Raw genomic sequence first — 63,255 nt, forward strand, 5'->3', positions numbered from 1 at the left:
CAAGGAGTTTGGAACCTCAGTTTCCTCATCTGTAAAAGATAAGGGTTTAGACTGGATGGCCTGTAAGAAATCTTTGACCAGAAGAAACGTTATAAATCTGTTTCCTTATCTGTAAAATAGGGGAAGGTTCTTTAACATAAAAGAAGAAAATGGAAAATGAGGGTGATACCATTAATATGTTCTCATTTCTTAAAGTAGAAAGTGACATAAACTAATTGGGGTGAGAGAGAGAGAGAGAGAGAGAGAGAGAGAGAGAGAGAGAGAGAGAGAGAGAGAGAGAAAGGGGAGGGAGAAAAGAAAGGAGGGAGGGAGGGAGAGAAAGAGTGAGAGAGAGGAGAGAGGAAAGAAGGGAGAGAGAGAGAGGGAGTTGAATTCTGAGGAAGCCTCGCTCAGCTGCTCCTGAACTGCTCCAGAGCGTGGAAGAGAAGGGGCCAAAGAATATATCCCTAATATCAACAATGACCATCCATCCCTCCTCTGGCCTTTGATGATGGGTTAGAGATTTCTCCAATCTTGACCAATATGGAGAAATGGCAGCTACTTTACATGAAAGGCTGTTGGGAAGAAATTTCAAAGTTTCTTTGAAGAAATAAAAAGTTAAAGTAGAAATTCTCTTTGAACTCTGTGGGGGGAGAGAGCCTACCAAAAATGAATAACATAGCAAATCACTTAAGAGCATTTCATAAAATCTTTTTCGTTAGCTTAGCCTTTCAGGCCCTCCCACCACCTAGCTCTAGTCTGATTTCCCCTCACTCCCTTCCATTGACAGAACCCCAGCCAAACTCGACTTCTAACTGTTCTCGATCTCATCTAGCTCATCTCCTACCTCCTTTCATTGCAACAGGCTGTTCCCTAGGCCTGGGACACCAGCACTCCTCTGCCAGTTTAATCTCTCTCATGGGCAAGGCTCTTTCCCTTTCTAGGTTTCAGTTTTTTCCTCTGTGAAACTTGGGGTTTGGTCCAGATGGTCTCAGTCTTCTCCTCCCGCACTAACATGGTCTTCCTGCCAGGTCAGTTCACTGCACCTCCTTCAGGAAGCCTTCCCTGATTTTCCCTCCATACTCCCTGCCCCCTCAGATGTTCACTCTGCCTCCCTCACACCTTCCTGGGAATCACACGTATCTGCTTACATACTATATCCCCTTCCCCCAGGGAAAGGATATGTTCCATGAAGGAAGGGACCATTGGTTTCCATCTGGTATTCCTAACACCTAACGGTGTCTCATTCAGAGTGGGCACTTAATATTTGCTCAACAGAATTGAGTTAAATTGAATTCTAAGAACACAATTTTAATGGTTTTCGAGTTTTCATTAAAATTCCATGCATCCAACCGCTCTGTCTTAATTTCCGCAAAGCTGTTCTCAATCTTCCCATTATCATTCAAGGAAGTCTCTTTAGATCCTGCTTTGGGATTCATTCCTCACCTCCTTCCTCCTGGCTCTGCCCACTCAGATCCATTGGCTTTCCATTAATAGGGGGCAGAAGAATGGCCCGGAATCGATTCTGCCATTGAACAGCAGCGATCTGGGCAAGTCACTTTCCCAAAGCGGAGCCTTGGTTTCCTTATCCATCAAACGATGGTGACCTCTAAGGCCCTTTTGACCTCTGTCGATCTATGAATTCTAAAAACAAAGTGCACCTAAAGAGCCTCCTAAAAATTCTTTCCAAGGTTTCAAGGGGAAACAAGGATGACATTGGGCAGTCAGGCCCTTAAAAATATACAAAGATGGAGGATTCATCACCCCCACTTTCTCCAAAATGAGCAAAAACTAAGGTTCTAGTCCTCTAAGGATACGTGTTCTACTTGGTCAAGAAGACAAATGTGATGCTGGCTGGGACGCCCCCCATCCCCACATTCTCCCCTGGAGCATGGGGTGCCCCCAAGGGAAGAGATAAATGTCTGTCCCCGATATCCATCCTCTAGGAGCTGGTCAGCACCTCGCCCAATGGCCAGTCATGGCTGGTCTATGCTGTGGCAGTTATGGGACTTGGCCCTCGACGCCATTTTGTTGACGCTTTCAAAACCGATCTATTCTTGGGGGGAGGGGGATGACCAGAACAAAACAGATCGACTAGAATGGAACTGGCTTGGGGAAGGGCAGGGCAGGGGATGGATGTTGAGTGGGATCACACCGTGGATAAGGAGCAAGCTGAGGACGGAAGGCAGAGGCCGCAAAGGATGCACAATGTCCCCTTCGCCCTCAGTCCTGATCAAAGTCTTCACGATGCTTTGCGATCATGACTAAGTAGAGAGGGCCACAAAGCGGGGCACCCAAGGAACCTATAAAATGGGAAAACAAGAATGGGATTAGAAGCTTCAGGGGAGCGTTCTGTGGGACAGAGAAGCACACCGGAGGAGCCCGCCGAGGGGCTCCCAGTTCTCAGCCGTTACTGGGACACAGTAGGGAACTTCCGCTGGGGTGAAGGGGGAAACACATCCGAAATCGGGAGCCACGCTTCTCCGCCAGCAATCCCTGGGCCACGGGCCCCTCCGGGGTCTCACACAGTGGTTTCGATCGTTTCGATGACTTCCAGGTCGGACTGAGATGGGGACAGGAGGGTGCATTCGTCCGGCTCCCAGCTGCTCTCGGGGCTGTAATCTTCCTCGGAACTCAGCTCCGCTCCTTCCTCCGTGTCCTCGTCACAGGACTCCATGTAGTGAGCCCCGATGGCGTTGATCCCCGAGTCCTCGGAGCTCGAAGGAGAAGAGCAGTGGTTAATTTTTGGTGTATTGCTCTCTTTTGAAATTAAGGCATCGTGTGCAGAGACCTCCTCGGGGCTGGCGGGGTGGGGGTGGGCCGGGGGCTGCTTCTGCACGTAGCACATCTTCCCGTTGATGCATTTGACCTGATAGCTGTCGATGAAGAGGTCGGAAATCGTGCAGAACCTCGGCGAGTCCCGGGGCAGGGGAGGCCGGAAGACGGATGCGAATTTCAAGAAGTGTTCCATGAGGGAGACTGAGATCTGGATGGTGTTGGTGGGCTCTCGGGGTTTGGCGGGAATCTCCGTGCTCGGAAGCTGCTCTACGGGGGTCATGGGCTGGTAGACGTATTTACCTGTGGGAAACACACACAGACACACACACACACACACACAAAACACAAAAAAAACAGGTGAGAAGACAAGAAAAACCAAACTTGCTCTGACAGCTGTTTCAGGAAAAGCATCGCCAGTCAAATATTGTCATGTGAAATGACTACAACTTTGTTTAAAAAAAATATACTAGGCAAAAATGTTTTAATATAATAACAGTAGGCAGCAATTTTCATTTAAGAAATCCAACACTTAACAGAGCTTAGCTCAGTCTCTTTTTTAAGCCGTACTATCAAATCAGAAGTTGTGTGGCGCGGTGGGAAGCACATTGATTTTGGAGACAAAGAACTTGCATTCAAAACCTGTCTCTGATGCTTCACTTGTCTGTGTGACCTTGGACCAGCCACTTTTGTTTTTTTTCAGCCTCAGTTTCCTAATCTGTAAAATGTGAGCATTGATGACTTCCAAGGTCATCGAAGAGCTCCACAGCTATGACCCAGTAGTCCCACGCCTCTGCTTTGGAAAGAGCCAACTCGCCTTAGGGAGCATCAGTGACATTGATGCATCCAATGTAATCAATTTGAATGCAGTTCAATCTATTCATGTGCTAAGGATGTTACTTTCTTCTCTTCTGTCCTATAGTCTTTAGAGGCTATTTACTAAGCACCTACTATGTGCCATATCCCGTGTTAGACACCCATGATGCAAAGTCAGAAATGAAACAGGCTCAGCTCACAGGAGTTTGCATTCTCTCACAGAGAAACAGGTATGAATGTGGGTATTTGCAAGATAAATGCAAAGCCATTTGGTGGAGGGGAGGTAGAGCATTCATGGAAGGACAGAGCTCGGGAAAGTTTCAGGTACAAGGTGGTCCAATAACTAAGCTTTGAAGGGAAGCCCCGAATCACAATTGCACATCGATCTTTATTTTTTTTAATTTTCCCCATCCCAAATTAGAGTAGAACTAGTCACAACTCAACTGCTTTATCATAACCTTTTCAGTTTTAGTCCAATAAAAACCACTTTGGTCATTTTTTCATAACTTAAAAAATGAACAGGAAAGTTTACTATATTATATCTTTTTTTTTAATCCCAGGTTCATAATATGTCAGAGCTATACACTAAATAAATAAAGAGGTAAATAAATAAATAGTTAGATAAATGAATGAATGAATGGATGGATGGATGAATGGATGTTTTTTAAGACCTTAGCGTCTCATCTAGTCAAATAAATTGATCAAACTGAGGCCTAGAGAGATGCTATAGCTTGGCCTGGGTGATCCTGCTCAATAAGTGCTAAAGCTGAGATTTGAATGCAGACCCTGTCTTTCCAAATATGGAATTATTTTGTCACTTATTTTTATCACTCCCACACAGATTCCTCCAAAGCTCAGCTCAAGGGCTGCCTCGTACAAGAAAAGGGGCTTTCCAGATCTCCTCCTCCACCACCACCCCCAGCTGCTACTGCTCTTTATCCCCAGACAATTGTTTTCTATTTGCTATACATAGCTTTTATAAATAGTTATCGGTGTACTTTTCATTTCCCCCAATAGAAGGTAAACTTGAGTCAATGGACAACACTTATGTTATCGCTATCTTTCCATCACCTTGGACAGCGCCCAGAACACAGCAGATATTCATGCGTGGTCCATCCCCAAATTATAGAGGAGAATCAGGAAAAAAAATCCCATGAATATTGCAAGTGAAGCAGGATTCCCCCACCCTTCTCCCCCACTTTCCAGCCAAAAGGAAGAAATTCCTGGTGAGCTCTAGAATGATAGAACTGGAAAGAAGCTGAGAGGTCATGTGGTCCAACCTCTCCCTTGACGCACAATCCCCCTACAACATCCCCGGTAGCAAGTCATGTACTTGCTACCAAATCACTCCCTCACTCCACAAGGCTCCTTGTTGCAAGCATTCCCAGCTAGAAAGTACTTACTAAAATGAAGCCGAGACCTGCCTCCCTTTATCCCACTTGAATTTCAGCTTCCTAGATCCAATCCATGATTCCCCATTTTCTGAAACTCTACACCAAAAGTTTTGCTAACTTTTACTGGGAAAAAATGGTTCATCTTCCACCCAAGCTGACCTCCGCTCTGTTGCCCAGAGTTCCATGGATTAAGTCTGACTCTCCTTCCACATAACATCACTTCAAATATTTAGCCAAAGCCATCACGACCCCGGTGATCTTTCTCTTCTCCAAACTAAACACCCCCAAATTCCTTTAACTGTTCCTAATATAGAATATGGGTTCCCAAACCTTAATCATCCTAATTGACCAGTTCATGAATGCATTTCAATACATACATATCCTTCTTCCGGTATGGCACCCCCAAACAGAACTCACACATATGCTAGTGGGAGCTTAACCACATCAATCCCACAAGAGGGCTGTCTCTTTTAGTCTGGAAATGATTCCTCCGTTAATACAACCTAACCTGGAAACTGAGGGCCGATGCCCATCAATTAGGGAATAGATGAATGAGTTATGGTAAATTATGGTAATGGAATACTATTGTGTTGTAAGAACGATGAGAGAACCACTTTCAATAACAGTAATAGCATAAAGATAATCAACTTTGAAGATGGTAACTCTAATGAACACAAGGACATTGTGTGACACAATAATTCTAGAGAAAATATGCTGTCCACCTCCAGATAAAGAGCTCATAGATTCAAAGGACCATATTAAAACTCTTCTTCTTCTTCTTCTTCTTCTTCTTCTTCTTCTTCTTCTTCTTCTTCTTCTTCTTCTTCTTCTTCTTCTTCTTCCGCCTCCTCTTCCTCCTTCTTCCTCCTCCTTCTTCTTTCTTTTTCTCCTTTTTTCCTTTTTTTTTTTGGAGGGAAGGCAGAATATGACTAATGAGGAAAATTGTTTTGCTTAAACGAGACATATTTGTAATGGGATTTGTTTTTCTTGCCTTCTCATTGACTATGGGAGGGGGAGAATTCTGAAATTAAAATAAAATAAAATGGAAAAATACTATTTAATATAACATCAGAAACCATATCCAACTTTTATTCTGAGTTCACATTCTGAGAAAATCTCTAAATCTTTGTCATGTGAATAACATCTATTAATCCCTTCCCATCACTTTTGAAATTGACTTTTTTTTTTAAACCTAAGTGCAGAACTTTATTTAACTTTAGCCCTCTTAAATTTCATCTTGTTTGATCTGGTCCATCTTTGCTTACCGAACCTTTTTGTCTCCTGATTTTGTCCTTCAGAAAATTAGCTTTGCTTCTCACCTCAGCAATACCTCAAATTTTGATAAGCTGTGAATCTATTTCAAGAATTGCTATTCTAATCATAGAATCACAGAATCATCAGGGCTGGAAGAGACCTCAGATACCCTCTAGTTTGGGGATTCTTCACCTGGGGTCTGTGCTTTACTTAATTTCAGTGCCTTTGTTCTAAGACTGCCCTTGATTTATTCTGTATTTAGCTTGTTTGTACCTGGTTATTAGCATGTGATTTTCCCCATTACTGGATTATGAGATCCCTGAGAGGATGGACTGCGTCTTTACCTTTTGTTTGTACCCTCAGTGCGTAGCATAGTTTTGTCACATATAGTAGATGCTGAATTTATTCTAGTTGGCAGATTGACCGACTGATTTTCATATTTTACTCACTGTTTTCAATATCATTGGTTTTCTCTGTAGTCCCCTATATTTTATACATTTAAAACCCTAATTCTCTGAAGGGCTTCATCAGAATGATGTCCAAGGGATCCAGGACTCAAACAGGTTAAGAATCCCACGCTCACAAAAATATTCTGACCCAACCTTTATATGGACAAAAATCCCTTCTAATTTCAAACCTGTCAATACTCATTCAGTCTTTGCTTGAAGCCCTCAACAATCAGAGAACACAGAACCTCCTCCCCCGCCACACACATACAAAGCTGCCTATCCTCACTTTGGGATAGCTTTATTCCATGGAGTAGATTTTCCCAACTAAATGTCTTTTTTCTCCAAATTTCAGGCTTTAGCCTGATATCAAAGTATCTTGCCAATTTTTACTTTGTAATTTTTAAAAAGGTATATTTTTATTTTTTGTTTATTTTTTATTTTATTATTATTTTATTTAAAGTTCATGGGGCCAGCTTATATTTTAAAAGTTCATTGATATTTTTGGCATTTGGAGCTGGATAAGATCTCAGAGACCACCAAAGTCAGTTCCCTCATTTTCTAAAGGAGGAAGCAGAGGTTCAGCCATGTAGTGATTTGCCTAGAGACACTGGGGGAAGAACAGAGCTGGGATCAGACCCAAGATCTCTGGTTCTAATGGGCTGCATTACCCAAAGTCCTATGATTATCCTCAACAAAGAGATTACTTTTCCTTGACATTCTAAGAATTTTCCTATGGGCACTTGTGTTCCAAGTAACCTCATTTCCTAAATCAGGATGAATTTAAGGACGGGTGAAGCAATGAAATCCTAATATAATAAAATTTGTGGCCAGGTAAAGAAAACAGCATTTATTAAGCACTTTTTATCTACCAGGTAGGGGCAGTTAGGTGGTACATAGTGCATAGAGAACTGAATTTGGAGGCAAGAAGACTCATGTTCCTAAGTTCAAATATGGCCTCAGACATTTACTGGCTCTGTGACATTGGGCAAGTCACTTAACTCTTTTTACCTCTGTTTCTTCACCTGTAAAGTGATATGGAGCAAGAAATAGCAATACTCAGGTATCTTTGCCAAGGAAACCCCAAATGGCATCATGAAGAATTGGACATGACTGAAAATGACAACACCAAAAACCATCACCCACCAGGCATTGTGCTAAGGGCTGGTGACACAAAATAGAGCCAAAAGCAAAATCTTCTCAAAGTATCTTCTATTTGAACAGGGGTAGGGAGGAGTTCCACCTGAATGGTCCTGAGCTCCTCATCACTACAGAGGGGACTTCAGAGACCTCGAGTCCAACTTCAATCTGAATCTTTAATAGCTTCTACAAACATCTTCAATGAGGACAGACAACTCCAGGAACAAGAAACCAGTCTCTGGCTCCAATAGCGAGACATTTTTCCTTAAGGTGAGTCGAAATTTACTTCTATCCATTCATCCTAAATTTTGCCCTCTGGCAGAACAAATATAATCCTTCTTTCCTATGACAACCCTTCAGGTATTTTAAGACAGTAATTATACCTCCCTCTCCAAGTCTTCTCTATTTCAAGGAATAAATCAGTTTAACTTTTTTCTTTATCCTATGTCAATTTAATGAAATATTACCTGTTGAGAACAATGGAGCAAAGATATCGCAAAGGCTGGAAGGACGTTTGGTCCAAGCCCCCCCATTTTACATATAAGGAAATAGAAACACAGAGTCAGGAAGTGATTTTTTTTTAAAGTGACAGAAATATAGAGCTCAAGAGACCTCAGAAGTCATGTAATTCTATTCCTCATTTTACAGCTGAGGAAACTGAGGTGCACAGTGACTTGTCCAGGGTCATGCGGGAAGTACAGGGCAGGCATTCAAACCTGGCTCATAGAGTCCTAGCTTTGGAGCTGAAAGGGATCTCAGGGACCAACTAGTCCAACTCATTGACTTTCCCACAAAAGGGCAGGCCCACAATCACAATGGGAATAAAATATTAGAGTCAAGGTTTTAACTCAGAGCCAGTGCTCTTTCCACTATACCACACTGCTTGTCAATATGGGATGGGGTAAACAGAGCTGAGAGACTGAAAATGGCTTGAGTCCCATCTCTACCTAACTAATCAAAAGTCCGTGGGACAGACAAGTTCCAACCTCTCAGAGCTCCAGTTTTTTTATTTGTAACTGGGGCCCATCCCACCTCTCTGCCAGGATTTTTGTGTGTTAGAGATGATCTTGTAAACTGGGAGCTATTATTACATACTCTAAAAATTCCTCCCTTTCCTACCACTCAAATGACAAAAAGGGGGACTGAGAGGTCCTGGTTTCTGTTCTGAACTTGGTTTTACTTGTTGGCGAGGTCAGTGGGTGATGGGGCTCTTACTGGTTACTCTCACCAGCAGGCAGAGTTTCCGTTGGGCAGATTTTCACCAGAACCCTGATTTAGCACATTTCTGACTCAGAACACCAAGCACATGGTCTGGTCTTTCAGTATGTCCAGGTGTCCTCCTGGCTGTCCTGCCTTCACATGACGGGTTTACGGGGTTTATGGAGAACCTGCTCCTAGAGCCTGAGAGAACCCGAAGTTGACCTGGGGGCAGCAAGCACGGGCTTTCTCCGTTATTCCCGGTACTCCAATGGACGGGTTCCGAACTCTAAGCTGAACCTTCCTCTTAAATAATCAGTCCATTGGCGAGCATTTACTGTGCATCAGGTGTTGTGATAGGTCCTGGGGGCGCAGAGACAAAAATGAAGCGGTGTCTGCCCTCAGGGAGTTTACATTCAACTTGTACACTTATTATACACTAAATTATACAAAATAAATTGGTAATGAGTATTTATTAAGTGCTTACCATGTGCCAGGCATTGTGCTAAGTACTGGGAATACTAATAAAAGAAAAAGAAAGACAGTCTCTTGCCCTTGCACAAAAGAAAGCTGCTTTTAAAAGGGGGAAGGGGATAGGAGGGTACAGAGTGAGGTACTCAGGAGAGTTGGGAGGATTCACCAATGGGGTGAGGGTGATGAACTAACAGCTTGAATATCGGGCATTATATATGAATTGACAATGAGGCTGAACTTTGTCAAAACCAGGAACTCTATCAAGAAGAAATGAGGAGAACAAGTAGCGTTTCAGTCCTGGGAACAAACTAGGCAAAAGAATGGAGGAAAGCAACTAGGGAAGAGGAACAAATATTCAGACTTTCTAAGGCACCAGGCCATCGCAGAAAACACCTTTGCTTTGAGCTGATTGTTTCAATTGGCTAACTATTCAAGCAGAAGTTCCTAATCTTCTTAGTAGTCTGGGGTATTCAATGTACTCTTCTCAGAATTATGTTTTCAAATGAGCCCAATAAAGTTTGTTGTTCAGTCCTGTCTGATTCTTTGTGACCCCATTTGGGTCTAGCAGAGAGATTGGAGAGGTTTGTCATTTCTTTTTCCAGTTCATTTGACAGATGAAGAAACTGAGGCAAAAGGGGTTAAGTGACTTGGCCAGGTCTAGTAAGTGGCTGAGACCAGATCTGGATTCGGGTCTTTCTGAGAAGAATCAGACATGACTGAAACAAATGAACAGCAGCTAAGCCAGAGATCAGTGGAATTCCTAAACTATCTTCCCAACTTGATCTTCCATCAAACCACTAAATCGACAGCTGTCCAGTGAGGTTGAAAAGACCAAAATCGGCACTTCTTATGTCTTTCCAAAAGATGCTGCACTTCTTTCTTGAAGTATGGGACTCAGAGAGAAAAATGAAAAATCCTGTTTGGGAGGAACCTCTGCCTGGCCCCCATCACCCAGGATTTAAATGGAATTCATGGATGTCTGATGAGGATCTTGCGGGAGATCCGAAAGAAATTTCATATGTGGGTCTCCCTGCTCCCTGCTGGATTCAGGGAATAGTCTTCCTATTTGCCGAGGGCCAGAAAAGACAGCAGACTCATTGTCAGAGCGGTGGGAACAATGAAAAAATTAAGGACCAAGCAGAGCTTTCATGGGCTTAATGATTTTTGAAAATTATTTGCAACATTACTGTGAAATCTCTCTGGGCTCTACCTGGGTAATGCTCTTATACTATCAGTTACAGAGGAATCGCTGATGTGCCTCCACGAAATGTGCTCGCACACCAGGGATCTCCTCGTACTCACGAAATCAGACTTCCACACGAAAATAATTTTGTTTGCAAGATTTTAGGCAAACCATTCATCCAAAACTGATGACAGAATCACACTTGGGGACTTATGAAAAAAAAAAAAGCAATGGAAAATAAGAAACTTGTAGAGTGATTCCAGCTGAGAACTATGGGTAAAAGCATTCAAGGTAGCTTGGCCAGGAGCAGCCCAGTGGTGGAGCTCCCCCCAGAGAAGGAAGGGATGTGTTCAGACTGCTGTCATTTTGGATAACCCTTGCTGGGACTCTTTGGTTATACTGAAAACAGGGCTTCCCAGAACACAGGGCAAGAAGATTTGGGGAAGATTTGGGTTTTTTTTTTTAATGGCATTAATCAGGGACCAAATAGGATTTCTATAAATTGCTCCTTGTACAAAGCTTGGGATTGAGATGTACCAGGTGATATATACATACATACATACATACATACATACAGTGGATAAAAAAGTTGGATCTAGACTCAGAAGACCAGAGTTCAAATCTAGCCTAAAACACTAGCTGTATGACCCTGAGCAAATCACATAACCTCTCTATGCCTCAGTTTCCTAATCTGTAAAATGGGGATATATAAGTACCTACTTCACAGGGGTGCTGTAAAGACAAAAGTAATATTTATGAAGCACTTTGCGAACTTCAACATGCTATATAAATGCTAGCAGTGGTGATGGTGGTGCTAGTATCAGAACAAACAAAAGGCTACAAACTTTCTTTGGTAAAATCCAGTCATCCTTTTTAAAGCTTCATCTAATCATCTACGGCAGAAAAACAAATTGGATGAAAATTTATATTGCTCCCATTATGATATGTAGCAGGAAGGTCTAGTTCATATCTCTATCTATAATACAAAGTATTGCAAAAGCTCGAAATTGCACTGATTTTTGTGACACTCTGAATATGTTTATATATAATCTATATTATTTGTTTGTGAAAATGTATGTGTATATATGTACATATATGTACATAATACATATAACACGTGAACAGAAAACTGTGTGTGCATATATATGCATATGTATGTGTTCTTATATATATATATATATACACATATAAGAAATGTACATGAGAGACATGTATTCATATAATAGAGAGATCCAATTAAGAAAATCAGAATTAAGAAAGGAATACTCCCTTATGGATGCTGAGATCTAGTTCTTCATATGCTCCCATTTGTGGATAATATCATGCTGACTGCAGCGTGGAAGAGCTTCATGAAAGAGATCTCTAATCACTCTAAGGATCACCCTGTCCATTCAAACAGGAAAGACCAAGTGGATGAAGAATATCTATTGGCCAGATTTCAATATACATTTGGAAGGTCGTCCTATAGAGTTTGCCCAATGGTGTATCTGAGACAAACAGCAGACATGGAAATGAGTTGGATCCAGAATGACAATGGAGGAGAACTGTGGCCTAAAGTCCTTTCAAGAAACTGAAAAGCTCTTTTACTCACCTCAAGCTTTCCGTGAAAGCAAAGGCCCAGCTCTCCAATAAAACCATTTTATCGGTCTTACTCTCTGGCCGTGAGACATGAACACCAGTGCCTCCAAATAACTAAGGTGAGAGTTACATGTATGCATGGATTGTGTTCCTTCCAGCATTGGAGGGATCACCTGAATCAATGAGATTGCAAGTCCATCGGGGTTTCTGAGTGTATAAACATATGTGTATATCGTTATTTATACATGTGTGTGTATATGTGTGTGTGCATACATATATGTCCTTGTGTGTTGTCAGAAAACAGATGAGCTGATCCCAGAATTGAGCAGAACAAGATCATCACTGACTGCGTGTGGGAAACTATGTCTTGCCTTCAAGGATCCCAAACTACTCATTGACACAAAAACAAATAGCATCCTGGTAAGTAATTTATACGGCTATTTTAATAATTTATGTGGCTGGTAATTTCTATGGCTATAAATCATGGAACACCATCATCTGAGGAAAATTAAAATAACAGGGACCTCCAAAGGACAGTGGAAAGAGATACAGTAGGTATGCCTATCAAGATAAGAGCATATTATTGACTAAGACTGAATGTAAAAATATCAAATATTCCTCTTGAAATAGTAGAAGACTCCAAGGGAGGTGTATCTAGCATGCTGGATAGATCCTCCTTGAAGGTACAGGAAGACAGGGAGAATTTCCAGGACAAAAAAGAATCCACGGAGGGTGATGTAATCTATGTCCATGGAGGGAAATGACATCACAGGTCAAAGTTTCTTCTTTCTTTTTGTCTGGAACTGTGGTGTTATGGATCAAAGTAATATAAAATTCTGGGAGAAGTGAGGAGGAACTTTGATGTGCAAATTGACCAAGTTGCTAAAAAAACTTAACTCAGAAATCTAAAAAAAAATTAAAAATTAAAGTAAGAGGTAAAGGATTACTGTAAAGAGCTGGTGAGTCCTCCATAGATTTCAAATCACACGGGGAAAACAAAAGACTAGCAATTTGAGGGAAGAATCCTTAAAAAAATAAATAAATAAACAGATATTAATATATGCTACCGTGTAATATACAGTTATAACCTCCCATGTATAATATGATATATGAAATGATGAAGTATGATTCATATATTTTACTTATTCAAAGAGTAATTGTTGGATAAATTAACGAATGGATCAATGGAAATTGTTCGAAGGAAATAGCCAAAAGATAATAAGTTTAAAGTTAACAGTAAATCAGGTTTACAAAGAAATTGCAAGGATCACAACAATATTGAAGGGTGGGCAGGTAGAGACAGAAGAGTAATCTGAGCTCAAAATTGCCTAGTTTCTGGGCAGGGATTAACAGGGGAATGGAAGTAGGAAATGGTCGTCATGACAGGAAACAGCCATTATGGCAGTTTGGCTGGAACAGAGTATGTGAAAGAAAGTAAGATGAAATAAAGCTGGAGAAGCAGCGTGGGGACCCGTTGGGAATGGCCATAGTGCCAGTCTGCAGTTTGCGCACCATTCTAGAAAAATGGAGAGCCCCCCAAGCGTTTAGAGCCAGGGAGTGTCCTGACCATCCCCCTGGATGAATCGGAGAGAGGAGCCCCTGGTAACAGGGGCGCCAAATAGGAGCTATTGCAATCGCCCGGATAAGATGTGATGAGGGCCAGAACAGCATGTTTTGGATGGGAGGAACGGGGATGGGGTGATGTCAAGAGAGAGAGGGGACGGTATTGAGAGATGTCGTGGAGATAGATGAAACAAAACTTGGAAACTCATTGGATATGGAGGTGAGGGTTAAATTGGGGAGTGTCGAGACGGATCGTAAACCTAACAGGAAGGAGGATGGTTCCCTTGACAGAAATAAGACAGTTAAGAAGTACGGAGAATTTTAGGGGAATGATAATGAGTTCTGCTTTAGCCAAGTTGAGTTTAAGATGCCTAAGGGAGATCCAGCGGGAAAGGTCTAATAAGCAGAGGATGGCAATAATCCTAGTCAATATTTACATAGAGCTTTAAGGTTTGCAACGTACTTTACAGATATCTCATTTTATTCTCACAACAACCATAGGAGGCAGATGTTGTTACTATCCCTTTTTACAGATGAGAAAACTGAGGCTGAGGGAAAAAAGGGACTTGCCCAATGTTATCTCAGTTTATCATCACAACGACCCTGAATTTATCCTGATTATCAACCTTATTGTTCCCATTTTACAAATGAGAAAACTTGAGAGTTAAGGCAACTTGACCAAGATCACGAGTAATAAGTGACAGAGGCAGGAGCGGAACTCCTCTAACTTCAAACGCCGAGAGTTAAGACACAAAGGCCATCGGAAACAACCTGAGCCCAGAGTACAGGAAATGGGGTCTCTCCAGAGCCGAAACTAGGGACACATAAGCCCAGCCTGGGCCAAGTGGGGAAACTGCTGCCCACCTGGGAAATCTCCCCTCTTTAAAGAGTCATGGGTTTTTCATCACACTCAGCAGGGTTGTGATAGCGATGCTAGAAAACCGTATTATCTCCAAGAGAAGATTTCATGGCCGTTGAGTTTCTCTTGCTTTAGGGTCTGTCAAGTCATCGCTTCCAACGTCAAAATCAATGCACTTGGCAGTTCTGGATGCAGCAGAAAGAATATTTAAGTGTGAGGGCTGATCCGGTGCCAGACAGCCTTAAACCCTCGGCTGTTTTCTGAGACTCTTTTCTCAGAATGCTCCAGTGAGAGGCAAGGTCAAAAATGGACAAGGGTTTTCCAATGTTTGGTACCAGCCCCAGAGGCCGGTTCCCAGTCATGAGCAAAATCAAGGACGGGCAATGATTCCCAAGGACACAGCGTATTTTGTGTCTCACGCTGTTTGTTAGCTCCTTTCCTCTCAAAACAATCCCATGTTCTGTCTTCTGTTCCCCGATCAACCAGATGAGGTTATGAGGGATGAGCCTTGGAGAGCTCTCGAGGGCACCTGCCCAAGGAAGTGACCGTGCCCATTGGCACCTTGATGAGAGGATGCAGAGAGTTCAAGATGCTCGATGCTGGAACTCAAAGCATGGAAAGAACCACATCTCAGTGATCTAGAAAAACAAGTTTATGAAGCAGAATAGACTTTTCTCTTTTGAGACTTTTTTTTAAATACCGTCTTGGTTCAGAAGATAGATTTGATTAACACTGTTGTTCAATCACTTTCAGCCATGTCCATCCCTTCAAGACCCCATTTGGGGTTTTCCTGGCAAAAATAACAGAGTGGTTTGCCATTTCCTTCTCCAGCTCATTTTACAGATGAGAAAACTGAGCAAACATGATTATGTGACTTGTCCAAGGTCACATAGCTAGTAAGCATCTGAAACTGGATTTGAACTCGGAAAGATGAATCTTCCTGATCCCAAGCCCACTGTATCACCCAGCTATCCTCATTTATAAATCTAACCCTAACTCTAAATTTCCTTCCTTTCTACCTCTTTTTTATTTCCTCCCTTCTTCTCCCTTCCTTCCTTCCTTTCTTCTTTTCTTTCTTCCAATGGCAATTTATGAAGCATTTATGATGGCAAACTCAACCAGTCATGAAGGAAGTATAAAAATAGCTTTCCCCCCCTAGAAATCCTTCTACTGAGGCAATAATAATATGTATTTTGTGTTTACTATATAGCAGGCACAATTATTATCTCATTTGATCCCCACAATGACCCTCAAAGGTAAGTACTACCATTATCCCCAGTTTTCAGAAAAGGCAAATAGAAATGAAATAATTTGTCCAGGGTCACGCCACCTCAAGTCTATCTGATTCCAAGCCCGGCTCTCCATGACATATGAAATAATTTGAGTCATCTGTTGCCAGTGGATGACAATTTTGCAGTGAAATAACAATGACAATTATTTTGTTTTCTTAATTTTAGGAACGAGTCATTTCAACATTGCTGCTCAGCAATTAGTTGAAGTCATTTTGGATTTTTTTTTAAATCCAAGTAGCTTACAGCACTATTGAGTGAGCGATTATGGGTCTCATTTAGGAGGCTCTGCAATGTTCGGCAATAGATGCGATCGGCACAATGTCATCTGCAAGGTCTTCATCATCTATTTTGAATCCTTATTCCATTTGGCCTCTGGCTGGACACTGTCCACATCTGTGGTCAGTCCCTCAAGCGAGCACATGTCTCCCTGTTTTACCACTCACTGAACATTTATCTCTTAAAGAACAGTGCATATGGATAATGGATATCATAATCCTGGCCTTCTCAACTGCTGGGAGGAAACAGACTTTGAAACTCCAAATTTTAAAAAATCACTGTTAAAATTTTTAACACAATTGGAAAATATTTAACAAAGTAAAGAACATATATATTTTTAAAGTACTGAGTTCTCATTACTAATTATTTCCATACTATCAAGAAATCCTCTGGATTTTCTAGTTCCAGTTTTCACATAGGTTTATTGTTGTTTGCATAAATAGAGTAAGCTGTAAACTTCCCAGAACTTTGTTTTCTTCTGATTTCATAGGCATTTAAATCACTTCATCAATATTTTATTCTCTTTTTCCATTAAATCCCATTTCGAAAATGACTGTGGACAGCAGAGGCAATAGACCACAAGGTCAGATGGATCTGATCCCTATTGGATATCTTTGCTTAATTGTTCTTCCTCATAAAGGAGGATTCAGTCCATAGAGAATAGAAATGACTGTGTCTAAAAAAATAAAAAGCATCAATAAAAGTATTTTTTTAATTATGATAGAAATTGAGTGAATTCTCCCGATCTTCTATTCATGGATATAAATGCTTTTCCTGTTAAAATATCCCTTTTTTTGAGAATTGACAGCTTGGTTTGCTGAGAATGCAAGAGAAGCAAACTAAAATCTGATTTGACATCATTGTATCAAAGTTTAATAAGTTTCCATTGACGAGTCAGTCTGAAGACCAATAACCCACAAATCAACAGTCATCCTCCTGAAAGAACGTCAACAAACAGTGGTGAAATCATAGAATCTTGGCGTTAGGGCTGGAAGAGACCATCAGTTCCAAGCTCATTTTACAAAGAAGGAAACTGAGGCCGGGAGAAGTGAGCTGACTTGCCTAAATTGTGCATATCAAAGACACAATTTAAATCTAGGTCATTGATTCCAAATGTAATGTTCTTTCCCACTGCAACACGAGTGACAAAAGCATGATATGGAGAGACCAACCTTTTGCTGGACTTAGGAAGAAAGAGCAGGAAAAATAAAGGATTAACTCAGTAATAACATTGAATGTCCTTCCTTAAATATTAATAGAATTATCCAATGTTGGGGTTAGGGATTTTGATGGATTGTTGGTATTAAATAACAGGTTAGTTTGAGCTTTAATGCTTTCTTAATTGGTGGCTGCTTTTAGGCCTACAATGTTTTATATATAAATCATTAGCCTCTAAGAACAGGGACCTATCCTCAAGAATGATAGGGGAGTGGGGGATCCCTGAAAGAAAGAGCTCCTTGACTCTCTAGCAAACCCAAGTTCTGTATTCACTCGGGAGGCAAGGAGGAAAAACACCTCAAGATAAGTCTGGAAAATTATGCAGGTCCTTGGGGAAGGCTCTACTCGCCAGAGAGAATACCTTGACTCCTTCGTGATTCTGTCAGTTAAATAATAACTGTGCTATATTCAATGTTATATTTACCCGAGTGCGACAAAGGAATACTAGATATGAGCCAAATCCTAATGTTCTTGGTGGAAACATAGTGGGAGCATGAGCCAAAAGCAGGAGGGCTATTGAGAAAGTCCCTGAACCCAAGCATTCTGTTGCCTGGATTCAGTTCAGAGCTGCTTTGAATGCTGGAGATGAGAGAAGCAAGAGCTGGCGGTTTGTCAACCATAAGGTAAGGGGAAGAACAAGTTGATTGGGGCTGGGGGAAGGGACCCCTTGGGGTCCTTTGATCACTGAGCTCGGTTATATAGGGCCGCATATAAATTTAAGAAAGTGGGAACTAAAAGAAACAAAGGAACGGGGAAAATGGAATTTCTTGAATCTAGAGCAAAAATTAATTAAATGGAAAACAAAAGAATAAGTGAATCGATAAAAAGAGCTGGTTTTGAAAAGACCGATATCACTGAAAAGCTAATAAGTTTAATCGAAAAAAGAGCAAAAACTCAAGTGATCAAAATGAGAAAAAGATCCTAACAAATGCAAATGAAATTAAGGAAATTATCAAAGACTACTACGCATAGTTCTATGCTGAGAAATTGGAGAACTTAAAAGGAATAGATGCATATCTACAGAAATATAAAATACTCAAACTGACAAAATGGGAAACGGATAACCTAAATAGACAGTATCAGAAGGAGAAATCTGGCAGGCTAATAATGAGCTGCCACATTCAAGGGATGGCTGAGGGGGAGACAGCAGAAAAGAAAGATTCACAAGCAAACTCCTTCCAACTTTCCAAAAGACAAAGAATTCCATATTATCCACGTTCTCTAGACACACAGAAAGATGGCATCCTACACAATTCTTTCTATGAGGTCAAATAGTCAACGCTGAATTCTAAATGGATATTAGTGGAATTTTTTTATGGCAAGCAATCTGGATGTATTAAAGGACTAAATATAAGAAAATAGGAGAAAATATCTCTTCATCCAAAAATATTCATGGGCTATTTTATTTGTAGTAACAAAAAAAAATTAAATGGCCATATGTATAACCATTGGGAAATGGCAGAATAAATTGTACTATATTATTCTAATAGAACATTATTGTGCCATAAAATTACAAATACAGAAATACAAAAACTCATGGAGGGTGTTTATATGAAGCAATGCAGAGCAAAAGCAGCAGAATTAGAAGAGAAATATTCACATTGGCTACAACTACATCTTTAAACCAGAACAGCAACAAAACTATAAATATGCAGATGGAGAAGAGATCGGAACCAGCAGGAAAGTCATCATGAATGTTGTTTTGTTAACTTTTTTATGTAAATGGTTTAGAATTTGAAGTTTTATTTCGTCTGCCTCTTAGGGAGTTTTCTTCCTCCCTTTGCTTGTTTCCTTCACAACAATCCTTCCCCGATGCTTCAGTTGTGGACAGAGATAATTTGGGGATCCCGGACTTCCTGTGGCCTCAAACAAAGCTTGACACATAAGAAGCATTTAAGAAAGAGTCGCCGGTTGACTGATTGATTGATGAATGTGCATGTAGACCCTTCTCAGAAAGATGCTGAAATAATTATAATGGTCATGAGGACAAAAGGACTTGATGTATAATTTCACTGGCAATGGGAACTATCAGATGAAGCTTCTTCCCCTACAAACAAGAATTAGATAAGGTAAATGGGAGATGATCCTAACTTTGCAGGGCAAATGGGGAAAAACTTCTTATTAGCTGAGAGGGCCTTCCCAACATGGGGACCGCAGGTGAAAATGCTCAGAGGAGTCAGACAAGACAAGCGTCTTGTTAAGGAAAATCTAATAATGGGCATTTTATATATGCTGGTTAGTTGACTGGTTTTAAGGTTGGCTCTCTAACCACTAAGCTATGTTGCCGCACTGTGATAATGATAACCTAACAAAGGGAATTTACATGGCACTTGGAAGATGGAAAAGTAGACTCAGCAGTCAGTCGTTATCCAAACAGAAGGCCTCTCCAGGGCCTTCTCCCCTCCCACCCCCATCAGGCGTTCCCAGCTTTACATGGGGGGGGTCCCTCAATTGGGACACCTTGAGGTTCTAATGGGATATTTCCTCATCTGACTTTTTGTAATCATTTACATTCCAGGGCACATTTTTCAGGCTGGTTACTATGAAAACATAAAGGAAAACACACAACTGGATGACCTTGCGTGGAGCTGTAGTCATAGAAACAGAAACATCTGGACAAAACTGAAGAATTCATTTGGGCTCTATTCGGCATATTGAGACACTTGGAAATAAGAAAGGGAATTTTTTTCAGCCTTCATTTTGATGACAGATGTCATCTGGACCCACTCTGAGGGGACAGCACTTGAGGGAAACAAATAGATATAATGCATCCCTTTATCTGTTCAAGACATCTTCACTCCGACTTGCATTGACTATAAAATAGAACCTCCAACCTTCCCCAAGATGCTGCAATTAATAGGACTTGAAGAACACAGGCTGCTTTGCAGGGGGAATCTAGTAAAATTCCAACTCCCGGCAAGCAGGAATTGTCTTATTTTTGTGCCTGAGGGGAGCCGGGCATTGGACAGAGGACGGAACATGAAGTCAGGAAGACTTTGAATCTAGCCCTAGACACTCACTAGCTGTGTGATATTGAACAAATCACTTAAGCTCTGTCTGCCTCAGGTTCCTCGGCTATAAAATGGGGAAAATAATGGCACTGAGTGTCAGGGTTATTGTGAGATCTTTGCAAACTTTCAAGCACTGGCTGTTATCATTGCCTTTGTATCATGAGTGCCTGACATCTTTTAGTAATTAATAAACAGTTGATGAATGAACCAATAGAATGTAAGTTTTTTGAGGGCAGGAAGTGGGTTTGGTTTGGTTTGGTTTGGTCTTTGTACCTCCAACACTTAGCATAGTGTCTGGTATACAGTAGGCAATTAATAAGTGCATGTTAAATTGAACAAAGCTGGATTGAAGAGAAGTGAGTGGCTGGTGTTGGTGGAGCAGTTATACCCCTTTTAGAATCCTTTTAAAATGAGCAATGCATAAAAATACAGGGTGTCAGAAAAATCAGATCTTGGCTCCATCAGTAACTCCACAAGTATGAGCTAAGGTAAGAGGTGACTGGTTGCCCAGTAGTGAGAGCCCTGGGTTCGGAGTCAGAAGGATCCAAATTCAAATCTGGTGTCAGACACTTCCTGGGTGTGTGACTCTGCACAAGTCACTTCACTTGACTGCCTCAGTTGACTGTAAAGCAGGGATAATAACAGCCTCTCCTTCCCAGAGTCACAGTCAGAATCAAATAAGATTTATAAGCGCTTGCTACAGTGTCTGGCTCATAGTAGGTCTACATAAACAGATAATTGTTCTCTAAGCCTATTAAATAAGAGGAGAGCGTTCGAGCACAGGACTACCCAGGTCTCAGTTTCCCCCCGTACTCTAAAATTGCTCAAGTCTTTGACTCTCCCTGGTTGCTGTGACTTCTTGGATTTTCATTTACAGAAGGAAAAGAAGAGAACTGGAGGTTTTGTGCCATAGAAAAAATCAAACCATCTCAAAACAAAGGATTTCCCACACAATCTGTTTATCACGTTGATCCTCTAGCCAAAGGACACCTGAGCCCCCCAGGTCTCCCTGTCTCATGGAGATGGCTCCATTTTTTTATCCCATGCAAGAATGGCTCTCTCCAGTCATTATATATTCTGCAAGAAGAGGAGTTTCTTGGTGAAACAGTTGATTTTTTTTTTCTGAGAGCCCGAATGTTTTGCAGGGGTTTGGGGAAGCATTAAGTGTTTTCCCCATGTCTCCTTAATGGACATAATTAAAACAGTAGAAGGCTATAAACTTGGGTTCTCTGTCCAGTTCCAAAATAGTCTCTCTAAAATTGCTCATCTGTTTTTGGCATTATTATTTCATGTTAATCTCGTGAGTCAAGAATGCCTCCAAACATTTCCCAGCAAAACACCTTAGACAGCAACCAAGTGACTAATCAAGTTTGTAGCTTATAACTTTATTTGAAATGCTATAAAAAGCGGGTTGGATTGTCTGCTCGAGCTGCCCATCTGTGCCATCGGTGGGGGGTGAGAGGAGGGGAGCGGGAAGAAAAGAGTCACCAAATAACGGGCTCGGGATAGACCTGGGAGGACATTGGCCCCAACTCCAGCTCAGTGAGAATTCCCTTGATAAGATGCCCAATGAGAAAACTTCTGCCAAAAAAGCAGAAAGGGAGCCACTTCCTCTCAGGGCGGCTCCTTCTATTTTGGGATGGCTCTAATTGTCAGGAAGATTTTCCTGGCTTCGGGCCTAAATCTGCTTCTTAGCAACCTCCCCCCAGTCCTTCTGGTTCTGCCCTCTAGGAGCATCCAGAACAAAGTTAATCCTCCTTTCATGAGACAGCCCTTCTGCCTCCTGTTCTCTCCCCACCCCCCTACCTCCTCCCTCCATCCCATCCTCCTCCCCAGGGTGATCTTGCAATACTGGGACCCACCGGGGGGCTTTACAAAAGAAGAGCCAATCGGTTTTCCCCTTGCTGTGAGCAGAGCTGCTTAGCTGACATTTATTTTTTTTTCTTTACCAAGGAATATTTCCTCCTTAGAGCAGAGTATATTTAATGGCTTTGAGTCAACCTTTCTTTGGATCACCAGTGTTAAGCAGTGTGCGGTACATGGTTATTGACTACCTGACCCAAAAAGCTGCCTCAGGAGCAGGGAGGGTACGTGATTGGCCCAGAATCACCCAGCCACATCAGAGGATAGATCTGGCTCTAAAGCCCTGTCTGTATCCACTCGGTCACACTGCCCTTCCCAAGAAATATCCTAAACCATCTGAAGACAAAAGACAATAGATTTCACAACTGTGGCTCTCATTTAAAAAGTAGTAAGAAAATTAGATGAAATAGACAGTTTTGATCAGATAAAAATTTAAAGTTTCTACATAAGAAAAATAAATGCAGCTCAAATCAGATGAGAAACAATTAGGGAAAATCGTAAAGTTCAGAAATGCAAAATAATTAAAAAGTGGTATAAATATATAAAAATGAGAATATATAAAATGATCATAAATGATCAAAGGAAATGAACAGGCAGTTCTCAAATGAAGGAAAACAAGCTACCAACAACCACACAGAAATGATCCAATTGACTAAGAAAATCAGAAATGCCCATAAAAGCAAACTAGGTACCCACCTTACATCCATCAGATTGAGAGAAATGATGAGAGAAAAAGAGCAATTGTTCTAGGCATAATTTTAGTTGAGCTTTGAATTGACTCAACCATTCTGGAATTTAAGATTGTTATTATTCATATAAATTAATAAGCCCTCCTGTTTCTCACCTCCCCCTAACCCCATTAAACATTTAAAAGGAATGAAAGAAAACCTTCAAAACAAATATACATAATTAATCAAAATAAATTTCCTCATTGGTCATGTCCAAAAATATATCTCATTCAGCATGTTACGTCCATCCCTTCTCTGGTAGAGGTGCGTAATGTCCCTGGTCTGCTGGAATCATGCTTTGTTGTTTCATTGAGCAGAGTTCTAGACTCTTTTCAAGTTGTTTTCCTATATAATATCATCTCAATGTATAAATTGTTCTCTAGTTCTTTTCTCTGGTCTTCCCATTTCTTCTGAAACTGTTCATTTTGCTGTTTTGTATGGCATGATAATATCCCATTTAGGAATGGAATTTAGGGTCACATACTATAACTTATTTAGTTAGTCTCCAATAGGGAGGAACCTCCTTAATTTTCTTCTTTTGTTGTTAATGCTACCAGAAGAGCTGCTAGAAATACTTCTGTATGTGTGAGTCCTTTTCTTCTTTCTTTCTTTCTTTTCTTTGGGGGTATAAAACTAGTTGTATCACTGGGTAAAGGGGAAGGTAAGATTTAGTAATTTGGGGGATCATAGTTCCAAATTGCTTGTGGGAAACAACTAGGGACATCCCCAAAGTCATTCTATTTTATATACTCTGACCCGATGATGCTGCTGTTTGACATGGGCCCCAAGAAAGTCAAGGACTGAGGAAAAGGATACATATGTACCAGAATATTTATAGAAGCACCTTGTGTTGTCTCAGAGAACTAGAAACAAAATAGGAACTCATCGATCGGGAAATGGCTGAACAAATTGTGCTATTGGAATTACTGGAGTTTTAGGTGAGAAGAAATGACAAATGTAATAGATTCAGAAAATAAATGGAAAGATTTATATGAGTGGCTGCAAAATAAAAGGAGTAGGCCCAGGAGAAAATGCACTTAATGACTACAAGTATAATATGAAGAGAAACACCTCTTTGAGAGACCTCAGAATTCTGACCAAAACAGAGACCAATCATGACTTTCCAAAAATGAAACATCTCCCACCTTTTAACAGAGAAGGGTAGACACAGGATGTGATCATTTGTCTTACTCAACTATATATTTTATTTATTTCAAGGGAGGGGAGTTGGTGGGTAATAATAGACATGGAGCAAGTAATATCAGTAAAAAAACCAGATTTTTTATTTTAATTTTATTTTAACTGCAGAGAAAAACAACATGCACAGAAGGATGCAAACAGGAAAATGTTGTTACCACCATTCAATCATCGACACACACACACACACACAATCTCAAAGATTTTAGTGCAAATTTAAGCTCTAATGTGACTTCAGAAATATAAATACCATAAATTTATGAAAAACAAAATCTGAAAGTTTTATCTATTTTATATTGATGTTCCCTATTAAAATACAACATCACTACTGTTTTATGCTATGCATTGCTCTAATTGATTTCCAATCCTTATAAAGACTTTCATCAACTGCTACTCAATGACTGAAAGGACTGATTTTGTAATCCCAGGCTTAAGAACATCCCAAGATTAAGGGTTTGAGATATACATGACAGTTTTGACATAGCCCATAAGAAAACATCTAAAAGAAATGGATCGTGTGTCCAAGATGGCTAAACAAGCAGACGGGTCTGAGAAAGTATTCTCTATTAACAAGTGCATAACACATAGTGACAAGATGCCCTCTCTTGTTAAAATTAAATTTATTATTATTATTATTCACAAAATTATTATTAAAATTCACAACACTGGATAAGTGTAAAAGAAATATAAATAATCAAAGTTCTCAAAGATTTTTTTTCTATATCTGCAGCCTTTATATTCCTGAAATTATTCAAGTATAAAACTGCACCAAGCTTTTCAGGACACCCTACAAATTAATTTCATTTTTTTATTCACGCTTTTTATTTTTCAAAACATATGCGTGGACAATTCTTCAACATTAGCCCTTGCAAAACCTTGTGTTCCTATATTTTCCTCTTTCCCCCACACTTTCCCCTAGATGGCAAGTAGTCCAATATAGGTTAAACATGATAGAAATATACTACAAATTAATTTCAAAAAGAAAACCATGTATAAAGTTCATAGTTTCTCATAGAATTCTCTTCCCTGTGTTTATTTATATCTGGAAATGTTTATTTACTTATTTTTGCTAAGTTCGTAATTTTAAACCCACATACACAAGGAAATAAAAATTAAACAAAACAAAGAATCTGCCATGAACAGTGCCAAAGCAATTTTTCAAATACTATAGAGCAACTAAAACATCCAAATAACAGATGTAAATGGAAAAGGAAACTGCAGAAGATATTTTGAGAGGTCTTTAAGTGAATAAAAACATGTTTAGAGAAATTAAGCAAGAATAAACACTGGTTTTAAAAAATAACCAGAAAAAAAATCACAAGAATGAACAAAATCAGTGTTTCTAGAAAATGGGGGGAGGGGATCACAGGAGGAAGTGAAACCAGAAATAAAAGATGCTTTTAAAAAGGAGTGAGAGAAAATAATTTTAACGACTAATTTGAAAAGTATAATAGAAAAGGCCAAAAAATCAAAAACAGAAGCCAAAAGTGCAATTACGAGAGTTGAAAATAGAATCGCAGATAACTGAGCAATGGGAAAAACAAACTCAGAGAGTGCTTGAATTGTTGAAAGTTTTATCCCAGAAAAATGCATTTTTAAGAGATACAGACTTTGACATTAAAATGCAGTTAACAGAGGAGCAAGTACTGACATATTAGAAATTTGGAAAAATCAAAGAGTCTCTATGATGTGTCACAAAATTGTTCAAGAAAAGGGTCTGGAATCATAAAAACAAGCTAAATTATACCATAGTCAATGGTCTCCTACAAAGGTAGAACCCAATGTTCAATATGCCTAGATAAATCATAGTTAAACTTCAAAACTATAATAAACACAAGGGAAATTCTGTGAGCCATGAGAAGAAAGAAATAATATACCAAAAAAAAAACATCAATTAAGACTATAGTGGACTTCTCAAGGAAGATAAGAAACAATCAGAGAAATATCACCATAACTGATATAAAATTGGGAAGCAAGTCTCATAAATGAAAAAGGAATAAACAATGAAAAAGCACCTACTATGTGGGAGGTACTAAGTGCTAAGTAGTTTTTATTCATTTGAACCTCACAACAACCCTGAGACAATAGATCATATTTTTCTCCTCATTCCATAGTTGAGAATAGTTGAGAAAACTGAAGCAAATAAAAGTTAAATGACTTGCTCAGGGACATAGACCTAGTAAGTGTGTGAGGTCAGATTTGAACTTAACCCTTCTTGATTCCAGAACCGTTATTCCATCCATTGCATCACTATCTGTCTCTAAATGAAGCCAAAACTATCTCCACAGCAAAATCTAAAAGCTATTTGGAAACAAGAGATGCACACTAAAAAAGCATTTGCACTTTTGAACAAAAATATCTGTACTTCATAGAAGTCTGAACAACAGAGCCATCGAGCCAAAAAGATAAGTGTGTAAAACAATTTATATTTTTCAAACCAAGATAAATCATTTGCTCATAAAATGTAAGATTCCTCAATGGATCCTATGGACAAAAAATAATTAAATGTTTCAGAAGAGAAAAATAAAAGAGGAAAGGGAAAAATAAGAGAGGGAAAAGCAATGAAGGTATTATCTTTGATGAAGGAAATGCTTAAGTTAAAAGAAAAAATTTATATGTACATGAGAATAAAAGAGAGGAATTTTATATAATAGTTTTGCTAAGTTTAAGTGAGAAAAAATAACATTTTCTGTCTTTTCTGATAACTTTTTTTTAAAAAAAGAATGACACGAGAAAAGAAAAGTTTAATCAATATTAAGCTAAATGTAAATAGACTAAACTCTCTCATAAAGTAAAAAACTTACCTAATGGATTAAAACCCAGAATCTAGTAATATGTTACTTAAAGGCAATGCATAATCTAGGAGGACCTCAAGAATTTTAAACTGAAGCATTTAAACTAGAGCAATGTTTTGATTCTACCAAGCTAGTCCTAAATCATGAAAAACAAAAACGAAAAAAGCTTAGAGTCAGAAAAGTACCTCAAAGAAAATTGAATTCAAACCAGAAGGTTTTAAGAGATACAAATAAGGATGGTTTATTATACTCAAAGGTTTTATCTAAAACGAGAATGTTTCCATTTAAAATATATGTGTGTGTGTGTGCCTGGAAATTCTGTAGTAAAATTCATAAAAAGAAAACCTTGTAGTTTCACAAAATGAAATAGCTAAGAAGTCATTAAGCCAGATATTTCAATATTCTACTGTTAGAATATGATATGTTCAACTAAAATAGGGAGAACATCACAGAGTTGAATAGGGGCATTAAGAAAATTGTATCTAACAGGTATAATAAAGATGATTCAGCCAAATTTTTAAAATACATTTTTAAACCCACATAGAACATACAGAAAAATTGATGAAGTGCTCATGACAAAAAAAAATAAAGGAAAATTGTGAACTATTGAGATTTTATATATGCTATTCCCATTCCCTATATGAAATGAAGTTAACAGTAAATAACGGTGCAATATACAAATGCATATATGGTCCGTGTTAAAACTAAAAATGAGATTTATTAAACATTAGTTGAGCACTGAAGGAACCGATTTTACAGAATTACAAGGATTTTAGCCTTGGGTCCCCAGTTAAGGGTATAGAGAAAAGGCCATTTATTAACCTCTCCCTTTTCTTCTTGGACGTCCTTGGAACAGGATTTGACAGAATAATAATCTATGCACCTAGAGCCAGGAATAAGTTATTTATCTTTTTTCTGGGAGTTGGAAAGAATTCTTAAACAACAGAGATATCTATAGAGCGGTGGATAGAGTGGCGGGCTTGGAGTCAACAGAATTATATTCATATCTGGCCTCAGACTTATACTAGCTGTATGACTATATGTCTGCCTTAGTTTCCTCAACTGTAAAAGGGATATGATAATAATAGAACCCACCTTGAAAGTTTGTTGTGAGGACCAAATGAAATAATAATTGTAAAGTACTTAGCACACTACCTGGCACATAAATAGATACGACATAAATGTTAATTATTATCACTATAATTTTCCCTATGGCAGCTAGGTAATACCATAATGCACAAGAGCCCTGGGCTTGGAATCAGGAAGACTCATCTGCTTCACTCTTACCAGCTATGATTCTGGACAAGTCTTTGACATGGGAGACACTGGTAAAGGATTGCCCAGCATGGCGTGCCCACATCAAAGGGGGCACTGTGTTCTATGAGAAAAGCAGAATTGCAGTAGCTCAAAGAAAGGTGAGTGCTCCTATTTAGAGACATTTCCATTCTAAATGTACCATTCCCCAAAACCAACCTGGGCAAGTAATTGACTCCAATGAACACAGATTCCAGAAATCTCTTTGAATTATATGATTAGCTTGGTAATAGAAATTTCTCTGGTGGTTGGAGAGGTAGGGTTTGAGTGGATACTAGCTCAATGTGAGGTAGCCTTGGATAAAGTTCACTTCACCTGCCTAGACTTCAGTCTATCATCTATAAAATGGACATCTCATATAGATGGCATATTGATGGTCTCTGAAGACCCTCACAAATCTAGAGCAATGATCCCATGCATAAATAAAACAGAAGTTATTGAGGATTTTTGACCCCCATCACCACTGACCATCTAAATTAACATGAATAACAGAAAACTGACTCAACAATTTAGTGCCCCTAGTAAGCCAATGTCTTTTATTTTATGCATCTGAAAACATTACTCTGGGAAGAGGTTGATCAAAAGGAAAACAAACAAACAAACAAACAACCTCCTCAAAAAAAGAGTTAAAAACCCCTGAATCAGAACCCTGCTGATTTTAGAAATCATCCTTGGAGACCACCTCGTCCAACCCCCTTCCCTGTATAGATGACCAGGAAGGCAGGTGACTTGTCCAAGATGACACAATTTACTAGCAGAGCTGCCACCTAAGAACCAAGAGCCTCAGAATCTTTCCACAGAAAAGAAAGTACCAAGTGAATGGAGTGAGAAGTGAATCTCTCTGACAAAAGCTCTGAAAAGATCTAGGGCAAGTTATTCAAAGTAAAAACAATTGGATTAAAGCACCATGTTCTTTAGGTTTGCTGGATTCACCCGAGGCATGTAGGTAAAATAATTGATATGCAGACTGAAAGTCCACAATAAATTCAATAAAAATTGGCAAACTCTCACTAGGCATCAGGCTTGGGGCTGGAGGTTACAGAGACAGAAGTTAAATACCCTATGGGAGCTTTTGTTGTAGTTCAGTCCTTGTTTCTATCCAGTCTGGGATGGTAAGCCATGTCCTTCTACAAATGAGGAAACTGAGGCACAGGATTAAATTGCTTGCCCGGAATCACATAATCAGTAAGTGTCTAACATCAGATTTGAACTCATGAGGGAAAGGGACTCATACGTGCAAGAATGTTTGTGGCAGCCTTTTTGTGGCCAGAAACTGGAAACTGAGTGGATACCCATCAATGGGAGAATGGCTGAATAAATTGTGGTATATGAATATTATAGAATATTATTGTTCAGTAAGAAACGACCAGCAGGATGATCTCAGAGTGGCCTGGAGAGACTGACAGGAACTGATGCTGAGTGAAATGAGCAGAACCAGGAGATCATTGTATATTTCTTTTTTTTTTTAATAAGATTTTTTAAAATAACTTTTTATTGATAGAACTCATGCCAGGGTAATTTTTTACAACATTATCCCTTGCATTCACTTCTGTTCCGATTTTTCCCCTCCCTCCCTCCACCCCCTCCCCCAGATGCCAAGCAATCCTTTACATGTTGAATAGGTTACAGTATATCCTGGATACAATATACGTGTGCAGAACCGAACAGTTTTCTTGTTGCACAGGGAGAATTGAATTCAGAAGGTATAAATAATCCGGGAAGAAAAACAAAAATGCAAGCAGTTTATATTCATCTTCCAGTGTTCTTTCTTTGGGTGTAGCTGCTTCTGCCCTCTGAATTAGCTCTCTTTATTGAAGAGATCCATTTCCGATCATTATATATTTCAACAACAATACTATATGATGATCAACTCTGATGGACGTGGCGGTCTTCAGCAATGAGATGAACCAAATCAGTTTCATTTGTTCAATAATGAATAGAACCAGCTACACCCAGCAAAAGAGCTCTGGGAAATGAGTGTGAACCACTACATAGCATTTCCAATCCCTCTATTTCTGTCCACCTCCATTTTTGATTTCCTTCACGGGCTAATTGTACACTATTTCAAAGTCCAACTCTTTTTGTACAGCAAAATAACTGTATGGACACATATACATATATTGTATTTAACATATACTTTAACATATTTAACATGTATTGGACTACCTGCCATCTCAGGGAGGGGGTGGGTAAAGAAGGGGAAAAGTTGGACAGAAGGTTTTGCAAAGGTCAACACTGAAAAATTACCCATGCATATGTTTTGTAAATAAAAAGCTAAAATAATAATTTTTAAAAGATTTGAACTCATGAAGATGAGTCTTTCTAACCGCATTGCACCACCTCACTGCCCTTACATTCCATTAAAGTACAACGATCTGTATTCTTGTAAGTAAACACAACGGCCAATCAGAAATCATGAAAATCTGAGTTCAAATCCAACCTCAAACACTTGCAAACTGTGTGATCCTGGGCAAGTCCCTTAACTGCTACCTGCCTCAGTTTCTTCCTCTGTAAAATGGGGATAATAATAGCACCTGTCTCCCAGCACTGTGGGAATATTATTTATTTTAATAACTTTAAAATGCTTTAGAAACATTATTGCTGTTGTTATACACTAAGCGTTTTCTCATTTTAAGAAGATCACTCACTCTTAAATCCTTTCCAATCTGGCATCCAGCCTCATCATTCAATCTACACCTCCTACTGCACTTTGGTCTCTGTATTCCCAGCATTTAGCACACTGCCTGCTTCTGTAGCAGATGTTTAATAGATGGTTGGTTGGTTGACTGGCCTTTTTCAAATGCGTGTTAAAGTTCCAGTTGTTTTCCTTCATTCTTGAAAAGGACCAAAATGACATCACTATGTCGGGGTCAAGGGCCAGAGTGTCCAACTGTGGCTGATCAAACCAACGTGTGCCCGGAAGGCTCTACCACAGGTTGGGCACAAACAGTCCATACGAACACACATTAAAGTTCCACATAATAGAGAATATTTCAGAGAGAAGCCTCTTTTTCTGTTCTTTGTAGAAGGAAAAATTCAGCATTGAAGTCTATCAAGTTGATAGCAGTTTAAAAAAAAATAGATTTTTAAAAAAAATTTTCCCCTAAAGAGAAAGACAAAGATAAAGAGACAGAAGGACAGAGAGACATAAAGAGACAGATATAAAGCCTCATTGGTGGAATATTGGGTCATCAGCTATCATTAATAAGAATTTTATATGCCAAGTGCTAGGAACAAAGAGGAAGTTGGTGGCTGTCCTTAAGGAGTTCTCAGTCATAATGAGTCAACTTGCAAACAATAAAGAACAAAGAGAATACACACAGGATAAATTGGGAAGGTGCTAAGATTAAGGGGCTGGAGGAGGTTTCTTGCAGAAGGTGGGTTCTTGGCTGAGAATTGCAGAAAATCAGAAGGTGGGAAGGAAGGCGAGAGAACGCTCTAAACCTGATGGATAGCCTAGGAAAGAGGCAGCGTCATTGGACCATAGAGTATGTGGAAACGAGTAAGCTCTAAGAAAACCCAAAAGGAGGGAAGGTCTAGGTTAAAAAACCAATCAGATTTTATCTTTGCCCCCAGAGTTGATGAGGAGCCACTGGAGTGCCCCTGGGACCATAGAGTAGTATGTGGAAAGGAGTAAGATCTAAGAAGACCCAAAAGGAGGGAAGGACTAGGCTAAAAAGCCAATCAGATTTTATCTTTCCCCTGGAAGTGATAAGGAGCCACTGGAGTTCCTTAAGCGCAATGGTGCAATCCTTAGGAACATTGGGCAATGTCAAAACTGACCAAGAACCAGGTGAAAGCATCAGAGCCAGGAGGTTTTCCTTCTACACAAATTGGCCATCTCATAGCACTGAATTCTCCCATTCTTGGGCGTCAATTCAGAAGGAGGAACTGTGTTCTATTCCTAGATTTCCATCCCCACGAAACCCTGACCTTCTGCAACAGGACCTGCGTCTTTGATCGGAGAGCAGGCTGTCTAGTGGGAATGGATGCCATAAGGTATGAGCTAAGTCCACCCCAGATGAGCAGATTAGCGAGTAAGTGGGCTCCACATTAGGACTGAGCACAAGAGAGGAACACCCACATATATTTTGGCTTTGGGATGAGCTCAAAGTGAGCAGCTAAAATAGCTGCCTCCTCCGGTGTGCCTGGAGGAATGAAATCGAATCCCTCAATTAAGGCTCTGTGACACAACCACAAAGTACACACCCTGCTTTTTCCTGCCCTGAAAGGAGATGCTCGGGCAGCCAGATTCGTGAATTGTAACTTCTTGGAGAGCCAAGACCAGGGAGAAGCAGGTGGAAGAACTGACTTCTACCGCAAAAGGAAAACAGAGAAGGTTTCTTAATGGTTGAACACTCCAACGATGGCGGATCGTTTTAGGTGCCTCTGCTATCAACCAGACTAAATTAATTTCTAATATCACATCAAAGAAGTTATAAATTACAATTCTATGATCTTCATGGGAGAGCGAAAGAATTCTAGAGTTAGAAGGAGGTTCAGATTCTACCTCCGACACTATTAGGCAAGTCACCCTCTTGGGGACTCAGTTTCCTTGTATGTAAAACAAGAGGGTCAGATTAGATGGACTCCGAAGTTCTGTCCAGTTTTATAATCCTATGATCTCCTTCAAATTTGGTTACAAATGTGTTCTTGTCCAAGACTACCTAGTCTTTTGGGGAACAATTTTAATCAAATAAAATGAAGCTCTGGAGAGATTCGTGATTTCAATGGGGTTGAGACAACTGGGGTTAAATGACTTAGGATCACACAGCTCGTTAGTGTCTGAGCTCATATTTGAACTCAAGACCTCCTGATTCCAGGGCCAATGCTCTATCCAGTGTGTCACCTAGCTTCCTCAAGGACACCATTTTTGAGTGAGCTGTTTCATCTAAGAATCTTTTAATCCAACAAGCATTGATTAGGTTCTTACTGTATACAAGGTACTGTGTTTGGATGTTCAAGTTCTGAGGTAGCTAGAAGGCAAACCTAGAAGGAAAGTTATAACAGAATCTCACTGTACTTTCTAAATGCTCTTACAAATGATATTTTGTGTCCACAGTCCCTGTGGGTCTTCCTTTGGATAGAAGAGATTGATAAATAAACTTTCCTCTCCCTTGACACAACTAAGTTGTAACTTTCTAACCACTGCAGCAAAAATGAAATACAGTAAAAACTGTAACAGTAAATTACATGGAATTCTTAGGAGGGAAAGTCTCTCCACTGATGAAGATCGCAAATTACCTGTAATTTATAGTCTTGGAATAATCAGTAGAACTTTGAGGTTAAATGAGTCGGCCACGGTTGGTCAGTTAATAATATGTGTAAGATTTTGGAAATCCTAAATCTTCTTGGAGATAAAAAGGCATTGGGGATACAAAACAAAATAAAGATCCCTGCCCTCAAAGAGCTTATGTTCTGCTGGGGGTGGAGAGATTCAGCATCTAATCAGACTCCTATATACACATTTGAGAAATGAGTCTTAGGCAAATCTCTCTCAGAATCTAAAATGAGGGAATTGAATTCTGAAATCCCTTCTGGCTTAATCCAGAGGGATCAAGAAGAGGCTTTCCCTTAGGAGACAGCCCCCGAGCCGAGGCTTAAAGAAGTCCAGTGGCCAGAGATCCAGAGGGGAGCCGCTGTGGAGGGGTCAGTTTACGCGTACAAGAGGGAACTGCAAGTCCTTAGTAGTAAGTACGCCAGTTTGGCTGGAGCACAGAGTGTGTGAAGGAGAGTAACAAGAAAAATCCCTAGAAAGGTAGGCTGGAGCCAATCTAAATGCCAAGCACAAGAGATAATTTAAGCGGTGCCCTTTAAAACAACGGAACTTTTTTGATTAACCAGTTTTTATGGGGATGCTTGCTAAAATGTGTTGTCTAATTACCTGTATTAAATAAAGTTTACAGCATCTCATCTGAGTTCTCCTTAGCAACTCAGAGGCATCCTTCTGAACAGCCACTCAATTACAAAGCCATCGAGCACAGCGCTGCTCTCAGGGACTTTGGAACTACCCTGGGCCTGCTCGCTCATCTCCTAAATGGCCCCAGAATGCTGTGCTTCTCCTTGCTCCGTATCTGCTTTCACTTTTTTCCCCCCTTCTGTCTCCTCCTTTGCTGTCAAGCTGTCACTTCTCCAGCTCTAAGCTCCTCAGCTATTTCGGTGCCTGAATCTCCATCCTTGATTCCAACCTGCTCTTTCATTTTCTGCTTCTAATTTGCTACAGAGTGGGAAACCTCATTACCAAATTTGTTAAAACCATGTGTAAAATCAGAATTAATAATGAGTGAGGGTCTGGGAAGAAGGAGGGGGGATCTTTCCTGTGGCATAAAAAATATGGGTTTTAATGCATGGGCTGCCTTGCAATTATTTGCAAGTATTTGGGGGCTTTTTAAAGGATATTTTCACATGTTTAGTCTCATTCCAGATGGCAGAGGTTACCATCCATCAATCCAGCAATCCAAAAATATTTGGTAAGCAGCTTTTATGTAGCAGACACTGTGCTAAGCAATGGGGATAGACAGAAATGAACTTTAGATATTATTGTAGTTACTTTATCACATTAAAGAGAATGTAATATATTGAAATTTAATTATACATGGAGCAGCCCTCTTTGTAGTGACAAGAAACTGCAAACTGAGTGGCTGCCCATCCATTGGAGAATGGCTGAATAAATTGTGGTATATAAATATTATGGAATATTATTGTTTGGTAAGAAACGACCAGCAGGAAGATTTCCGAGAGGCCTGGAGAGACTTACACTAACTGATGCTGAGTGAAATGAGCAGGACCAGGAAAGAGATCATTATATACTTAAATAACAATACTATATAATGCTCAATTCTGATGCACGTGGCCCTCTTCAACAATGAGATGAACTAAATCAGTTCCATTTGTTCAATAATGAAGAGAACCAGCTACACCCAGTGAAAGAACTCTGGGAAATGAGTGTGAACCACAACATAGCGTTTCCAATCCCTCTGTCTTTGTCTGCCTGCATTTTGGATTTCCTTCACAGGCTAATTGTACATTATTCCAGAGTCCGATTCTCCGATTCTTCTTGTGTAGCAAAATAACTGTATGGATATGTATACATATATTGTATTTAACATATACTTCAACATATTTAACATGTATTGGTCTACCTGCCATCTGGGGGAGGGGATGGGGGAAGGAGGGGAAATGTTGGAACAGGAGGTTTTGCAACGGTCAATGCTGAAAAATTACCCATGCATATATCTTGTAAATAAAAAGCTATAATAAAAAAGTATATATGTATTCTGCCCCACCTCCTTTCTGTCCCCTATCTTCCATAACAACTGATATAAGACTTCCCATAGAGGGCATCTCATAAGGGCATTTGTTTAGATTTGAAAAGGATCTCAGAGGCAAACCCTTCATGAGGAAACTGAGATCTAGAAAGGTCTACTTGTTCAAGGCAACCCAAGTGGCAAGGAAAAGAGCTGTTCCTCAAACCAGGACCTAAACTCTTAACTCAGCACTCTCCAGCAATGTTGGATGATAATAAAGCCAACAAATTGTCAATGCTGTAAAATTACCAAGGCATATAACTTGTAAATAAAAAGCTATAAAATAAAATAAAAAATAAACATTAAAAAAAAGATAATAAAGCCAACAGGAAAGAAGAGAATCAGAGGCAGCTTTGCGCACATGGCCCCACAGCTCAGAAAGGAGGGGGACATCTTGTCCAGTTTTGTTTTGGGTGCAGTACCCAAGAACAGCTAGGGAGATTGCTTTCTCCCCAGGAATGACCTGGTAATTGCAGTAGCCTGTAGCCATGACCTGAATGAACACACCCCCTTCTGCACTGCTCATGATCTATAAATATTATTAATGATAATCCCAATAAAATTACAGGTTTGATCCTTTTTCCCTTCCCCTTTCTCACAAAATTAAAATTCTCCATTATACAAGAGCACTAACTTTCGAATCAATAAACAAGCTTGACCAAGGCCCATAAAGGTCTGTGCACTTGCCCAAAATCCCACAGGAGGCAAGTTTGCAACGCCAGGATTTGAAGCAGATCTCCTGGTTCCAAATGTATCATTCTTTCCTTTGCACCTCTTATCTAGAACTGGAAGGGATCTTTGAAGACATCCCATGGAATTTCATTTTACAAAGGAGGAAACTGAGACCTACTCATAAAGAAAGGTCACAAAATGCATCAGAAGCAGCATTTGAATCCAGACCCAGGGACTCCAAAGGTAGGTGATGATTGTCATTCTTTGGTATTCCATCGTCTCACTACTTCCCTCAAAAAAACTGAGGGGAGGAAAGTTGTTTATAAAATATGAAGTGTCGCGTACCACTGAGATTTAGGGAAGGTTCTCAACTATATTGCTAAATACCAGGAGAGTCTTTTGTCCAAAGTACAGAATGGCCACTGAGAAGAAAGTGGCTTTTAAAGAAAAGCCCCATAAGGGCTTGTTTACCTAGAATTTCAGGTCCTTGATCCCTTTATATTCTCTCTCTCTCATTTTTAATTTTTATTTATTATTATTATTTGCAAAGGCAATTGGGATTAAGTGACTTGCCCAGGGTCACACAGCCAGGAAGTGTTAAGTGTCTGAGGTCAATTTGAACTCAGGTCCTCCTGACTTCAGGGCCGGTGTTCTATCCACTCCGCCACCTAGCTGCCCCCTGCCCCCACCTTTATTCTTGGATAAATCTTTTATATCACCAATATAGGTACTCCCTCCATTAATGCAGATTGCAATCCATTAATACTTGTCCACTCTGTGAGCAATCCCTGTCTATGAAAGTTCTGTACCCCCCACCAGGGCACCCACCCAACACGATGGGGCCTTTTGCTCGATAGCTTGACATTGTCTAAACACCACTGGGGTATGGGAGCTGTACATCGATTATCTGCTGGCTCCAACTCTTTTTTCCAGTCCCGGAACTCTGCTCTCTCTCATCCTCTGTAGACATTTCTCCTGCTGACTTGGGCCCGTGCTGTGTCCAAAAGGAAATCCATAATCATTTAAAAATGTCAACCTGCCTCTCACCAAACGAAAAATGCCAGTGGTTCAGACTGTGACACGGAGTGATAATCCGGGCTGTCCCCGAGCTCGCCTACTGGGACCCGCTCCGGAACAGGCACCAGACAGGAGGGAGGGCGAGGTGAGGCGGTGGGGCTGTGGCCCCCGGATGGTCATTTGAGGGGAACTCCACGACGCTGTTGATGGCCACAAGTTTCTCCCTGAATCCAAGAGGGATCTTGTTAATGATGGTTCCAGGTAGGCGACAGAGAGGTGCCCTCTAAGCCATGTCCAGCCTCCGGCGCCCGCCGGCCCCAGTTCTGTTAGCTCGCAGAGCTCAAGGCACTTGTTACAGAGAAGATGGCAGCCTGCACCGACAGGAGGAGCTTGATCATCTTTATCAATGAAACTCTTCCCTGCTCTCCCGGTGGCATTATATGGCAACATGTAACAAACTACGTGTGAAGGAAGAATTAATAATGAGCGAGGGGCTGGGAAGAAGGAGGGGGGAATCTCTTTCCTGGGACATAAAAGGCATGAAATACTACAGTCTCCAGGGAATAAAAACAGAGGGTCCCCCGGGCACAGCATGAACAGGCGGCAATACACTCGTTGGCACGCATCATTTCAAGGATGTATATAATAATCAATCATTGGGGCAGCCGGGTGGTACGGTGGTTAGAGCACCAGCCCTGAAGTCAGGAGGACCTGAGTTCAAATCTGCCCTCAGACACTTAACACTTTCTGGCTGTGTGACCTTTTTTAAGTCACTTAACCCCAATTGCCTCAGCAAAAAATAATAATAATAATAGTAATGATCCATCATCAAGCACTTTTTAAGCACCTACTGCATGCCAGATATACTACTACTAATTGCAGGAGACACAAAGAAAAAATGAAAATAGCTCCTGCCCTCATAGCCTTAATCCAGGAGACAATGGCTACATGAATGGGTATACAAGAGAAATACGATGAAAAGTATACAAAGTAGATGTTGGTCATTTAGAGAGGAAGGCCCGGCAAAACCTCATGTACCATCTGAGTTCTTCTCTAAGTTGTATTTTCTGTCCCTGTAGACTTGTCTGGGACTTCCAATTGGAAGTAAGAATGTTTACTTCAGCAAAAAGAGGCTGATAAATAAACATTTCCGGCACCGAGAAACAAAGTTACACCTTCCAACAGTCATGGCCAGTATAGAAAACGGCAAAATGCCACGGATTCAGACTGTTTTGCTCAGTTTGTCCTCCCCTACACACACACACACACACACATACACACACACACACACTCTCACAGATGGGGGGGAGAGACAGAGAGAGAGACAGAGACAGAGACACAGAGACAGAGGCAGGGAGAGAGAGGAGAGAGAGACAGACAGACAGACAGACAGAGACAGCGAGCATCCCATGGATGGGGAGGAGCAGAGCTGAGGCTCCTCTGGAATAGCTATTCCATTATGAGTAAATAAACACCCTTCCAGACGTTATGGTCTTCTTCGAAAATAAGGACAAACAACAACAATAAATAACAATAGAGAATGTTCCCTTATTCCACAGGAAGCTGTTTGCAACTTTAAATGTTTCTGCCTTAAAAGACCGGGATACAAAGAAACATGGGAAGACTTGTACCAAGTGATACAGAGGGAAGAAAGCAGCATGCAAACAACAGAGAGAGAGAGAGAGAGAGAGAGAGAGAGAGAGAGAGAGAGAGAGAGATTACAATCATGATAAAAAATAAAAAAGAATACGATAACAATAGCAACAAAATCTGGGAAAATACATATTAGCCAAATAGTTGAGAAAAAGGAAAAGGATGAGAAGAGGACATTTGTCACTGTTTTGTCAAGAACCATTCAATCTTTCAAGTTCTTATGCTAGATACTGTAAGTGCAAAAGATAGAGAAAAATGAACTGGTGCTTGCCCTCAGGGAGCTTATATTCTATCAGAAGGCTCAACATGTATATATATATATATATATATATATATATATATATGTATATATATATATATATATGTATATACATATATATATATATATATATATATATATATATAATTAAGGAAATACAAAATATCCACAAAATAAAAAGGCGTACCCACTAACAATTAGAAATATATGAAATCATGTGATCATAGATGCATAACTGGAGAAGCCTCAGAAGCCACCTTGTTCAGCTCTCTCCTTTTTTAACAGATGAGAAAAAGGAAGGTGAGGGATTTTAAGTGATTGAAACACAGGTGTCCAAATCAAGAAAAGTAAAACTGAGCCCAAGTCCTTACACCCCAGGAAAAGACTTATATGGGATGTGATATACCAGTGGAGCCTTGAAGGAAGACAGGGGTTCTCAAAGGCAGGGAGGTAAGGAGGGAGAATATTCCAGGCATGAGGGACAGTCTATGCAAGGAAGCATGGAGGCTGGAGTTGTCCTGTACTAGCATGAATGTCACATTAATAGGGTTGTTGTTTTTTTTTTAAATCAAGTCTATAGTTTTATATCCAACTAATTTTTTTTTTGAGGTAATTGGGGTTAAGTGACTTGCCCAGGGTCACAAAGCCAGGGAGTGTTAAATGTCTGAGGCCAGATTTGAACTCGGGTCCTCTTGACTTCAGGGCTGGTGCTCTCTCCACTGTCCCACCGCGCTGCCCCTAATTTTGATTTTTGCTTGTGTTTAAAATGTTTATTTAGTTGTTGGTAGAAATATTATTTTGTTGATGTTACTTCGATTAGAGGAAGGGAAAGTAAGACAAGACAATGAAAATATGGGCAGAAACCAGCCTTCTTATCTTAGTGAATGGAGATGCTAATTATAAACCATTCTCTACTGTTTATAAAAACAAGACCCTTAAGAAACGACAAGTTGTTAGCCTAGAAGAGAATGATTTATAAATGCTAGCTGACTGACTGACTGACCACCATGCACCTAAGTAAACAAGCTGGGTTCTGCCCATATTATAGTTAGATTATTATCTTTTTTCTTCCAAACCATTCTTTTTTTTTTTTTTAAGCCCCTAATGAAAAGATATGTTGTTAGCTTAGTATGATTAATTTTATGTTAGGATATTAATTAATTTTTATCAACTAAACTACAATTTGATGGCAATATTCTTTTGCCTGATTAACGAGGCACTATAATATCAAGGATGACAATTTTGGCAAGGGGAAAGAATTTTTAAAATGCCAAAAACATTTAAATGTCAATGTCAACCACTAACTAGACGAACACGTGAAATTATGATCATTGTAGCAGGCTAAGTCAGCTCTAGAATGTTGAAATTCTGGAACCTCCAAATTGAAAAAGACCTCGGAAGCCTTCTAGTCCAACTCCTACGTGACTAAGAATCCCTTCTGCGATAGCCGGCATTCATGATTGGCCCACGCCAACAAAATAAAACTGACATTATTTCCTCAAATCAATTCGAAAATTTAATACTATCCCAACCAAGCTACTAAATAGATGCTGTACAGAGTAATAAATAACAAAATTCATTTTAGAGGATCAAAAGATAGTATTTTAAGAAAAATGATGAAAAAAAGGTATGAATGAAGGGAAAATAATACTTCTAGGTCTCAAATTATATAATAAAGCACTCCTCGCAATTATGTGAGAAAGTACTCTTTGCGACCATTTTTAAAATGGTACTATTTTTAAAGCAGCAAAGCAGATGAGTGGAAAAGAATCAACAAGAATCAGAAATAATCAAACTCAATCACCCAGGCAATGTTTGATGAACTCCACAGCATAAATTATCTTGGAAAGAATTCCCTGTTTGACGAAAATCGCTAGGAAATTAGGAAAGCGGTCTGTCAGAAATAAGGTTTAGACAAACATCTTACACAAGATATTTCACAATAAATTCTTATAGTTGTGTGATCAGAATATTAGAGATTGTACCCTATTAAAAAAAAAAAAAAACAGAAGAAAAGGAGATAATCTTTTCCCAACTTTGAATTGGAAATGACTTCTTAACTAAACAAAAAATGGAGGTAGGTATAATAGATAAAAATAGATAATTTCCATTAATGTCATTGAAAAGCTTTTTGAATCAACAAAATTAATAATTTTGAATTAATGTCATTGAAAAGCTTTTCGAATAAATAAAAATTAATAATTTTGAATAAATTTTTGAAAAAAAGAACAAAAGCAGCTGACTGGGGAGGAGGGGAAATCTTTGTATCCAATATCCCTGTAAGGATCTGATATCTAATTTACAGACAACTAACAGAAATGCCTGAGCAAAATCCCCTCTCCAAAATTTACAGTTTATAAATTTACAGTTCTCAAAAGAAATCGACAACATGCAGAAGAATGTTCTAAATCACTAATAATATAGGAAATGTACATCAAAACAAACCTGAGATTTTACCTCAAAAACAACTCATTGGCAACTCTGACAAGAGCTGGAAAGAACAAATGTAGGACAGGTCTTTGAAAGATGAGCACACTGGTGCATTGTTTGTGGAGCTGGGATTTATTCAAGCTTTCCGAAACTTGACTTGGAATTATACAAAGGGAATAAATGTCTGTATTCTTTGAAACAGAGCTTCTACTTCTAGGCACATATTCTAAGGAAACCAGAGACAAAGAGAAAGGCTCCATAGACACCAAAATATTTATAGCAGCACTTTTTGTAGTAACAAAAGATGAAAAACAAAATCAATAACCATTAGGGCAGCGAGATGGCACAGTAGATAGAGCACTGGGTCTGGAGTCAGGAGGACCTGAGTTCAAATGCAGCTTCAGATACTTACCACTTACTAGCTATATAATGCTGGGGAAGTCACCTAACCCTCTCACCCCAGAAAAAAGCAAAATCAATACCCATCGACTAGGAAATGACTAAAGAAATAATAATACATAGATATAAGGGAATATTTATGTGCCTAAGAAACAATGAAAACAGAGAAACATGGGAATTGATTTTAAAGGAAATTAAACAAAACCAAGAATATACATATTGACTACAACATAAAAGAAAATAAACATAACAACATAAAAGAAAGTAAAATTGAATGATCTGTAATTATAATGACTAAACTTGGTCCAAAGAAGAAATATAGAAGGAAATAACATGATTTCTTTGCAGAGGTGTGGGACATAGATGTAGAATACAGCACATATCCTCAGGCTCCTTTAAGATATTTTAGTTAGTTTGGTTTAACTTTATGTTTTTCCTTTTTTATTCTTTTCTATATGAAATAGATTTTTTTTTTTTGGAGCAAAGGAGCAGGGATGATAAAGTGGGAAATGCAGTGGTATTAAAAACAAAAGATAAAAATCTCATGTACATTCTGAGAAGGTATCGGACTATGCTCTCCATTCTGTGAAAGCTCCCACGGGGAAGGAGCATTTCCCACATCGAGCCTAAACTGGCCACTCTACAGCTTCCCCACCCAGTCCTGCAAATAATTGGAAACTTTTATGTATTTAGGATCAAGGATCCAGAGATCTCAGGCAGGAAAAGCCCTCATCTTATCCAACTCTTTCATTCTACAATCGAGGGCATTGAGATCCAGGACACACAGATAGTGAGCACAAGGCAGAATTTGAACCCAGATCTTCTGACCTCAAATCTAGTTCCCTTGGCACAGTCCTATGCCACATATTGGCAGAGAAAGCACCTAAATCTCTTCTTCCCACTAAACATTCTGGTTCTTTCAACCAATTTTATATTTCTAAGGCCTGCATTCAGCGCCCTTTGCCTTTCAGAGGACCATAGATTTAAGGGACAATTCCTCATTTTTAAAATGAGAAGACTGGTGTACGTGGAGGTAGTGACTTGCCTAAGTTGAAAGGATCCTGGATGTGGAGCTAAAAGGGGCCCTAGAAACCATCTAGTCCAAATACTGGTTCTTACAGAGTAAGAAAATGAGGCCCAGGGGTTTGTCCACTGCCTCAAAGCTAATAGGAAACAAGGAAAAAGAAAGGAGAGAAAAACAAGAGAGGTTAAAAAAAAGAAAAAGGAAAAAATAGGAGATAGTAGAAAGTAAGACAGAGACAGAAACAGAGATAGAGAAAGATACACAGAGAGAAAAAGATGGGAGACAGAGAGAAAAACAGAGACAGAAAGAGGGAGAAGGGGAGAGAAAAAGGGAGATACAGTCAGAGAGAAGAAAGAGGGTTAGAGACAGAAAGAGAGATTGAGAGACAGAGAGAGAGGACAAGGGATGGAAGGAGAGAGGAAAAGAGGGAGGGAAGGAGAGGGAGACAGAGAGGAGAGAGGGAGGAGAGAGATGAAAAGAGGGAGGGGGGAAGATAGAGATTCAGAGAGAGAAAAACAAAAGGAGGGAGAGGAGACAAAAAGAGACAGAGACAGAAAGACAGAGTTAGAGAAAGAGAGAGAGAATTGGAGAAAGGGGAGGGAAGAAGAAGGAGAAGGAGAAAGAGGAAGAAGAGGAGGAGGAGGAGAGGGATATTTCTAGATTCTACAACCATTCTGAATATGCTGGCCATATTGGACACCACTGTCAATGCTCTTCACAAAAATGGCCTCTAGCTCTCGTCCTGCTCCAGGAGCATACAAGCATCATCACCAAGATCATTATCATTATGACAGGTTAAATGAAATGGAAAGAAAGGTGGCCAGCTGTTCCCGCAGCCCCCGTCCTAGAGCTGAGCTCCAGGAGGCTGAGAGGAAGCCGGGCCTTCCCGCTCCTCTGCAGGCTGGCACTGGAAGGCAGGGCTACGGCCATTTGCAGGAGCATCTCCTCCACTTCTGGAGGGGCTCTGGAGGTGTTTCAGGAGGGGAGGGAGCAGGTAGCTGCAGGTGGGCTGGGGTGTGAGGGGCCTAATCCAAGGCCTTCAACCTCAAAGCACAACTGGGCCCGACGTGGCCCACAGCCTTCCTCCAGGGTTCCCTAGCTGCAGAACGGGCCAGAAGTCCCCCCCACCTTTGCCTGACAGGTTCTGGTGTGCTCCCCCAGGACAAGCTGATGGGGATCAACCCAGTACAAAGCGTTTCACACAAAAGGCTGTGGATACCAAAGAAAAAAGTGATCTAGACTTTGAAAGGGGACACAACTCACGAGAGAATGGAAACGAGAAATTGTGAAGATGCACAAATGATGAAGAAGAGAAAGGAAGGAGGGCAGTGAGGCAACATGATTCCAGGGCAAGTGTGCTGGGTTCCGATGCCTCTCCCAACGCTCCTGTGTGATTTAGCCACTCTGAGCCTATCTCCTCATCTGTAGCATTAAAAGATTAGACTAAATGGCCTCGGAGGTCCCTTCCAGCCCATCGTCAATGATCCCTTAAGCTGCCTGGGTCTCAGTCTCCTCACCTGTAAAAGGGGAAAGGAGTTGGACTAGACCACCCTCTGTTCTCCAGATCTTTGCTCTGGCTCCCTGACCTCCCAGAGGGGTATTGTGGGATAGAATGAGAAAACACGTGTAAAGCACTTTATAAACACTTTTTAGGCACAAAGCACTAAATAAACGCTAGCTATTAGTGTAACTACCTCTCTGGGCCTCCGTTTCCTCCTCTGAAAAAAGAGGGGGTTGGACTTGGGACTTCCAAGGTCTGGCTGGAGATCTAAAATCCCTAATGGGAAAACTCCAATAAGGCTACATTTCAAAAACAAGCATCTAAAAGATCACTGGCACACAGAGCTCAAATCCAAAGGGTCCTTGGAAACCACCCGCTCCATCCCCCTGCTCCGACACATCAGGAAACTGAGGCAGGAACGATGAAGCGACTGGCCTAAGATCCCCTGGCAGGGAATAGCTGAGCTGGTGTCTGACCCCGGCCTCCCTGGAGACAGAAGCAGCTCCCTCAGAGAGCATGTGACTCAACGGGAGAGAGAGGCGAAACCCTGCAAGAACAGAGACAGGAGGTCAAAGCTGGAGATGCCAGATAATGTGCCTGTGACAAGACAGCTTTCCCCAAAGCCGGTATTTGAAACAAGAATGAGGAACAATTTTAAATTAAAAAAAAAAAAAAAAGAACAAACCAACAACAGAGGGAGAGATCTCTAGATTCACCAGGCGCGTGAATTATTCAGTTTCGGGATATAATTGTCCACACTCTGAACAAAGCAGCCTGCAGCTCTGGTCCCACAAGCAGCAGACTGGAAATCGGGGGCCTGGCTCTATTTCAGGAGCTCCTAACCTTTTCTCTCTCACTCCCAGATCCATCTGGCTGCGGGCTGGAGAGCCCAAGGACCCCTTCTCGGAATCACATTTTGTAATGTAGACAAGAAGATGCATTGGATTATAAAGGAAGCCATCGCTACTGAAATACAGGGATGAAAATCTTTAAAAATAAGCTCCCAACTCCCAGGGTAACAACCCCTGCCCTGGTTCCCATGAGGAGATCTTTAAGACTCTAACTCCCAGCTTAAGCTTCCCAATTCATATTTCACATTTATCTTCTCCAACACAGGAAAGAGCCTAGTAAGAAAGTAAAGAACAAATGACAAAAATAGAAAATTGTCGCCAACATAGATGGGGAATCAGGGAGAGAGAACATAGTTGTTCTAAGTGATTTCATGTCGCTGGACCCGAAGAGCATCCCGGGAATTCAAATTTAAAATATATATGTATGTATGTATATATGCATATATTTGTTAAACACTTATATGTGAAATATTGCACTGGAGGCCCAGAGAAACTAAAGATTAAATAAGATTGGATAGATAGATAGATAGATAGATAGATAGATATAGATATAGTCTCTCTCTCTGTCTCTGTCTCTCTTTCTCTGTCTCTCTCTCTCTGTCTCTCTCTGTCTCTCTCTCTCTCTATCTATCTATCTATCTATGTCTATATCTATATCTATATAATCTCTTCTGTAAAGAATGGAGTTAAGGAAACCCACTGGAAGCTTGAAACTTATCTTAGTCAACAAACATTTATTAAGCACTTATTATGTGCCCCTGAATAGGCTCCTCCTCCCCAACACACTTCCTTCTCCCAAAGATTCCATCCTCACTTTTATCTCTTGGAACCTCAGCTTTCTTTCAAAGTTCAGCTCAAGTGCTACCTTCTTCATGATTCCCCAAGCCGACAGTGTCCTACATTCTCCCTGTGCTTCCCCACCCAATCAATCAGTGTTTATATATTTATTATATTTATATTTATTATTTATATATTTATTATAGTTATTGATCTATGAATATGATGTGAAATGGAAGTTCCTTGAAAGCAAGGACTGGTTTAATTTTTTTTCAATCCTTAATCTAATGCCTGGTACATAAATGCTCCCTGATTGGTTGATTGCCCACAAACCCTGGGAAATAATAAAGAAAGCATAGCAGATTCCGATATTTTTCAATGCCCCTTTTTTCAATTAAAGAGAAAATGATAGATTCCAAAAACAGCAAACAGAAAGAAAAACAACGTTGAAATTCAGGCTATAGACAACTTGGAACCACACAATGAGACTGAGCACAGAACACCCCCTTCACCTCTTACCGGAAATATGGGATAGATTTAAAATGTAGAGAAAGACATACATGTTTGAACAGAGCCGATGCGGGAATTTGTTTTGCTGGACTCTGCACATTTGTTATGAAAGAAGTGAGCTTCAGAGAAGTCATGAGATGATAGCTATCAAGCTAGAAACTCCAGATTCAACATTTCTCTTTTAAAATTGTTCAATAGAAGATGAGTGGGAGGGAATGATAAGAAACGCTTATAAAATGAATTCATTTATATTTTAAGAGGAAAAAAAAAAACCTCATGATTTTCCCAAGATCTTATGGTTAATGCTTGGCGAACCTAGCACTAGAACCCAGATCCATGCTTCCTCACTAATTCTGGAGATGGATCATATCTCCCTTCTTAGTCTTCATCTTTGTAGAATGAAGAATCCTAACCTTTCAAAGGTCATCCCTCTAAATCAGTGGTTCTCAAAGTCTGGTCCAGAGCATCCTGGGAATGTCTGAAATCCTTTCAGAGAGTCTACAAATTCATAATTAGTTTTTCTTTTTAATGTGATGAATATCTATAACTATAAACCACATAAACAAAAACTCTTTGGCCAGATCCTCGATCGTTTTTAATAGGATAAAGATATTGAGAACAAAAGTTTGAGGACCACTGCTCTAAATCTCTGGAAGGTTTCTCCTCTCCAGTTTCATGCTATCTTTCTTGGAAGTTTTATTATTCTTTCCAGGAAGATTCCAAGGAGGGAATAAGCTATTAGGTTTTTTCCCACTATTATCCCGGATGACACCTTAGATTTTCTTGGACTTAAAAAAATTAGCAGCAACACACTAAACTTTTTGACTTTTGGGCCATTGTCTTCAGTGACCTTCTGAAGACACAAATAGACTGATCGGAGCCCATCACTTTGGAGCAATACAGCTTTGTGTTCTGCCATCCAGAAATTCCCATGCTAAAATTTTTTCCCAGTCACCAATTCTTCAAGTCCTTACGGTTTTCCCAATAGACCTGGCATTTATCTCACTGGAAAAGCGTGATCTCTAATCTGGAGATTTCACCGGGAATGTCTCTTCCAAGTTGTTTGTAACGATGCTAAATTAAGTAAATCCCTGGGAGATTCCTCCGTTTAGACTTTTCCAACCAGAGCAATGGCTTCATCGCTGGTGTGTTTGCGTGTGTCGGTGTCTGTGAATCAGTGAATATAGCCATGTACACAGGTGGAATCCGGGGAGTTTTCCACAAAGAGCATGGGGAAGGGGAATGCAAAGAGATAGAGATCAGAGGATTCAAGGAAGGTCCAGGGAAGGCTCAATCGCTTCACTTCACATAAGAAGAGATGGAAGCACAGGGAAATTTAATGACTTGCCTAAAATCATGTGGGCAGCAAATACAGAGCTAGGACTTACAGCTACAATCTCTGGCTCCAAATCCAGCTATACTGTTTTACCACCATCTTCATGCCAATGGCAGACAGAGACTGTTGTAGAACCCTGAAGCTGTAGAACCTAGAACCCTGAACATAGCTAGGTTTTCCCCTTTCTCCCCATGTTTGCTTCATAAGTAGAAGAGTAGACTATAATTAAAAGTTAAGTTCCTTGAGGGCAAGGACTATTTAAATCATTATTTGTGTGTCTCTACCCCAAACAATATCTGAAACATCCTGGTAAATAATAAATGTTTGTCTGATTGGACTGAATTCGTCTCTCGGTGGGAGGGCAGAGATGCTAACCCTGCAATATTCCTTTATTCTTCCAGAGGATGAAGAGATACTCTGTCACCATTTCAGCAGACTCACCTTTTAAGCAGTAAATTGTTCCATGATGTCCAATGATAACAAAGGCGGAATATTCCCTTGGTGATTACTCCAAGAGGACAGCAACATGAGGACTGACTCAAGCAGTGTTCAAACCCCCACCTTGCCTTTCACTAGCTGTGTGACCTTGGGGTGAGTCACCTTCCCTAAATCTGTTTCCTTATATGTATAAAGCTAAATGGCACCATGGAGAAAGTGCTGGATCTGGAGTCAGATAGACCTGAATTCAAATCCAGCTTCGGACACAAGCTGGGTAAGCCATTTAATACCGTCTGCTTCCATTTCCTCATCTATAAAATGAGCTGGCCAATAACTCCCGTATCTTTGCCAAGCAAAGTCCAGATAGGGTTTTGAAGACTCAGACACAACTGAATAATAGGAATAACAAAATAATGAGGGACTAAATGATCTTTAAAATGCCTTCCAGCTGTTAACCTATCATGCTAAGCACAAGAAAACCACTGGTTCATTTGGGACGTTAACTAGTTTTTCTCCAAATGGCAAAACCTAGAATCACGACGCCTGATGATAAAGCAACTTGTCCAACCCATCACCTTAGACCAGATACTCTAACATCCTGATATCAGATCTTCCAGCTTGTGTTATCACAGTCAATCACCTGACAGGTATCTGGTGGGAAAGGTCTATGTGCTCAGCCATCGCTTTCACTTGCCAGAAGCTGGAAGAAACCTTAGGAAACATCTTGTCTGACGTGCTCATTTGGCAGATGGAAAAACTGAGGCAGAGAGATAAGGTCTCATAACCGCCATCAAATTTGCGCCTACTTCTCCATTTCTAGAGCTAGTGCTCCTTTGACCATCTCCCACCGCAGACCGCCATCTCACAGAGCAGTCCTAAAAGCTCCCCTTCCTTAGAAAGCCCACTTCTCACCAAATTCCCAGCATTTGCGTTTCCAGGCTTCCCCACTATTCCTAAGGTTGTCTTGTTTAATTGCTCTTTCCAGCTCTTGAAGAGGCAGATGGCTAAGACTAGCTCTGACCATCCCCACGAGCTCTCAGGGTGGCCTTTCTTGGATTTGCCAAACAAACTCTTCATAACACAATTCATTAATTTAGTTCAAATGCCCATTTCTGCTTAATAAAGGTTGAGGATCTCTTCCCAATGTCCCCCCCTCCCTCTCCCCCAGAAACCCTCAGCAAGATTATTCTTAATAAACCAAAATATCTCAACATTTTGGAAAATGACCAATTTTAGAGTTTCCCTCGTCTCAACAGAAAGCAGCTATTCCCGAACTTCCTACTGCAAAGAGGATGGGGAGAATCATCATTAGACTCTTTTTTTTTTTTAATTTTTACTTAATGATTCCAAGGACAAGACAAAAAAAAAATAGGCCAAACACCTCCAGAAAAGGTGGAATTCTGATTAAATGGCTCATTAAGTTTAATTCATTCCAAAATGATAGACAACAGGAAAGTAATGAAAGACCTGGGCCATTTAGTCCATTAAAAAACCCCAGCAGCAAACATTACAAATGCTCCAGACCCAAGGAGTGTTTGTTTTAGGAAGTGGTGTCTGGATTGGCTTCCTCACTTGTTTTCATTTTATAATTTTAAAACATTGGGGTGTGTGCGTGTGTGCATGTGTGTGTGTGTGTGTGTGTGTGAGAGAGAGAGAGAGAGAGAGTGTGTGTGTGTGTGTGTGTGTGGGTGACAGCCTGGGATGGTGTTTTATAGAAGCAGCCCAATACCTGTATTTGTGTACATGCGAACCCAACCCTATGTTTGCATACATACAAGGTCACAAATCTGCATACACACAAATATACGTGCACACGGATGGACACCCGTATATGGCTACACGTATATATCGACACACACATGTCCAGATCCGTGCACATAAGTGCACACATATCCCCAGATGGGTCTGGGTGATTACTTGCATACACATCTGTATACAGACAGATGTGCCCAGATGCACGTTGCATTTAGTTATAAACAAAAAGGTTTTTGCAGTTGTATCCACGCACACGGGTGTATCCGTGTGCAGATGATTTATTCCCACACAGACTCAGAGAGAGCTAGATGCCTCCAGAGTTCTCCTGATGCAAGGCTAGTCACAGGTTCGTGTGGATACATGTACCCGGACACACTCACATATAGAAGTGTCCAGAGGGCTGCAAAGGTGAACACATGGACAGACACATACACCCAGGATATGAGTGGGTCTATTCAAATCCAAACCTAAGGTCGCATATAAACACACATGTGTGCTTGTGCTTCTGCACAGGTCTCCGAATCCAGCCGATTTCCACACACACACAGCCCGCTGGAGGCTCGGCTGTCCAAAGCACCCCCCCCAACTGCCAGCTGACTTCCGTACCCCGAACTAGCTAGTGCCTCACTTTTTTAGTTGGCTCGGAAAGCTTTGTCTGACAACGAGACCTACAGCTCCGTTCCTGGGTTCCCAAGGGTTGTTTGGAGAAGGGGGAGGAGGGAGAGGAGAAGAGAGGAGATCGAGAGAGAGGAAAGGGAGGGAGGGAAGGAAGGAGGGAGAGAAGAAGAGAAAGAGAGAGAGAGAGAGAGAGAGAGAGAGAGAGAGAGAGAGAGAGAGAGAGAGAGAGAGAGAGAAGCGAGAGCAGTGGACAGCAGATGCAGGCAAGCTTCCCCTCCAATTTGCCAGCAGGGCAGCGGGCTCTGTTTTCAGCCAGGCTGGGTCCTCAGGGGTGGGTGGCAGGGCGGGAGTAAGCCCCGGGCTACAGCCTCCGCGGGAGGAAGGGCAGAGGAAGGAGAGGCCGGCTCCGGGAAGGACGCCTCTGCCCCTCCAGCCGTCGGAGGGGGCACCACGAACCGGGCTAACCCTTGTCTGTCCCGGGGGGTGGGGGAGGGTTTGGGGGTGAGATCGCGGACTCCCGGGCTCCCCGGGCACAGCGCTTCGTTCGGAGATCGCGGGTCCCGGGGCAGGGCGGGGGAGGGGAGGCAGGGGAGGGGCGCGGGCACTTACAGTGGCACCAGCCTAGGTGACAGCACCAGTGCAGCTTGAAGCACTTGCCATGGCTGTGGGTGGCGCAGATGGAGAGCCCGTCGCACGGCTGGAAGTCGGGTCTCCGCGCCGCGCAGCTCCGCGCCAGGGCCTGCGCTTCGTCCACTTTCTCGCTCTTGACACCCCTCTCGGGCCCCGGCGCCGCCTCGGCCGAGCTCATCTCCCCGGGCCCCTCCGCCGGCTCGTCGGGCCCCCCGGGCTCCCCGGGAGCAGCGTACTCTCGGCTCCGGGTCGGCCCCGCAGGAAGCAGCTGCTGCAGCCCCGGTGCGCTCCCGAGCCGAGCCGAGCGAGCAGAGCCCGGGAGAAGGAGGGGGAGGGTCTGTGGGCGGGGTCGGGGGCGGGGCCCCGGAGGGGGAGGGGAGCCGTTGGAGGGGAGGGGCCGGGCCGGGCCCGGCTGGGCCGCGGGCTGGGGTCCGCCCTCCCCAGCCCCGCCCGGATCTCGGAACCCGCACGCGCTCCCGGGGCCTGCGGGTGCTCGCCCCTCCTCGACCGCTGCCGCGGCCACGGCCACTGCCGGGACACGGAGCGGAGCCCCTCTCACGATCTTACAATCTTACAGCCTCACAATCACACACTCCCCTCCTCTCGGAGCTGCTGTCCCCTCCCTCCAGGCCCCTCACCCTAGGCGCGCGTGCTCACACACGCGCGCACACACAGACACACACAGAGGCAGTCTTTGGGGAACAGAGGCCCTATCTTAGCCACTATCACCCAGCTAGCCCTCTAACACTGGAGTCTCTCCTACACACACACACACACACACACACATCCACCCAGGGCTCACACAAAGGCTGACCCACCCTGTAACGGCAAGCTCACCCCCCAAATGCCCACGCACGACGTCGGGAGGAAGGGGGCAACTGGGGAGGGGGCTGGGGGTGTTCCGAGCTTCCCCTAGTCTGACTCAGCCCGGCCGGGTCCCCTTGTCCCTTCTCCTCCGGCTCTGCAGCCTTCCGGCCGCGCCCCGAGCCCAGCCCAGCCTCCCGGGGGAGCGCAGGCAGAGCAGCGGCCACGGCCGGGGCTGCAGTCCCAGCCCAGTCTCGCCTCCCCTGACAGCACGGTCCCTTCCACCCTGGCTTGTCCTTCCTCTCTCTTCCATCCCGCCCTTCGCCTTCCCCTTCCCCGGCTAGGGGGATTCCGTGTGTGTGTGTGTGTGTGTGTGTGTGTGTGTGTGTGTGTGTGTGTGTGACTGTGTATGTGTGACTGTATATGTGTGAAGGTGAGGGAAAAGTTATCGAGGGGGTGTGTATGGGGATCCCCGCTCTGGCTCTCTGAGCTTCTATGTCCGTGACCCCGAGAGCAGAGGAACCTTTTCCGGGGGGTGGGGGTGGGGGGCGCTTTCCAACCAGGGACCAGGACGTGAAACTGCGGGCTGGTGGATGGACAGACGGACACAGCAAAGAAAGACCGACAGACCAAAAGCCAGCCGGACTGCCAGAGAGAGACCGAGGCAGAAAGTCGAGAGAGCCGGACGGAATAACCGAGACAGAAAGACCGGCAGGCTGAGTCGGGCCCGCGGAGCCCGACGGCCCGACAGGCGGGCGCTCTGATTTCCAGGGCCCGGCTCGGCCGCTGCCCGCCTGCCAGCCCGCCAATCCCCGCCGGCATCCCAGCGAGAGAACGGCGTCCTCGGTTCCCGGGAGGGACCTTCGGAGCCCAGCCTGGAAGAGTCGGGCCCGGGAGCTCGGCGGGAGGAGGGACCCAAAAGCGCGTCCGGCTTAACGGGCGAAGGCTTGCTGGGGTTGGGCGGAGGGAAGACGCGAGGCTCCGGCCCTTTCAGCCAATCGGCGAAGGCTGGAGCAGCATTTGCATCCAGGTCCTCATCCCTCCCGCCTGGGAGTCCTTTCCCCGCTCGCTCCGATCCGAATCGTTCCGGCCGGGAAGGAGCCAACTTCCCAGGCTGGCACTTCGGTGGCTGCCGGGGCAGCCGGCAGGCGTAACCTTGCGTTTAACCTTGAGGAGGGGGGAAAAGAGGCCGAGGGGCGGGGGGATGCTAATTAGGGACTTACCTCGAGCGCACCTCCCCCCACCACGGGAAATTATTTTTGGAGCGGAGAGCGCAGGGATTCAAGGTTGTCACTTGGCTAAGTTCATCTGCAAACGAGAGCCTAGCACGGAGGCACCCCGCAGAGCCCCCGACTTGGGGAGTTAGCAGGTAAAGCCTCCAACGGCCTTCCAGACCCTACGGAGAGGCGATAAAATGCCCACCCTACCTACAGTCTGGCAGAGGGTGTGTGTATGTGTGTGTGTGCGTGTGTGTGTGTGTGTGAAAGACAGAGACAGAGATAGAGAAGGAGGGAGGGAGAGAGAGAGGAAGAGAGAAAAGAGACAGAGACAGAGGCATTTAGAAAGAGAGAAAGGGAGAGACAGAGAGACAGAGAAGGAGGGAGGGGGAGAGAGGAAGAGAGAAAAGAGAGACAAAGAGATAGTGACAGAGAGGAGAGAGGAAGGGGAAAGAGACAGACAGACAGACAGAGAAACAGAGAGAGAGAGATGAGGATGGGAAATCCTCAAAGTAAGATCCTGAACCCCCCCCCAAAAAAAAAGACAATGGAAGAAAATGGTCATTTATTATTATTGATACTGTGACCTCTCTCCCCCACCCATCTATGGGTTCTTATTGGAGAGGGGAACTCTTCAGCGAAATACAGTGAAGAAAGCATGGAAGTTCAGAGCCCCCAAAGTTTCAATGCTACTTCTAATGCGTAATTACCACTGCTGTTTTCCGATCTGTAAATTGAATAGAAAAGCCTCTGGGGTTCCTTGGAGTTCTAGATCTATGATTTTATGATCTTAGGTGTGTCCTTGCTTGGTTCCCTCCCTCCTTCCATCAGAATTGAGTAATAGAAATGTATTGTGGGAGTGGAAAGGCATAAGCATTTATATAGTCCTTACTACCTGTCAGGCACTTTGCAAATATTATTTCATTCATTTGATCTTTACAACAACCTTCTGAAGTAGGTACTTTTATCATCTCCATTTTCTAGTCGACAAAAGTAAAGCAAGGATGGAATAAGTGACTTGTCCAGGGTCACACAGTTAAAGTGTCAGAGGAGGCCAGATCTGAACTCAGGTCCAATATTCTCCCCACTGTAACACCTACCTGTCTCCAAATTCGTCATTGTATTATCCTTCCGTTCCATGTTGTGAGTTTCCCTTTTCAGAGAGGCAAGAATAGTGTGGAGGAAATTCTGCTGGGGGAAATCTAGAAAAAAAGATTTCTAGAGATCTGAATTCAGAAGCCTAGTTCTGACATCTGACTGTGTGACCTTGAACAAGATACTTCCATCTCTCTTTTTTTTTCTTTTTTTTTTTTATTATAACTTTTAATTGACAGAGCCCGTGCCTGGGTGATTTTTTTACATCCTTATCCCTTGCACTCACTTCTGTTCCGCTTTTTCCCCTCCCTCCCTCTTCCATCTCTCTAAACTTTAGTTTTCTCATCTGTAAAATTAAGCGGTTGACCAGCACCCTCTGAGTCCCATAAGCTCTGCAACAGTAATATGAACCATGTATATTATAAAGTGGGAATATTAGTGGTAGTGCTTTTACCATGGAGATATTGTAAAGAAAGCCTTTGGTCAATGTTTAAAAGTTTTAGAAATGCGTAATTATTGTGGATCTATAACTAAAAGGACTTCTGAGGTCATCTAGGAGGTTCCCTTCATTTTAAAGACGAGGAAACAGAATGAAAGATAAAGGGTCTTCCTTGTGTACCAGCCATGAGGAACCCCTGGGATCCATTCAGTTCCCATGATTCCAAGTTGAGGGCTCTTTCTATTTCACCCCTTGCTAAAAAGAATCGGGGTCAAAAGTGAGCAGGTCAGAAAAGTCCTTTGTTTCCAACCATCAGCATCAGTGGGAAGTTTCCTCCTAGAGTTTCTCTACAGAGATGAAATCATAGAGCCAGACTAAAAACATGATTTCCAGTGATTGATGCTCTTTGGTTAAAATTAAGCACCCAGTCATCCTTTTCCCCTCTGGATAAAGTTAAGAATATGCTTCCCCAGGGCAACCAGGTGATGCAGTGGAGAGAGAACAGGTCCTGAAGTTAGGAGGACCTGAAACAAATCCAGTCTCAGACGTTTACTAGCTCTGGGACCCTGGGCAGGGTTACTTCATCCCCGATTAATCTCCAAAAAGGAGAAGGAAGAGGAAAAAGAGAAGGAGAATGAGAAAGAAGAGTAAGAGAAGGAGGAAAAGAAGGAAAAGGAAGGAGAAGCTACTCACCCCCTTTCGATAAAGTTGAGAACCATTCACCAGGATTCTACTCCACAGTAAACAGGCTCACGTTGAGATCTCAGTGGGTACAAAAATTTACCTATTTCCTGGTCATAAAGACCCAGAATAAAAAACCAGCAGCTTATTAGCAAGGTCAACTATGGCCAACATTTAGTGGTCCTGGTACCTCCCCCAAAGTTAGTTCCATGGTGGGAAGCTTATAATGTCACTTTTCTAGGAAATGGCACTCCAAAATGGCTTTCTTAATTAGCCTCCCACTCCCCGGAATGCCACAGTGGGGAGTGTGTGACCTTTTAAAGGAACACACATCTTCAAGGCTTTGTTCTACACAATTTAGTTTTACTTTTTTTTCCATTTTAATTGGGACTCGATCAAAGAAAAAAAAGGGGGGGGAACTCCCTCATAAAGGCAGTTGAAATCTCAGAAACAATCTCTTTTAAAAATTAATACCTTCTGCTTTGGGGTTCTTTGTTGTGTTATTTTTTTTTACATCACAGTCATTCTCTGGTTTTCCTCCCCCCTCTTCTATCCCTCACGGAATCCTCCCTTGTAACAAAGAAAAACAGTTAATAAGGAAAACCAAAACACACCTGTCCTCCCTCACCTGCTTACCAAGAGGAGGGAGGTGTTTCCCCCTCTGTTCTATGGATCCAATTTTGTACGCTGCAGTTAATGAGTTCAGATGCTCATTATGTTAGTGTTATTTTCTCTTACCTTATTGCGAGCATTGTGTGCATTTGAAATGGGACTGGAATTACAGTTTATAGACCTAGACTGGGAAGGGACCGTAGAAGTCATTAAGTCTCTCACTCTCCTCTTACAGAGGAGGAAAGTGTAGCCCAAAGAAGCTACGGGATCTGTTCAGGATCGCACAGATCGTTTCCAAGGCAAGATTACAAATTTAGCTCACAGCAAGTTTCCCATGATACAACAAACTTTCATTGTGTTCACATGAGAGGAAGCCTTCGAGTCAAGGGTTCAAGACGTGCCCTTGGTACTTAATTAGCACCCTCAGTGTTCCAGGCAATCCTCTAAGACCATGTGTTAAAAAATCAGTAGAATTCCTTAAATCAGTGCAAGCCTCGGTCCCTTCTCCTAAAGAAAGATTGACATTCATGTCCCATCATTTATTTATCATTCCCTAACCAGCAAGCACCACTTTTGTGGGGGGTTTTGCTAGACAATTGGGATTAAATGACTGACCCAAGGGTGACACAGTTAATAAGTATTAAGTGACTGAGGCAGAATTTGAACTCGAATCCTTCTGACTTCAGGACCGATACTCTATCCACTGCACCATCTAGCTGCCCCAAGCACCTGCTTATTTATAGTTTTTTGCTACCATAGATGCCAGCAAAAATATTTTATTAGAAGTAGAACATATTTTTCTTTCCGTTATTCTCCTCTGGGAGTATATGCCGTGCATTGGGACCCATGGGGCAAAGGGTATGAACAACGTGATTGTCCACTTAGTAAAAATGTAGTGGACTAACTTGTGCTCAATAAAAGGCTTAGCATCTGGGGGAGAGGGCGGAGGGAAGGAGGGGAAAAGTTGGAACAGAAGGTTTTGCAAGGGTCAATGCTGAAAAATTACCCATGCATATATCTTGTAAATAAAAAGCTCTAATAAATAAAAGAAAAGAAAAGGCATAGGCAAGTGACACATTTATTTAAATGTGTATCCATAATATTAATGCTGTGGGTGCCCCCTCTGCTGAAATGGATTGACCCTATCTCTACCTCCCTTCTCTTGTCCTTGTAGATCCATGGAGAATTTACCCAAGGTACTGGAGAGGTAGTTTTCCTCCGGGCCTTTTGACATTTCATGGATACTAGCACGTGCAATGTTCAGGCTACATTACTGATTCTATTTCTCTCGAATGCTAGGTCTGGTTCCCCTCCTTTTCTGGCCCACATATTCCTGATGATAAGATAGGAGTAGGAAATGGACCGATGATGTCATGAAACTCCCAGAAGAGGAAACTCCCTCTCCCCAAGCAGCTCTGCACTTTCTCTAAAACTAATACTCTTAGAGAATTGCCTGGATGATACTTTTAAATTTATATTAAGTTAAATTTGAAAATTGCTTTTGCTTTCTTTCATTATATTACTCTTTCTTCTTAATCATATCCCACCATAAATCAAATTCTATATGGACAGTCAGACAAAGCAAATCAACGAAATTGGCCATGTCTGAAAATGTGTCTGTTTCTGTACCTGTGGCCCATCACTCTCCTGACAGGGCAGGGACCGCTTTTATGGTATCATCTGCCCAACTCCACAGGTCATCACTGGTCTTATGTTGCGGCCTAATTATGCCCACTATTGCCCTTCGGATCCCCCGCCCAGCCAAACATTTGTAAAAATTTGTCCATCGTTGGTTGTCCTAAGTGCTGAGACCACAAAGACAAAAGCGACGGTGAACCTGTCCTTGAGAAGCTTCCATTTTCCCAGCCGGACACTTCTGACATCACGATCTCCCATGATTCAAAGGCATAAAGCATCAGCAGGAAAATATAGATATTCTATATAGGGGCTTCGGTCACCAAGAGCCTCTTAAAATCCTTACAAGTTCTGACTTTCTTGATGTGAATCAGCCGCCTTTCACTTATTCAGTCCTGAAACCCTCTCTTTGCTATGATCGATGATTATCCAACTTTTATATTTTTTTCATTTTTGTATTGTGTGTGATTCTGTGAGTTTGTGGTCAAATTATTTCGTTGTTGCCCTTGATCTCTATTTCTGTGTTTCTGACATAAAATTACAGGATAGGACTCGCAACCTAAATATCTAGATTCAAATACTATTAGTTTCCTCTTCTTAGAGATAGAGAAAAATAATATTTGTATCCTGTGCCTTCCTCCCAAAGATCACATTCTAGCTATGTTCTACTGGTTTGTATGTGCCCATTACATATTGTTTCTTTAGCTAGAATCTACCGCTTTTTTGTTTGTATCCACACCCAGTGTTTACTACAGAACTTGGCATATAGTAAGTGCTTAATAAATGTTTATTGATTGATTCACTGATTTTACCAGCCACTTCGTAAGCTGGTTATCAGAAAAGCATTTTGCAAAACAAAAATGTATATGTGTGTGTGCTTATAGGCACACGTGTGTGTATATATATAGTCATAAAATATATATAGGTATGCATATGTATGTGTATATGTGTTTATAAATACTTATATGTATTATGTGTGTTAGTAGAATCTATCAATACAATTATTATCATATTGTGTATATTATATAACACATAACATATTATGAGCATATGCCATATGTGATTTATTAATATAACATTGTATATATATACATATACAAGCATATATAGGTATATACACATGTTGTGTGTACATGTGTCTGTGTATGAATGCATGTGTTGATACATGTTTATATACTTACATGACATAACATATTAATAGAATATATTTATATAATGTGTGTCCATATTATATATGATATGATAATATTCATTATACTATATCCCAATGGTATTTTTACATAATACATTCTGCTTTGCATTATATGGATAAACATATGCTTGTTTCTGTAGAATAAAAGGGACAGCCAGAGCACAAGGAGTAGATGCAGACTTGGCCAGTCACTGAGTTGGGTCCTGGATCACGTGGTGGCTCTGCGGCCCTGGGCAGATGCCTTCCCAACTCAATGCTCTTAGGCAGCTCTCCAAGGCTAGGAACACCTTCGTTCTGGACGATTTTTCTTTCCTGGAAGTTTCTACACAGAAAAAGTTCTAGATCCTCTCCAAAGTCCCCAAAGGCCTGGTCAGAGAGTGCAGGGGGGCGAGATGTCCTTCTTTGCAAACTACTACAATACCAGGCCCGTCGCTTAGAGCATGGGCCTTTGGAAGCAGCCTCGGCTTCTCTTGGTGGCCAGCTCCCAGACAGCCACTCCAAGCTTAGCTTCTCCCCGAGCTTCAGCTCACTTGGCTGGTCACCTTCTTCATCCTCCTCCAAAACCTGTCCCATTGATGTCAGTATAATGGACCACTATATTCCTGGTCCTCGAGTCTCCACACCCATCGTGATATGGTGGAAAGAGCCCTGATTTGAGAAATAAAAAACTTGAGCCAAATCCCTTCTCTGAAGCTTCTCATATGTGTGATTGTGGAAAAGTCACCTTATTTCTTTAGACCCATTTCCCCATCTGAGAGACTAGATGATCTTTACCCTCCCTCCAGGATCCAGGATCCTATGAATCCTTGTCTTAGTCCTGGGCACTGAGTCCCACAGTGTAAAGGACCCCGGTTTGGGATCAGACAGCCCGAGGCAGAATCCCAGCTCTGGGCTTAGCACAGAGTGTTCTTGGGGAAGCACCTGTCCTCTTCCCGACCTCAGTTTCTCCATCTGTTAAAAAAAAAATGAGGAGATTGGACATGATGCTCCCTAAGGTTCCTTCTAGCTTGAATTCTCTTTCAAATCCTTCCTGGTAGTTAAGTTTCACTTTTCTACTCAAACATATCAGTTGACCTCCCAGTTGTGGGGTGACATGCAAATGGTGCCATTTCTTTTATAAAATCATCTCTTTTTTGCTCAATGATTAGCAATTATAATAACAGCTTTAATTAGCTCATTTCAATAAGTAGCTAGAGGCTAAACTGACAGGGGAGAACAATGGCTGACTCAAGATTTGCAGATGAGACATCTGATTTTCTCATGAAGCCCATAAAATGTGACAATGGGATGACTGTTAGCCAAGTGTCAGCTCCTGACTAATTCCAGCCCAGACCATCTGACTGCCAAACCCACAATGCTTTGCTACGTCTGCCACCTCCCTAGTCAACTCCATGCTCAGGTAGCCCTCAGAGAGAGGAGAACCTTCGCGCTGAAGGGATGATCTTTCACACAGGACACAGGTACAGAACAAATACCGGAGTAGGGACAAGGGTTCAAATCTGGCTCTGCTACAACAAGCCACGTGACTCTGGGCAAGTCACATCCCTCCTTTGCCTCTCCTTTTAAACATGAGAACAGGGTTCCCAAGGAGAGCAGGTCGCAGCTTGAACAAGCCACTTAATTTCTCCGAGCTTCAGATTGTTTATGTAAAAAAACGAGCGGGTTAAACAAGATGGCCCTTGTGGACCCTTCCAGCTCTTAATTTATGATCCTAAAAAATCCGGTAAATGGATAAATGAACAGATAAGTAAACGGACGGTCTACACAGGCGCACAGACAGCACAATATTCACAGCAGTGCTCTCTGTGCTAATGACAACAAAGGGAAAACTGGATGCAAAGCACGTGCCTATCTGCGTGGTACAGTGGAAAGCATGGGGGGCTCGGAGTCAGAGCGTGCACAGCTGCAGACCTTGATAGCTCCCATACAATCCCTGCGACCTTGGGCACTTGGTCCCCAAGCCTTTATTAAGCACCTACTTTGTTCCAGGCACCCTGAGCAAAGCAGCTGCTATGCAAATACAAAGAATGAGATAATTTCTCCCCTCGAGGAAAAGTTGATTAATTTCTCTTGCCTCTTAGTTTCCTCTCTAGAAAATGAAAGCTTTGAACTTAATGGCCTCTAAGACCCTTTCCTGCTTTACATCTGTTATCCTGGTCAAACACATGGGACGTGAATGAATGAATGAATGAATGAGCAGTTATTAAGCGCTTGCCAGGTACAAAGCGCTGCGCCAAGTGATGAGGAAACAAAGAGAAAAGTAAGGGAACCCCCATTCTCCAGACCCTGTGACCACTGTCCCTCACCGTGATCTGTCCCACCTTCCCACTCTCTGCCCCAAACCCAGGCGATGGTCTCCTGATCTACCTTGGAGCTGAAGTCAGTAAAAGCTAAAACAGTCTCTCTCCTCCTTCCCAGCTGGCTTCCCCAGAGACGTAGAGATGCTGGCCCTCTGCTCAACGTTTCCTGACATTTCCTTCCCCCACAGTCCCCCGGGAGAACAGCTGATCTGCAGCAAGAGCCTCCAGGAGCCCCAGGAAAAGCCTACCTGACTCCCAGGGGCTCCCCATGTCTCCACAGGGGCTCCTGAGAGCACATGACCAGGCAGAGACTGGAACAGTAAATAGCTTTAGAAAGAGGACGAAAGTGATGGAGTGGAAAAAGGGGTCAGGGAATGGAGTGGGAAAGTGTTGTGTGGAGATGGAGCTTAAAGGCCAAGATTTTCACACCCTCAGGCAAGTCTTGTTGCTTTTTCTTTGTATCCCCAAGGCTTAGCCCAGTGCCTAGAACATAGTAAAATCTTCTTAAAAGCTTGTTGATTAATTGATATCTGGGTGGAAGGGGACATCACGCTGGTAATGTGCTGCATGAGCTTCGGCCCAGTGATGTTCAGAAAGGCTCATCACCAGTAAACCTCAGAGGGAGGGATTTTTTAGCCCTAACTTCCATGAGAGAGAGACTGAGATCAGAGTATCTAGAGATGGGGGTACCTTAGACATACACCATCTAGTCCAAATGCTTTGTTTTACAGGTGAGGAAAGTGAGATCCATAGAGAGGAACTCACTGGCTCAAAATCTCAGTCGGAAGGTCTGAGGTCGTAAGGGGCAGATTCAAGATTCAGCCCCTGATCCTCCAGAGCCAAAGCCAATAGCACTCCCCCTGTACCATGCTGCCTCCCCTAATTTTACAAACCCATTTCATCACAGAAAAAAACTAAATGACTTGCCTGGGGTCACATAGCTAATAAATGAAATGGACTAGGTTTAAGACACAGGGTCTTTCATTCCAAATCAAGAGCTTTCCCCATGGCCCCACATGGCTTCTGTTCTCCCATCCCGTCTGCCTTTAGAATGCCCATTCTATCCATCAAACTCCCTATAGGAGACAATATGAGGGGGTAAGAAATACATAGAACGTGGAGTCAGAGCATCTGAGGTCAAATCTTTGGACTCCTGCTTGTGCGACGATGGGCAAATGACTTAGATTCTCTGGGCCACAGTTTCCTCATCTGTAAAATGAAGGGGTTGAACTAGATGACCACTGCGGTCCCTTCCAACTCTAGAGCTTGATACAATGATCTTGGAGCTTGCAACTCTCCTTCTGCCTCCTCCTTTTCATTCAATTCAGATGAGTTGAATGTTTGTGTCTCCAAACCAAGCCTTAGTAAACTCCAGTGGTCCCCTATTACTTCCGGGATCAAAAGTAAAATCCCCTGATTTTTAATGACCACAGCAACTTAGCTCCTTCTTACCCTTATAGTTTTATTATGCTTTACTTCATGCTCTACAATCCAGTGACTCTAATCTGACTCCATGCCTGAAGGCTCTCTCTCCCTACTACCAACTATTGGCTTCTCTAGATTTCTTCAAGACTTAACACAAATCTTTGATAGGAGGCTTTTCCCAGACTTCATCACTAAAGAATGTGCCTTGTGTATATAGCTTGTCTATAGTTATTTGCCTGTTATCTGTCCTTCATGAGAATGTGAATTCTGGAAGGCGAGAGCTATTTTGTTGCCTTTCTTTGTGTCCCTACTGCTTAGAACAGTGC

The 63,255-nt window shown here is 41.8% G+C and overlaps 1 protein-coding gene across 1 annotated transcript; it reads right to left on the reverse strand.

Moving 5' to 3' along the window:
• Positions 1-257: 257 nt before the first annotated feature.
• Positions 258-51,787, reverse strand: C4H3orf70 (chromosome 4 C3orf70 homolog). Its single transcript, XM_052000043.1, has 2 exons — positions 51,509-51,787; positions 258-3,057 (listed from the first exon to the last, which is right to left on the reverse strand). Exons 1-2 carry the CDS (start codon positions 51,705-51,707, stop codon positions 2,501-2,503), a joined length of 756 nt encoding a protein of 251 aa, XP_051856003.1. The 5' UTR covers positions 51,708-51,787; the 3' UTR covers positions 258-2,500.
• Between the last annotated feature and the right edge of the window lie 11,468 nt (positions 51,788-63,255).

Source organism: Antechinus flavipes, chromosome 4 (genome assembly GCF_016432865.1).
Source record: "Antechinus flavipes isolate AdamAnt ecotype Samford, QLD, Australia chromosome 4, AdamAnt_v2, whole genome shotgun sequence".
NCBI classification, from domain to species: Eukaryota; Metazoa; Chordata; class Mammalia; order Dasyuromorphia; family Dasyuridae; genus Antechinus; species Antechinus flavipes.

Bases quoted from the DNA above. Each gene is read 5' to 3' on its own strand.
- C4H3orf70 (XM_052000043.1), bottom strand. From the start codon at position 51,707: ATGAGCTCGGCCGAGGCGGCGCCGGGGCCCGAGAGGGGTGTCAAGAGC. The intron at 3,058-51,508 runs GTAAGTGCCCGC...TGTTTCCCACAG, and splicing joins TCACCTAGGCTGGTGCCACT to GTAAATACGTCTACCAGCCC.